This window comes from Narcine bancroftii, chromosome 1 (genome assembly GCF_036971445.1).
Source record: "Narcine bancroftii isolate sNarBan1 chromosome 1, sNarBan1.hap1, whole genome shotgun sequence".
In the NCBI taxonomy this organism is placed as follows: Eukaryota; Metazoa; Chordata; class Chondrichthyes; order Torpediniformes; family Narcinidae; genus Narcine; species Narcine bancroftii.
The window spans coordinates 142,715,123-142,787,211 of record NC_091469.1 but is presented as its reverse complement, the minus strand read 5'-3'; the positions used below and the strand labels follow the sequence as shown (position 1 = coordinate 142,787,211).

General features: G+C 42.4%; 1 protein-coding gene and 1 long non-coding RNA gene across 3 annotated transcripts; one reads left to right on the top strand and one right to left on the bottom strand.

Annotated features, from left to right (window-relative positions):
- Positions 1-20,969: 20,969 nt before the first annotated feature.
- LOC138745239 (uncharacterized) lies at positions 20,970-67,092 on the bottom strand. 2 transcript variants are annotated; one of them, XR_011346124.1, is made up of 3 exons: positions 67,037-67,092; positions 61,289-61,379; positions 20,970-21,326 (listed from the first exon to the last, which is right to left on the bottom strand). It is a non-coding gene; the product is annotated as an uncharacterized lncRNA (long non-coding RNA). The 2 variants fall into 2 exon arrangements; XR_011346163.1 differs by lacking the exon at positions 20,970-21,326 and adding an exon at positions 59,699-59,863.
- A 4,254-nt stretch (positions 67,093-71,346) lies between these two features.
- On the top strand, positions 71,347-71,721 carry LOC138751658 (uncharacterized). Its single transcript, XM_069914264.1, has one exon. It carries the CDS (start codon positions 71,347-71,349, stop codon positions 71,719-71,721), a length of 375 nt encoding a protein of 124 aa, XP_069770365.1.
- The last annotated feature ends 368 nt before the right edge of the window (positions 71,722-72,089 follow it).

Here is a 72,089-nt window from a genome sequence, read left to right as displayed (position 1 = left end):
TCCTTATTCACAAACCTGCCTTTGTTCTAATTCACATCTTCCTGACTCTCAGGGCTACAACCTTCTTATATGCAGAACCTGCTGATTCTGTCTAAGGCTAGAAGACCCTTACCTTATTCAGACTAACTTTACTTCCTACATTCTATTATCTATTCTTATCCTATTCATACTGGCTTTATTCATTACACATATATCGATACTAATTTCCTCATCTTCATATTTTTATATCAGTTTTACTCATCTCTCACAATCCTCACTTTTCTTTTAGCTACGCTTCGTGACTTCTCAACTGGAATGTAAACTTGGTCCTTTTCCCAGCGAGTCAGTAAACAAACTGCAGTCTCAGCATCATCAGACAGAATTTGGGAAACATACATCCTTTGGGTTCTAGTGATCTGACGAGGGGTCCGCTGAATAAATACTGCACACGTCTTTAGGCAGGGGAGCACCATAATGGCCAGAATAGCGAGTCCAGCTGCTATAAGGGCTATGGGTATCAGACTCCAGTTACCAATAAAAAGTCTAGTCCATCCCACACCAGATAGAGGTTGCCAAGTCTGAACCTGGGCATGGGAAGATTTTCGAACTCCTGAAGAAGTGTCTTTAACCGCCTGACCGTTGTGAGCATTGTCATTAACCAGTCTTTCACAAACGCTGCCTTCAGCAGCCAACGAGTAATCGAGAGCCAGGCGGTTTTGTTGAACTGTGGCTCATATCTGTCGTCTTTCTTCAGCCCATAAATTCAGGGTCATTGCTGTCTGTTCGGTGATGATCTCCAAGGCTGCCTGGAGTCTGATTAAACGATTTAAATGCCAAGCAGCTGTGGTGTTCTGGAGCAGCTTACGTCGTTTACAGCTGGAACTCGCCTTATCGAGGTGGTGCTTAACATTCCAAATGTCTGTGTGACCCAAATGATGCTTTACAGGAGACCAAGTTGGGGAGGGGTGTTTCTTATCACTTAACCTGTGAGTTGGCAGCTTGTCTGCGAACATTAGCATAAGTATCACTGAACCTGTGAGTTGCAGCCTGTCTGTGAACATTAGCATATGTATTCACTCTATCTCTGCTACATGTACAATCCTGACTAACATTCTGTCTGTCATTGTCCCACCATTTTCTTTGTGCTATCCCTTTAAAACTCCTCTTTTTAATACCTGTAGAGGCCAAAATATAAATCAAATCTACTCCTCTAGAGCTGTTCTGTTCCCCTGGTCCATGTTGGGATCCTATATTAACCCATACCCCACTATGACTATACTCTATACCTGTGCCCTGTCTGCATTCTAAAGGTAAATTGTCACCTCTGCTGCCCTTGTTCCAGGAGGACTTAATACATTGTGAGCAATTTGATGATTTCCCAAAAATTGGGAACCAGCAAGTAAATAAAACAGCAAATGGTAAAAACAACATTACAGCACTTTTTCCCGGCGTAGTGTAACTTTCAGATCAGAAGGATGAAGGACTGCACACCAGGTGGAGGGTAGATTATCAATGTCGTTAGTCTGTGGTTCAGCAGCTCGTTTAATTAGTTGGATGTGGCTCCATCCCTTTTCTTTCGTTCGCACGGCAGTGTCTGTAATCAAAAGTACACAATAGGGGCCATCCCAGACAGGTTCTAGTTGGTGATCTTGCCATGCTTTGACATATACCCAATCACCAGGTTTAATAGAATGAATAGGATACTCCAGGGGTGGGGTTTGAGCTAATAAACCCTTCTGTCATAAGTCATGGAGAGAAGTAGAAACTCCCTGTAAATATTTAGATATGTACTGGTCATTAGCCTCAGGGATAGGGTATCAGTGTGGAATTCCATGTAAGGAAGACCAAACATCATTTCATATGGTGAGACAGCAAGGTCCTTATGAGGAGCTGTGCGAGTCCTAATTAAAGCTAAGGGTAAGCATTTAATCCAGGAGAGGCCAGTTTCCTCATGAAGTCGAGTGAGCTGATTTTTCAAGGTCTGATTCATTCGTTCAACACGGCCTGAGCTCTGGGGGTGCCATCGGTTATGTAGCTGCCAATCTAGTCCCAGTATTTTGCACACACCCTGGAGTACCTGAGAGGTAAAATGTGTACCTCGATCTGAGTCAATGGTTTGAATCATACCATATCGTGGAATCACAGACTCCAGTAGTATCCTGATAACGGTTCTGGCACGATCATTAGGAGTCGGGAAAGCCTCAACCTATCGTGTGAAATGATTGTTGGAATATAGGGGTTAATTAATCATAGAAAATATGTAGAATATATGCTTATGTACTATTCATTTTGTATACATGAATCCAGTACTATGTAACAATTTAATATTTACCTCATGGTGAAGGGAAAGAGTAATGTAAGTAAGGGGTAGCCACAGTATGTAGCAAAGTTGGCTGATTACAGTAGGTTTAGAATTGCCTGCTCCCCAAATACAGAGAGAATAGGTAGGAAACAATTTAGTAGGAAGATTAAGGCATGAGGAGGTGTTAAGGAGAACAGAAGACATTGGCCAGACAGGAACAGAACAATGATTGGAAATATCTGGGGTAGGAATTGATTTCTGGTCAATACAATAGGATGGTTTGATCTGGAAGATTTAAGATAAGAGATCTACACCCGAGATAAACTGTAGAATAGGAAATTGTTGGTGATATACTTTATGTAAAAATCTAGCAAAGGAAGCCAACTTTTGTTCTGTATGGTATCTATATAAACTGAGCAGACTGGACAATAGGGGTCAGTCTTGGGGAATAGCTCACTGTGCAGGTGACCTATGAACTAACGACTGACCCAGAGCTCTGTTAAGCTTTATTCTTGTGCTGTGTAATAAACTGATTGTTGAACCGAATACCTTCTCCTATCACTTCATTCAACGAGCACGCTGGACTCAGACGACACATAGACTAAATTGAGGGTAGGGTAAAGCCAGAGTCCGACAATTTGGTGACCCCGACGTGATGAAGATGGAGAAGTGACGGAAGAGAAAAAGACGACACAATGGTCGATTGTGGAGCGGTGATAAGAACAAGGGGCAACTCAACAAAAGAAGGTAAGCAGACGCCTGTTTAAACTAAGTTCTGCTATTGGCAACGATAAAATTGTGTGTTGTCACTACTCTGCAAAAGTCCTAGTAGAAGCCAAGGAATAAAGCTTCATGGGTTAGAGGCCCCTGTAGGTAACGGGGGTTAGAGTCCCCTGTAAGGAATGGGGGTTAGAGTCCCCTGTAGGTAACGGGGGTTAGAGTCCCCTGTAAGGAATGGGGGTTAGAGTCCCCTGTAGGTAACGGGGGTTAGAGTCCCCTGTAAGAAACGGGGGTTAGAGTCCCCTGTAGAAACGGGGGTTAGAGTCCCCTGTAGAAAACAGGGTTAAAGGCCCCTAGTAGAGATCTCGAGATATAAGTTTAGACACTTGGCCAAATAGAATAGGGTACATTGTGTTATAGTTATTTGGTTTAGTAGTGTATCATAAGTATTTGTTTAAGGATCGTGTATTATAGTAGTGTATCATAAGTATTTGTTTAAGGATTATATATCTTGGGTAATAGTTATTTGTTAAGTATTGTGTACAGTGTGCCGCGGGTGTTTATAATAACGTGTGAAGGGTCGAAGTAGATTGCAGGGTGGCAAAATCCTATCTGGGGAGAGACCCATTGAAGTACGAAGTCGGAAGGGTTAAAAATCAGAACGTAAGATGGAAGGAGTAAGTGGGGATGTATGGCAAGAGTTCGGGGAAGACAGATGGGTTTCCCCATTTGTGAACCAACAGTGGGAAAGAACAAGGAATCAATTACTGGGAGGATTACCGAAGGGAGAGGAGGTACAAGCTATGAAACGGTACGAACAAATATGGAAAGAGCTGCACGTCAGGGGAAGGTACCGCTAGGGTTTGAAAAGATCCGGCTTGTAATGTACTTGGGAGAAGCCGAGAGAGAAGCGGCAAAGGAGGTACAGGAACATGAGGCAAAGGGACAAGGATCTATCTGGAATAGAAGAAGGTTTAAACAGCAGAAGGAAGCGAAGGAACAGAGACGGGCAGATTGTGGAAGCGAACCTTCAACATGCTACTAAAAAGGCATCCCCTATCACAAAGGAGAAAACGGGGGAGGAGATGACAGGGAAGGTTAAGCCGTCAGCCCCGCTATATCCAAAGTTATCAGAGACATTGCCACCACCTTATCCAATTCCCCAGATGCCAACAATGCAGATAAGTGAGGGAATAGTGAATGTCACTGAGTTAGTAGGTCCAGAACTCCATGAGGCGAAGGAGAGACTTAAGAGCATTGTGCAGGAGAGAGAGGAGGAAACAAAGGAATTGATGAACGAAATACAGAACGATATATGTGCAGTTAGGGAAACTAGTAGATGCCTGGGAAAAACAGATGAGAGAGAACAGGGACAAGAAGAGGAGAATAGGAGGGGAAGTGACCAAGTGAGGGTCAGATGGGAGCAGGAGAGAGGGCAGGACGAGGAAAATGAGATAGCTAGTGTGAGTGTGGAGAGTGAGGATGAGAAACAGCCAGTCACGATCAGGGGAAGAATGGTCACACACAGAAGACAGGGTCAGGAAAACCCTTGCTCCCCTTTGGGATATGCGTTGCGAGACAGGGAGGAAGTACGGCTTCCAGAAAGGTATAGACAGATGCTGCTAATTTATAAGGGTCCGCAAATTGGGGAAAGGTATCAACCCTTCTCATTCACCGACATGAATTGTATTTTGGACAAAATGCCACCTCCAGCTGAGGGAGGTGGAGCGTGGATGGGAAAGTTCTGCCAATATACAATGAGACATAAGATAGCCATAGGGGATTGGAGAGCATTATTAGGGAAACAGCTTGGGCTGTGGGAGATACAGCAGGTAGAAATGGTCGCAGGAATCACTAGGTGCCCCGATGCCGAGCCATTTGCCAAACATGCAACGGCAGTAGGAGGGGCAATGCGGGATAAGTTTCCCGTTCCCCCCGGGGTCATGCAGTCCCTGACCTTTTCCATTAAGGAGGATGAGGAGATCTCGACTTTTTTGAGTCAGTGTAAGGAGAGTTGGACGGATAAAGCAGGAGTACACCCAGCCACAGATCCCTTGCAGACTACACTCTTTAGGGCTGCAGTAACGAGTGGACTGCCAGTTGTAGTTAGGGAGGCGTTAGAGAATAACCTTGACATTCCTGGCTGCTCGAATGAGCAATGGGAAAAACATTTGACCCATCACATGAAATGTTACAGGGCTAAGCAAAAGGAGGACAAACAAAGTACGGAGTCGGCACAAGTGCAACTCCTTAAGCTTCAATTGGAAGAAGCTAGGAAAAATGTAAACGAGGCAAAAAAGAATTCCTCAAAGGGTGCGAACCAAATGATTCAGCAGCCACCGCAGCCACCACAAGGGAATAATACTAATTAGCCCCCAGCCCCAAATTGGGCACCGGGTCCCACCTATGGGGGCAGAATTGGAGGTCCAATGGGGGGATTCCGAGAAAGAGGGAGAGGTCGGGGAGTTCCACGAATGCCGCCAGCCGTATGTGTCAGATGTGGTCAACCAGGACACTAGAAGAGAGATTGCCCCCTAGCATGGGGTCCTCAGGACACTGGGGAAGGGGATATGGACCACCACAATATGAGCCTTGGGTCCAGCCCCAGAGATCGTCAGTGCCACCCCCGGTACATCAGGCACCCCATGCAGCTCTAGCTCCAACGAGACAATTCCCATTGCTGACGGAGGAGGAGCAATGTTACCAGCAGTGACGGGGCCCGAGCACCCAAAAGCAGGTTAGGTTGGCAGACCCCTTCCTGTAGATTAAAGTGATAGACATGGAAGTATCTTTTTTAGTAGATACGGGTGCCAGATTTTCAACACTTACTGGCGCTGAGTTTCAATCTAAAAAGTCATCCTCTGGCGTCCAGTTGATAGGGTTCTCGGGTACACCAGAAAATCTGTCGTTTTCTACAGCACTAGTCACTTCTGTGGCAGGACAGACTTTTGCACATCAATATATTCTGTCGGCAATGTGCCCTACTAATCTTTTGGGCAGAGATCTGCTGGTCAGGTGTGGAGCATCAATCCTTTGCGAACCCAGTGGAATAGAGGTCACCTTTCCAAATGGGTATTCAATGAACTGTTCATTAACTACACTACATTCCAGTTCCCAGATGCTACTGGCAGCCGCTGGAGGATCCGCGTCTGAGGGACTATGGGCTGACATCTACTGGGGGCTGTTGGAACCGGAGACCCACAGAGGGAGGGCTGCTAAAGCTTTATAATCAATGGAAGCCGTGGATCCAGACGTTACACCTATATACCCCTCCCACGGACCCCCTCCACGATAGAGATGGGGATGAAATTTATCAGCATGCCTTTTATGAAGAGGTAGAGGGCATACAATGGGAGATTAATTTGGACTACACAGTGGTAGGAAAGGAGGGAGTGGCAGCTACGGTAGCACTGACATCTGAACAGCTGGAGTGGTATGTGATGGCAGGTGAGGCCGTTCCGCATGTCACCCTTGCAATTGGCACTACTCACCAGGCAAAAGATTTGGGACCGATGTGTCGGAACTTGATGGCCTTAAGGGATTGGTCCGATACCCAAATACCGACAGTGGAGTTCTCCTCATCTGGTCAGGCGTACAGGATTTTGTACCCGACAAATGATCGAGTCCTCCTTGAGCATAGACAGATTGAACACTTTCATGGTAGAGAGAAGATGGATCACCCCGACTTGGCCCCTCTGTTAGATTCTATCCCTGAGGACCTTTGGTCAGTGGGACCAGCAGACATGGGTTTTTGCCAGCAGGTTGATCATATAACATTTGAACTTTGAAATTATACTCCCAATTGGCAGACACAGTATCCCCATAAACCCAAGGCTGAGGTGGGTCTGGCAGATACCATTGATGGCCTTATGTATTCAGGGGTGTTGGAACATTCATGTTCAAGTTGGAATACACCCATCTTACCTGTTCTGAAACAGGACACGGGCAAATATCGGATGGCCCATGACTTAAGGCGCATTAATGGTATTGTGCGAACACCCACAGTTCCAGTACCGAACCCATATACCGCCATGACTGCTTTAACTCCAGACCACAAGTGGTTCTCTTGTATAGATTTAGTGAATGCTTTAGTTTGTTTGCCGCTGGCAGAACAGTTTAGAGATGTGTTTTCCTTTACGTATAGAGGTATAAAGTAATGTTATACTCGACTCCCGCAGGGCTTTATCTTATCCCCAGGGATTTTCAATCAGGTTTTGAAAGAACAGCTGGGGGGGCTAGTACTGCCATGTGGGGTAGTTCTGATCCAGTACGTAGATGATATCTTATTGGCAGCACCTGAGCCTGTCTCCTGTTTGGAGGCCACAAATCTCCTGCTAGTGCAGCTGTTCAAGGCAGGTTTTAAAGTCTTTCGTTTAAAGTTGCAATGTTGTAGACAAATGGTCTCCTTTTTAGGGAGAATGGTCTCAGCGAAAGGTGCAGGGATATCCCCTGTGCATCGTACAGCGATACTACATCATCCAAAACCTAAGATAGTTAAGGAAATGCTTTCGTTTTTGGGTTTGACAGGTTATAGTAGGCAGTTTATCCCATCGCACGGTGAGTTGACACATCCACTGCAAACTTTGGTGAATGAGCAGGGGATGAGGAATCTGGGAGCTACACTTGATTGGACTGCACAGGCTGAGATGAGTTTTATTCTACTTAAGAAAGCTCTTACAATCGCTATAGATTTGGCGATTCCAAATTATAGACACCCTTTCTTTTTGGATGTTTCTGAAAAAGCACACATGATTGTTGGTGTCCTTTTTCAGAAAAAAGGGGGTGGAAGAAGTGTGCTCATGTATGTGAGTATAACACTAGATCCGACTGAAGACAGACACCCACCATGCACGAGACATGCAGCAGGGGTAGCAAAGATTTTACAAAAGGTGGCACACATAGTGATGGGACATGGCCTGACGGTATTAACACATAGCATTGTAGCATTTGTGAGCTCCACAGCATTTACAATGACTTCGCTAAGACAGACGAGACTGGAAAAGATCCTGAATGCTCCAAATATTACATTTACCCATGAAGGCATTAATATGGCAGACAATATGGGAGAGGGAGAACCACACTGTTGTGAAAAGAGGGTTCTAAGGGATATAAAAATAAGACCTGATTTACGGGCTTCACCCTTGAGAGAACCAGATGAAACCTTATTTACAGATGGTTGTTGTTACAGACATCCCACGGACAGATTAAAAGCCGCCTATGCAGTAGTACGGAGAACGACAGAAGGATTTGAAGAAATTATTACAGGGACAGTGAGAGGAAAGGAGTCAGCACAACTGGCCAAACTACAGGGAATGATAGCAGCATTAGAATGGGCAGAAGGAAAGGAGGTAAATATATATACAGATTCGGCATATGTGGTAGGGACAATACAGGTTAAGCTGAGTCAATGGATTAGAAGTGGGTTTTTAACAGCAGCAAGGACCCCAATTAAACACGAGAAGGATGTTAGGAAATTGGCTGAGACCCTCTTGAAACCAAGGACATTAGCAGTTATTAAATGTAAGGGCCATGATAAAACAGATACGATGGTAGCTCGGGGAAATCAGGAAGCGGACATGGACGCAAAAAGGGCAGCAGGATACGGCCCTCAGTTTATTATGACACAGGCAGACAGAACTGCACATGACTTATTGCCACCGTGTGAGGTAGGAGTAATAATTCAGGAACAGGCAAAGGCATCACCTCAGGAAATGATGGTATGGAAAGAAAGGGGGAAACCGAAGAGCAAGGACTGTGCAGATCAATGGACAGTGGCCAATATTACCATCTGGACTCATGAAACCCCTCCTAGAGGAGGCGCATGGGTTAACACACTGTGGAAAGAAGCAGATGATAAGGTATTTGATACATTGGTGGCACCCCTTCCTGCCGGGGATGGTGGAGGACCATATCAGAGAGTGTGAGGTATGTATAACTTTCAATGTCAAGGCGACTGTGAAGCCGCATGAAGGACAGTTTCCGTTGCCTAAGTTACCAGGGCAGGAAATTGTAATTGATTACACGGACATGATTGAGAGGGCAAGTGGCTATCGATACCTCTTAGTAGCAGTAGATGTGTTCATAGGGTGGCCGGAGGCAATCCCTGCCAAAAGAGAAGATGCAAAGACGGTAAGTCAGTTCTTGATCAACCAGTATATTCCGAGACACGGATTCCCTAGAAAAATTAGGTCAGATAATGGAAGTCATTTTAACAATAAAGATCTACAGGAGGTAGAAGCGATGTTGGGGTTGAAACATGCCTTTGGAATGGTGTACCATCCACAATCCCAAGGGAAAGTGGAGAGGATGAACCAAACAATAAAAGGTAAGATCGGGAAAGTACAGGCACGGACCAAACTAAATTGGGTGGATGCGTTGCCCCTGGCATTAATGTCAATAAGGAGTTTGGTAAGTTCTGTGACAGGATTTACTCCATATGAACTACAAACGGGGCACCAGTTTCCAGGACCTGGAGCAGGAATTCAGACCACGAAGAATGAGGTAAGTTCAATGAGATGCAAGCTTTATTATGATAAACTAACGGCTCTGGTATCAGCTTTTTCACAACAGGTTACAAATACCGAACAGAAAGGTGAAATCCCAATACCATCAGCCGCGGAGTGGGTTCTGCTAAAGGTCATCAAAAGAAAGTGCTCGGAGCCCAGGTGGACAGGACCCTACAGAGTGGTGGAAAGAACGTCCTACGCGGTTCGACTACAGGGAAAAGGAGAGACGTGGTTTCATTGGAGTCAGTGTGCGGAAACGGACCCACCTACACGGACACTGGAACAGATTCGAACGGAGGTGACTGAGAACCTGTGAAGCAACTACGGACTAAGAACTTTTTGAACGGGTCCCTTTAAAGAGACTATTGGATTACGGTGACTGCATTTCAGGATTTGAAGTGATATTTCTATATTGAAGTCAACAGAATTTAGGGGGCTGTGATGGACACTATGTGGGGACTATGGGTGATGTTGTTCCTAGCCCTTGAAGCATCTGGAGAAGGAAACAACTGTACAAAGGGTTTGTGGTCAGCTTGGGAGGCCCATAACGAACCGAAACAGTACTTTGCGAATTGGACTGACGTTCCTGAACACTGTGTTGGGGCCCCCACTGGACTGAATTGTGTTCATAATGGCCAAGTTTGTGAGGTTAAGTTTAACAAGGGGTCGGAGATGCTGGTCCTTGAAAAAACTCCTGAGGTCTTGGTCCCATAAGTTAACTGGTGGTTGGTCTCATTTTCATGAGACCAAAAGGGGGACTGTTGGAATCTAGGGGTTAATTAATCATAGAAAATATGTAGAATATATGCTTATGTACTATTCATTTTGTATACATGAATCCAGTACTATGTAACAATTTAATATTTACCTCATGGTGAAGGGAAAGAGTAATGTAAGTAAGGGGCAGCCACAGTATGTAGCAAAGTTGGCTGATTACAGTAGGTTTAGAATTGCCTGCTCCCCAAATACAGAGAGAATAGGTAGGAAACAATTTAGTAGGAAGATTAAGGCATGAGGAGGTGTTAAGGAGAACAGAAGACATTGGCCAGACAGGAACAGAACAATGATTGGAAATATCTGGGGTAGGAATTGATTTCTGGTCAATACAATAGGATGGTTTGATCTGGAAGATTTAAGATAAGAGATCTACACCCGAGATAAACTGTAGAATAGGAAATTGTTGGTGATATACTTTATGTAAAAATCTAGCAAAGGAAGCCAACTTTTGTTCTGTATGGTATCTATATAAACTGAGCAGACTGGACAATAGGGGTCAGTCTTGGGGAATAGCTCACTGTGCAGGTGACCTATGAACTAACGACTGACCCAGAGCTCTGTTAAGCTTTATTCTTGTGCTGTGTAATAAACTGATTGTTGAACCGAATACCTTCTCCTATCACTTCATTCAACGAGCACGCTGGACTCAGACGACACATAGACTAAATTGAGGGTAGGGTAAAGCCAGAGTCCGACATGATCTACCATCACCAGGAAATATTTGTAAACCCCTATCTTAGGTAATTCCATAAAGTCAATTTGTATCCGTTGAAACGGGCGTACAGCTATATCGTGACCGTCAGGCATTACCTGGCACATAAATTTCTTATTTACTCTCTGACAGATTGGACTTTGTTTGGCTATAGTTTATATGCCCGAGCAATGAAAAGACCGTACAAAAGTATCCACAAGTGCCTGTGTTCCCCAGTGTGTCTGCTGGTGTAGCTGATCAATAATTTGCCGAGCCAAGGCTTTGTTCAGTACTTGACGTCCTTCTGCCGTCCACCATAACCCATCAACGGTTTGACGCATTCCCTGGTCTTTCATGTAAACCTCCTCTTCCCGTGAAAAGATGGGAGTCTTTTTAACCTCAAGTGGGGTGGGCAGTAACAGCTGCATGTCTATTTTCTCCGTGAGCGCAGAATGTTTGGCAGCTGCATCTGCCTGTCTGTTCCCCTGTGCTTCAGGACTGTCACCACTTTGATGGCTTCGTACATGAACTACAGCTATTTCCTCAGGTAATGTAAGAGCATCTAGAGATTGGACAATTAAGTTTTCATGGATCAACTTTTGTCCTTTTCCAGTTATCATTCCCCGCTCTTTCCAGATCTTCCCAAAGGTGTGCACTACACCAAAAGCGTTCTTTGAGTCCGTGTAGATAGCGCCCACCTTGTTCTCTAGACCCTGGAGAACTCTACAGAGGGCATACAATTCACAAGATTGTGCTGACCAATGACCGGGGAGGCGACCAGCTTCAATCACCACTCCTTCCTTCCCATCCACTACACTATACCCGCTATAGCGAGTGCCATCAATGCAACGGGAAGATCCATCAATAAACCACCTTTCACCCTCCTGTAAAGGCTCATCGCTTAAATCCTCTCTAATTTTGGTCTTTAAATCTATTACCTCTAAACATACATGCTCTAAATAATTTATGGTATTGTCAGAATTTGGAGAAACCAAGAAAGCTGCTGGATTGTGTTCTTTATTCGTAATCAGGTTCAAATCATCCCTATCCATTAGGATCGCTTCATATTTTAGAATTCTAGAGTTTGTAAGCCACCTTCCAGCTTGTTGTAAGAGAATATTGCGGACTGTGTGAGGGGTGCGAACTATCATCGGGGCACCAAACGTAATCTTTCGTCCTTCCTCAACTAAAATAGCAGTGGCTGCGATGGCTTGCACACATTCTGGCCAACCACGACAAATAGGGTCTAAAACTTTTGACAGAAAAGCAACTGGCTGTCTACAGCCTGCTCTCTCTTGTGTTAGTACTCTGGTGGCTGCACCTCCTTTCGCATTGGTATATAGGTCAAATGGCTTATTTAGGTCGGGTAAAGCCAACACTGGGACACTGATAAGGCGCTGTTTCACCAAGTTAAAATCTTTAATCTCTTCCTCTGTCCAGACAACAGCTTTGCCCCCTAGAATTGTGAGTTTATCATAGAGGAATCTGACCAGGCTAGAATAATTTTCAATCCAGATTCTACAGTATCCCACTAAACAAAGGAATTTCCTAAGTTTTTGGGCATTCTTGGGAGGTGGGATCTGTAGAATACCATCTGTAGAATACTGTAGAATTCCTAGTTCCCTGACTTACCAGATGACCTAAGTATTTAACTTCTGATTGAACAAATTGTAATTTGGATTCGCTCACTCTGAGACCCTTATTCTCCAGAAAATTTAAAAGTTCAACAGTATACTGTTTAACTAATTTGTACGTTTTTCCCGTAATTAACAAATCATCAACATATTGTATCAACTGGCAATTCTCTCTCTGAGGAGCCTCATCTAGTATTTGTTCTAAGATCTGGCCGAATAAATTTGGTGATTCTGTAAAGCCCTGGGGAAGGACCGTCCACCGGTATTGATTCTTGCGTCCAGTAAAAGGATTTTCCTATTCAAAGGCAAACATGTCTCTGCTCTCCGTTGCTAACGGACAGGTCCAAAAAGCATCTTTGAGGTCAATCACACTAAACCATTTACTATGGGGATCGATTTTACCCATTATCGTATAGGGATTAGGTACAACTGGGTGATGGGTGAGAATAATTTTGTTCAGCTCCCTCAAGTCCTGCACTAATCGATAGGTACCGTCTGGTTTTTGGACAGGTAAAATTGGGGTATTAAAAGGCGACATACAAGGTTTGAGTATACCATCTTTCATCAACTGGTCAATTACTGGCTGCAGCCCCTTTCGGCCAGCCATAGGGATTGGGTACTGTTTTCGCCTAATTACTTGCTCAGGATCTTTTAAAGTAACTTGCAGGGAAGGAATATCTAACATTCCTCTATTGCCTCTTTCTGCCCATACTCCAGGATTTATTAGTTCCCGATCTTCCTCGCTTAATACATAGAATTTAACCCCGATACTGTTAGGTCTGCTTTGTTCATGAATGAGTGAGTCAAACACCAAACTGAGTCGAAATCAAGGTTCTTTGTTCTTTATTACCGGATTGTAACACTTGCAACTAACAGTGTTAGTTGGAGAAGGCACATTCTGCCGTTATCAGCAAGTGGTGTTTTTTATATACCTCAGGATACGTACTTAGTAAATTATCATACCATGACACTGTCCAATGAATAAACTGTTGCTACCCTTCTCTGTTAGTCTGCTGCACATCATCTTGTTAGTGCCAAGCTTATCTTGAGTGTACAAGGTCACATCTGCATTCTGTTACTCCTTAGTACTGGGTGACTCCTTCTCTGGTCCCATCTCATGATGTTTTTACCTTACAATACCCAATTCCTGTCGTCTGGTGCCGATAGCCAATTGGTCCTGAAAATCTCGTCCTAATAAACAAACTCCAGCTTTGGGAACTAGTAAAATATCCTCTGTTATTATCTTTTCTCCCATTTGTATTCTTACATCCCTTAATACAGGGACCGTAAAATCTCTTCCTCCTACTCCCGAAATCATCACTGTCCCCTCTATCTTAACACCCTCGGGTGGTTGTAAAATACTAGACCGGGCTGCCCCAGAATCTACTAAAAAAATGTCATCTTGTCACTGTGGGGTCCTATGCTTAAATATACCAATGGTTCTCCGTGCAGCCCCACGGTGTGTATTGACTGAGAACCGTGACCCCCCCCTATTCATAATCTGCTTCCATCAAGGCGTAAGATCGCGTCTCCCTGGCTCGCACTGGGCATTCTCTCTTAAAATGTTCCTCCTTTTTACAATGGTAGCAAACTACTGTTCCTGTTTTCCAATTTCTACCTGGGTCTCCACGGGGTACCGGGAATGGTCGTCGTCCCCAGAATTCTCCTCTACCCCTGCCTCTGCTCTGGTCTCTACTTCCCTACTCCTGGCGCTCCTCCCAACGTCCAGGAGCTGGCACACAGCCCCTACCCTTTCCTTGCTGTTCCTCCACGACTTCCTTGACTGCCTGCATCAAAATCTTAGCCTTTCCTTTCTGTTTATCCTCAGACCTCTGGACGTATGCCCTTTGTGCGATCTATAAAAGCTGTGTTAATCCCTGCTCATGCCAATTCTCAGTCTTCTGCAATTTCCTTCTGATGTCTGGGGCTGAGTTTGTAACGAAGCCCGTTAATACCAATTGTTCACCCGCTGGGGATTCTACATCCAGACCCCCATATTGCTGTATGGCCATGCGCAATCTATTCAGAAATGCAGAGGGGGTCTCCTCGGGACCTTGGGGAACCTCAAATGCATTCTTAAAATTCTGTCCCTTTGGAACAGATTCCTTGATTCCTTTTATCAGATTAACCCTATATTCCTCCATTTATATGCGACCATCATTAGTAATCTTATCCCAATTTGGTTTTGCCAGGGCGAACTTAAGTTCCCCAGGTACCACCTCTGGTCCCCCTTGGTGTTCCCTATCCCAGACTCTAATCCCTGCTTGGCCGAATCATCCCACGTTCATTCAAAGTGAACAGAGCCCTAAAGATTGATGTTAACTCATCCCATGTATATATATTTGTCCCAAAAATTGATCTAATTGTTCGGTACATCCCTGAGGATCCTTTATCAGGGAGGTCATTTCTCTCTTAAAGTTACGCACCTCCATACTATTCAGGGGCACATTTACGAAACCGAGACCCCCTCCCACGGGAACTTCCTGTAGAGGTCTCATCCAGTTAATTTCTGGCTTATTATGTCTAGGTTCCTGCTCTCCGGGAAATGAATCAAAGGGTTCTGCCCTTTCTTCCCGGAGGGTCTCAAACTGTTCTGAGTCCCAGTCTCCTCCCTCTCTTGTCAATAGAGGTGGTAATTTAGTACTTTGTGAACGGGTCATCATAACACCCCTACTTTCTTCTCCTTTCTTTAGCTGTGGGGGAGGAGGGGAAGGTGCAGAAGGGTAGAGCATAGGAGAGAGGGGAAAGATAGGAGCCGGCATAGGAGGAGCATAAGGTGGAGGAAGGGAATGTAACACATCCCATCCTTTTGTTTCAGGGACAAAAGGTTCCTCATCCTTCTTGTCCTTACATTCCTTTTCATTCAAAACCAGTTGATCAACCGATCCACTGAGCCAGTAGGCTGCATATTCCCTGCTCTCAATATTATCTCTTTGGTTTTGATAGAGCCAGATGTTCAATGCCTGACACATCCAGTCATCCTCGAATCCGAACTTTGGCCAATATACCGAACTCCCTTTTATCGGACTTTTAACCCATTCCAGACAGCAATACCTGACCATGGTCAGTTTGTATTTCCCGCGGGTTCTCCACGCACCCCAATCAGATAGCATTAATCCTAACGGACTTTGCTTAGTTATCTGATCGTCCCATCCTTCCCTAGGACTATCTTCCATGCTACTCACACCTTCCATACTAGCAGGTAAGTAAAATTTCTCTTACCAGGATCCAGCAGCTATTCCTAGTGCCCTTCCTTAATGTTCTCCCGTCGTTTGTTCTCAATGCCTCTTCTCGCATATCACTCGCTTCATCCACTGACCAGTCACCCGCCATCCATGAGTCCAGCTGAATCAGCCGGGGTTGCACCTACCCTCGTCGTCGGGCACTCTGTCAGTGGAGGGAGTGGGATCCCGGACGAGCCCCCATTTGTGAGAAACAGAACTACCTTCACAGAATTTGCTCGAGACAATAATTGAGAACAAAGAACATTTATTATACAACAATGCAAAGTTGGGTGCTTCCCCTTACCCTGGGAATACACACATACACTGGGGCTCACCCAACTTTTATACAGTTGATTTCAGTATAGGAATACCCTCCCCCTTATATTCTTCTGCCTCCTGGATGAGTTTGGCATTAGGCAATCCTGTCTGCCTTCCTGCTGTTTCTGTGAACTTGGAGGACCAGGGGGTATCCTGTCAGTGTTCCATCATGTCATTGTCCTTATTGACAAACCTGCCTTTGTTCTAATTCACACCTTCCCGACTCTCAGGGCTACAACCTTCTTATATGCAGAACCTGCTAATTCTGTCTAAGGCTAGAAGACCCTTACCTTATTCAGACTAACTCTACTACCTGCATTCTAATATCTATTCTTATCCTATTCATACTGGCTTTATTCATTACACATATATCCATACTAGTTTCCTCATCTTTCATATTTTTATATCAGTTTTATTTATCTCTCACAATGTTTTTCTGGATTCCTCCACCTCAAATCTTCTTTCAATTTCCTCTAATCTAAGATTTTCCAACTCTATCTTATTCTATTTTTGTTCTTTCTCAAACCCCTTTTCCCCTTCTGCTTTCACAGCCTTAATTTTATCTTTCTCTCTCTCCCTTCTAATTCTCTCTTCCTTAAATCAGAATTCTCCTAACTCCATCTCTCTCAGTTGTAACTGCTGAGAGTTACTTTCAGGACATTGTTTTAACAGGTCTTCTTCAAAAATACCTTCTTTTACATTGTGGCCAGTCATAATTCTTTGGATTTCAATTTTCCTCATCCCCATTTTTATCTCTGTAGTGTGATTAATGACCATTTGCAGACACAAAGCAAGCAGTCAAAAGCTTCAGAAAATCTTGGCATGCCGCTACACTCTGCTAGCTCACCTCCAAGGCAGGTATGAGGAAGGAGACAAAGGTTCGCAGCCTGTAATGATATGGATTGTACATAGTCATTGCCTGGTAAAGGCACGGGCGGGCCCGCCCCCTGATGACACTCTCCCCTGGATTCCCCCCCTGTGGCCTAGGCCATAAAGGACGAGCCACCTCTCCCTTCCCTGCACTCCCCTAGCTTGGATTTGGGCCAGCTCAAGTCTTTTGTACAATAAAGCCTATCGTTCCCCTCAGTCTTTACAGTTACTAGGGCAACTGGTAGTGCCCAACAATTTATTGTACAGAAAATTTTAACGTCTCCGGTAATGGAGAAGTTGCTGTGCCCCGATCGGCTAAAGGTGGATCCCCAAGTCCAGGGTGCATTGGAACACTTCGAACAATGGATCAATTGTTTTAACAAACTCCTTGAGGCCGCTGCTGAAGTGGTCAACTCAGAAGAGAAGAGGCTGAAGGCTCTACAGGCAAAAGTCTGATAGAGGGCTTTCCGGGCCATCGAAAGCTGCACGACCTACACCGAGGCGACGGCTGAGCTACACAAGCCCAAAATCAATGAGGTCTACACCTGCTACCTTCTGGGATCGAGAAAACAGCAGCCTGGTGGGTCGGTAGAGGAGTTCGTCCGAGCCCTGATCACACTGGGAAAAGACTATTTGATGAACCCCACGGTCCCTGTGCTAGGAGCTCAGTATGTGGAAGACCTGGTCCAGGAAGTTTACGTGTCGGGGATGAGGTCGGACTATATCCGACAACGTCTCTGTGAGGAGGAACAACTACTGCTGAAACGGGCAATCCAACTGGCTAGGACTTTAGACTCGGCCCAGCGCCATGTGGAATTGATTGGGGGAAGAGGTGGGCCTACCCCATACGCGCCGCCACAAGGGCCGCCATCCTGGGAGTTGGCATTGGGGATGGCTGACCCGATCACAACTGCGGTGGCACTGGGAAATATAAGATGCTACTTCTGTGGGCAGGCAAAACACCTACGATATCTCTGCCCACAAACGGAGATACCTGCTCAGGCTGCAGTAAAAAGTGGCATTATGAATTGGTCTGTAGGTCCCAAAGCAGCACGGCGTGTATGGCTGAGGAGCTTCCGGTGCCGACCATGTGCGTGGTAATGGGTGGTGTAAGGTAAAAACATCATGAGTTGGGACCGGAGAAGGAGTCACCCAGTACTAAGGAGTAACAGGATGCAGGTGTGACCTTGTACGCTCAATATAAGTGTGGCAATAACAAGATGATGTGCAGCAGACTAACAGAGAAGGGTAGCAACAGCTTATTCATTGGACAATGTAATGGTATGATGATTTACTAAGTGCGTGTCCTGAGGTATAAAAAAAAACACCACTTACTGATATCGGGAGAATGCGCTTCTCCAACTAACACTGTTAGTTGCAAGTGTTACAATCCGGTAATAAAGAACCTTGATTTCGACTCAGTCTGGTGTCTGACTCACTCATTCTCGAACAAAGCAGACCTAACAATTGGCACCATCTTACTTACTGCCGCCCCTATCCTCTGCACAGTGGCGCTATGTCTGCCTTCTTCATCGATGGTCAACATGGAGACTTCCATCATGGACATCAGGCCTCCCCACTGACAACGAAGACAACACACCCATCCAGGTATCGATCTACTGGAACCAGGCCAGCTCTCATCCGATCATAAACTCCATGATGCAGATCGAGGTGAATGGGCACATGTCGAACTGCCTATTCAATAGTGGCAGTACCAAAAGTTTTATCCACCCCAAGGTGGCCCGTAGATTCTCGATCCCCATTTGGCCAATGATCGGATCCGTGTCAATGGCGGCGAAGGACCAATGGACTTGTATCCAGGGGTTACTGTGTGGCGTCTCTGACGGTGGAGATGGTAATCTTACAATGACTTTTTGTTGTTGGTCATGCCCTAGCTCTGCCTCCTTGACCTCGACTTCCAGAGTCAGTTCAGGAGTGTGATGATGACATTCGGGAGCCCCCAACCACCGCTCACCATTTACAAACTGCAACTTATGGATCCCACCCACCCCAACCCAGCATCCAGCTTTCAGAACTGTCCTGCAGCCTTACCACCTACAAGAGTCCCCTCTGTCACTATTTGCAAACCTCATCCCATCCTGTAAACCGATCGTCACCAAGAGCAGGCGCTATAGCACTGAGGATATGGCATTCATCTGGGCCGTGGTTCAGCGATTCTTAGTTAAAGGCGGCGAAGATGTGCCTGGGGCTGTTTTCCTATTATGCACAATGGGAGCCCAATTATGCCGATAAGTCCCACCCCCGATTAAGTCCACTACTTTCCTGTTATTCGTGGAAGCCCAAGCTGCATTCTACCAGATCCGAGGAGAAATCACAAAGGCATGCCGTGGACAAATCCATCCCTTTCCAGGTGGAGAGAGATGCTTCTGATTTTGCACTGGCTGCCACACTTAACCAGGCAGGCAGGCCAGTAGTATTTTTCTCCGGCACCCTGCACTGTCCCGAGGTATGGCACTCCTTGGTCGAGAAGGAGGCACAAGCAATCGTTGAGGTGGTGTGCCACTGGCGACATTACCTAGCCGGTAAACACTTTACCCTGCTGACAGACCAGCGGGCTGGCCTTCATATTTAATACTAAACAGTGGGTAAAGTCAAAATTTTCAAGATTCTTAGGTGGAGGATCGAGCTCTCCACCTATAATTATGACATCTTGTGCCGACCAGGTAAACTCAATGATCCTCCAGATGCCCTATCCCACGGGACGTGCGCCAGCGCACATTTTGACCACCTCCAGGCCCTCCATGACAGTCTGTGGCACCCCGGAATCACAAGGTTGTACCACTTTATCAAGATTCAGAACTTTCTGTACTCCATTGAGGATGTCAGGTTCATGACCAGACGTTGCCAGATCTGCGCTGAATGTAAGCTGCAGTTCTACCGACCCGACAAGGCACATCTTATTAAGGCCACACGCCCTTTTACCGGCTTAGTGTCGATTTCAAGGGCCCCCTACCCACTACAAATAGGAATGCCTACTTCCTGATGGTGGTGGACAAATTTCCCTTTGCTATTCCCTGCCTGGGTAGGTCCTCGGCGACAGTAATCAAGGTGCTGCGCAGCATCTTCACTCTGTTCAGGTACCCCGATTATATCCACAGCGATCGGAGTCCTCGTTCATGAGTGAGGAACTGTGACAGTACTTCCTGGTCAGAGGCATAGCCACCAGCATGACCACCAGCTGTAATCCCATGGGTAATGGCCAGGTGGAAAGAGAGAATGCCACCTTCTGGAAGGCAGTGCTCCTGGCCTTTAGGTTCAAGAAAATGTCGGTGTCCCTCTGGCAGGATGTTCTCCCGAAAGCACACCATGCCATCTGATCGCTCCTGTGTATCGCAACCAACACCATTCTGCATGAATGCTTGTTTGCTTTCCCTAGGAGATCGGCGAATAGTTCCTCCATTCCTCTTTGGCTGGCAACCCCAGGGACGGTCCTGCTATGGAGACACGCGAGGGGTCATAAGACGGATCCTCTGGTGGAAGCGGTACACCTCATATATGCCAAACTTCAATATGCGTTTGTGAGGTACCCCGATGGCCACGAGGACACTGTGCCTATCTGAGACCTGGTGAGGGCCAGAGATCCCACTGCCCTGTCCACCACCAACTACCCCATGGAGCAGACCACACCACACTGGAGCTCAAGACTAGAGGCCGATTCGCCAGGCTCTCCTCTCCAGAAGTTGGTCTGCTGGGAGACATCAACTCCCCCTCCCCCACGGAGCCCTCAGTCATCATCCTGACCCAGACAGTAGCTCCCCTGCCACCCCCCACACCCCCCCCCCCCCCCCCAGTGACAGCTTCCCGTGGGACGAAAGGGACTGTTAGTACTAACAAAGGAATGACCAGACAAGGGTCAATTCCAAATAATAGTTTTTAATAAACTATTAAGAACATAAACATTTCTTACTTAACTTTAAACTTCATTCTAAATTCAACCCAACGATGCACAAATGCAAATATGTGTTTGCGTTTTAAAGCCCCACTCTGAAATGTCAATTATAAAACATTAGCATCATTTTAGTCTTGTTCGAAGGTCTTAAATTTTCAGTTCAGAAATAATTATAGAACCCTTTTAAAACATCATATCTTCAGGCCTTTTAAACTCACTATTCCTTCTGATGAGTTGTCCTTGAGAGATCTTCTTCAAACAGAAGTAACCATCTTCTGGGCCACAGATTTATCTCCTGTGGATAGGAGAATACAAGTTCTGTCTTTCCAAGAGGACAAATCGCCTTCTTTTGAATGAAGACTCTGGAATCAGTGTTCCAAATGATGAAAGTTTATCTGAAAGAGACAACCAGAAGTAGGCTTCTCTTTTAATCTATTTATTCTGTGACCCTCTTTTATTAGGAGTAACACATAGGCAGCTTTTTCCCCTCTTAAAGGAAATACTGCTGCTGCTCAATCCTGTCTGAGCAGGACGGTGAATCTGTCTCAGATTTCAATACTATATTTCTTGCAAGTCGTTCATGTCACATGGTATGTGACATCATTTCAGTCTTTAAATTTCATATGGTCTATTCACACTGATGTGCCAAAAGTATTTAAGTCCATTTATGCCTCCATAATGTCCGCTCTCACAAAGGCAAAATGGCCGTGTGTTTATATAGGTGCTTCTGAAATAACATCTATTGTTTTCAGTACCTCAGAAACCATCATAAATCCTTTCATCTTTTGGTTTCTACTGCAACCAACAGCCATTCCGTCTCTGCAGATTGGCTTGTGTCTTCCATCTCAAAGAACCAGGTGTTTAAAATGCTAATGTGTTTCTCTGAGCTGAAGGCAGCTGCAAAGAATCATGAGTCTGCAGAATGTAAATGAGCCCTGTCCACCCCAAAACTAACTTATTAATGCATATCTAGATAAAACATAGTTTTTTGACATTAAACTAAGGATTAATCAGAACACATAAAACTTGTAGCCATCTTCTTTAATGTTTGATGAACAGTAATGTTCTAAGTAACAAAATATTTATATAAAAGCTAATGTGGCTTAACAATCCTTAACGATTAACCAAAGCAGTTCTGAAGTAGTTTATCTGCCTATACTATTAATTCTGCTTTACTCTCTCTTGAAACACTGCCTGCTAAAAATCTCTGGCAAGACATTCACAGTTTGAACTTATCCCTATTCTATTCATTCCCTGTTATTGCCCTCATTAACCTAAATATCTGCCAGGAGACTTCATCAACAGCCCACCATGGCAACTGGGTATACATAAGAAATTCAATGGAGTCTGAGGTTTAACTTTCAGAATAGCATTTATTAGAAGCTGACGTCAACATGGAACTCATTCAACCAATACAGTATGCTTAATGTTCTGAGGTTAACATCATTTTTAGAATTTCTATTATCTGTGTTCAGCATTTTCAGTTATTGTCAGAGTACATACATTACATCATATACAACCCCAAGATTATTTTACCTACAGACCAGGCAGAATGTGAACTTATTGGTAGTGTTTCCTGTATTCAAGGAAAGGAAAAATCAAAGAGAGAAATATAAACAAAATTACTATAAATACAGAAAAAAAATAATATTCAGTAAAAAAGATAATGAGCCTTCCTTCAGTCTGAGTTTGATGTTTCAGAGTCTGATGGTGGAGGGCAATGAGGTCCCAATCAATAACAGGGAAGTTGAAGTCTCCTATAACAACCAATACTGTTTTGCACCATTCAGAATCTGTCAACTTCTTAGTGTCCTGAGGGCTATTTGGGGGCTATAGCTTGCTCATAATACAGTGATCCCTCCCTTCCTGTTTCCAACTTCTATCCACCCTGACTCAGTAGGCATTCCCTCCATTTCTGAGGCTGTGATACAGTCCCTAATTAGTCATGCTACTCCCACCCCTCTAATCTCCTTTCCTATCCCGTTTGAAACATTTAAGCCCCGGTACTCGCACCAGCCAATCCTTTCCTTGTGTCAGCCAAATTTCTATATTGCCCACAATGTCATAATTCTTAATTCTTGCTCTAAGTTCATATCCCTTATTCCTAATGAGTCTTCCAGTGAAGTAAACACATTTCCATCCCTCCAATTGACTAGTTTTATGCTTTCTCCACTGCCTTACAATCTCACTGTACAGTAAGTCAACCGTTCTACCATCTGCTCTATTCTCTGCCTTCATTCAGGTTCCTAACCCCCTGCCAAATCAGTTTTCTCTCCTTCCAGTTCAGATGCAACCCATCATTTTGCTTTTTGACTGATATTACCTTCCCCAGTAGAGATCGCAATAATCCAAAAACCCCAAACCCTACCCCCTACCTCAATTATACAGACATTATTTCACCTGCCGTATCTTCGTATTTTTGGCACATGGCACAAGTAACAATTCATAGATTACTACCCTTGAGGTCCTGTCTTTCAACTTCCTACCTGGCTCGCTGTATTCTCCCTTCAGGTCCTTATCCTTGTTCCTACCTAGATTGTTGATGTACCACAACTTTTGGCTGCTCACCCTCCCTTTTCAGAATGCCATGGAACCGATTTGAGATGTTCCTGACCCTGGCACCAGCACAGAGAATCTCCTTCCTGCTCCCCTAACTATTGAATCTCCTATCACAACCACTCTCTTTTTCTACTTCCTTCCTTTCTGAGACACAGGACCAGGCTCAGTGCCAGAGATCTGGTCATGGTGATTTTGCCCTGCTTAGTCATCCACCCCAGGAGGATCTAAAGCAGATACTTATTATTGAGGGGAACAGCTACAGGACTATCCTGTACTATCTGACTACTTGCCTTTGCTTACCCTTTCCTGACAGTCACCCAGTTACTTTCCTCTTGCAACTTCGGTGTGACTGCCTCCCTGCAGCTGCAACTCCAATTCCCCAACAATTTGTAAGGAGCCTGCAAGTTGATGTGCCTCATGCAGATGTCATTATCAGCAAGATTGCAAGATTCCCTTGTCGATGACACTTTCCTATTCTAATATATCCTAATTTCAAAGTATCATCTTCCAAATGGGGGTTGCAAATCTCACATTTCGATCGCTTTAATCTAATAAATCAAATTTTGTGACTGTTACTTTATGTAGTTTTAATTTATTGATAGAACAGATAAACATTTTGCACAGCTTCGCTTCAAGACTTTCATAATGGTGAATAACACAGCATTTACTGTATAATAGAGATACAAAGATATATAGAGATACAAAATGTAAAGAAAAATTTCTTGTGCTCACGCTTCCTTCACATCTTGTAGAAAAGAGAGCAAGCGGTTCACTATGGTAACACTACAAACAATAGTTCTCTTAAAGGGACAGGCAGAAAATTAACTAAGAATCAAAAACACAAGGTTTTAACCTTTACATCCCAGAATTACCACATCTCACAAGGTGAATACTCCTCTAATCCTAATGCAATCCTGACTGTTCTACTAGGTACTAATAATAGATGAAACAATAAATAATGATAAAATCTCACCAGTCTTACAATAATTTCGGCCTCTTCCCACCAAAACCTCTTTAGGCAAAGCCTTAATTCACCATTCTAACCCTGGCCCACTCCCACAATGGCCTGCTCCCACAAAAGCCATAGAAATGTCCTGCTCTCGCACATTCTGGATAGTACTTTGGTTAGAACTGAAAACAAACTGCGCAAAATAAGGCCATTTGGCCCATCATGCCTATATTGGATCCTGGTAGAACATCCCCTCAGATCCAAGCATTCACTTTTTACCTTTCACCTGATTATCTTTCAAGTGCATAATTCAATTGATGCTCTATTAATTAATTAACTTCAAAGACTAGAAATGGCCCGACCGATAGGCTTTTAATTGCTTAAAATAGTATGTACAATCATGTTGCAAGTCCAGAACTCATACTGGGGGAGGGTTCGGGGTGAAACAGCCTTTATTAGGGAATTGCAAGGGGAGTAGTCACTGGAACAGTCAGCATGGAGGCGGGTCAGCCATACCCACAGAGAAAGTAATCAATAGTAATATCACCCCACCAATTCCCTCTTCGGATCTCAAATTGTTTCAAACCACTTACAAGCAGTGAGTTCCAGCTTAAAAAATTATCTTCACAGTATTTTCTTTCCAAAACATTCTATTTGTGCTTCTTGGTTTTGAATCATCCATTAATGGGAAACCCTTCCCAGTTGACATGATGGAAGAAGAATTGTGCAAAGGGAATTCCGGTAGGAAAAAGGAATTATATATCAGACATAAAAATTTAGAGTTATTTCCATCAGAACAAAATGATGGTATGATTTAATGGGACTTAAAAATACAAAGTGACAGGAACAGGAGTTTTAAAACTAGGCTCAGTACAGTTAAAGGCTTGGCTACCATGATGCAAAGTTACTGGAATTCACAAATGGATTTTAACACAGAGTGTGGGTCCCTGCACATTGTGAGGGCAAAATGATGACCATACCAGAGGCCTGGTGTTAACTTTCCTTTGCAATGAAATTTGCCCATTTTCCAAGTGTTTTAATTATTTTGTATATTCTCTCCTGACTCACCTTTGCCATTGCTAAAGGCCAATTGTAATGGGTTATATTACAGATTATATTATTAATGGTTATGGAGAAATATGTCTTTAAAAGAGCTAGATTGTTGGGGGGTTTAGTGTGGGTCACTTCACAAACAGAGTAACATTTCACAAAAGACATCTCATTTAAAATGCAAGAGCCTAGCTAAAGCGAGACATTCAGGGTCTGGTTCGCTTTTCAAAAGATAATGGAACTGCTTTGGAGGTGCAAATGGAAAACTCCGGGCTCAAATACTGAGAAGATCTTTCAAAGATTGGGTTTGGAGCCTTGGGAGAAGTTTTGATTTTTACAAGCAGAGAGAGGAAAGAACAAACAGGATTCTTCTGTCAAAGAGAGAGAAGTCATTTTTACAGTAGCAGTTGAGGCTGTGAAATGGCAAGCTGGCAGGCTTGTTGAAAATCCCATTTTGAAGACAGGTTGTGAGTTTTGAGTTCAGCCTGTACAAAACCCTTGTAGTTCTTACAAGAGGAAATGGCTGGCTAGAGTGTTTCTCCTGAAACAAGGGTAACAAGAGGAACTCTGTGGTGACCTGGAAGAAGAGGTTATCATTTAGAAAACCCATGATGGGGCAAGTTTCTTCGGCAAGACACTGAAGTAACTGAGTGGAGGAAATCAATGTGTGTGTGTCTAAGAGCAACAAATATCTCTCTGAAACCAACAAGAAACTTCTTGAGTGGTAACAATTTAACTGTAAGCACCAGAACCTGGTGGAGATTAATAAATGTTAAATTCTGTGCACAGTATGAGAATTGCCTCATACTGGTGAACTTTGATGATTGAGAAGTGAGATTGGCCTATGAAACAAATAACTTTACTGAGCATATAAACGTTATACAAGTGTACTTAGAATTAGAAGGGGGTTAAGTTAATAGTAACAAGTTAAAGTTTGATCCTATTTTTGTTTAAAGAAAATTAAAAGCAACTTTTGTTTAAGTAACCATTGTCTTGGTGAATTTCTATTGCTGCTGGGTTTTGGAGTCCTCTGGGCTTGTAACACAATATTTTCCATTATTATGCATTTCTTTCTGACTTCTTTCTTCCATCCACAAATCCTGTCTCCCCTTCCCTATCCATATTAGATCCTTGCTGCATTGTATCACACAACCTCCAAGCAATCACTCTTCCTCAAGTTTCAAGATAGTTATGCTCAAGGATAATCTTGGGCCTCGTAGGAAAATAAGTTGGGGGAGGGCATATTATGACATGTCTAGACAGGAGCTGGTGGAGTAAACTGCGAGCAAGCGCACAACAGATGTATGAGAATTGTTTAAGGAGTCCAGTTCCGATATGTCCTATTGTGAACAATAGCTAGTTCTGCAAGGTAAAATAAATTTTGATGATGAGAGAGGTCATGACCTTAGGCAAAAAATAACAAAATGAGGCATGAGTAAGGTTCAGGAAGCTATAATCAGGCAGCACTCTGGAGAAACCTATACATTTAATGTAAGAGTTCAAGCAAAGCATTAGGAAGGCTGAGATGGAAATGGAAATGGAAAGATGATCTCTCACCGACTCATGCACAATGGTCACATAATGGAATGTCATAACTAATCTTAGAGAAAATTAGGTATAATATTAAAGATAAAAATTTACAATTTGAAAATGTATGGGGCCCTTTTATGGAAAACTATCATAATTGGCAGTTTTAGGTGACATGGGTGCTCTAGTGCTGATCTGTCCATCTTTTGGAGGTCCATCCATCTTTTGGAGGTCCATCCATCTTTTGGAGGTCTGTCCATCTTTTGGAGATCCATCCATCTTTTGGAGGTCCATCCATCTTTTGGAGGTCCATCTATCTTTTGGATGTCCGTCCATTTTTTGGAGGTCCATCCATCTTTTGGATGTCCGTCCATCTTTTGGAGATCCGTCCATCTTTTGGAGGTCGATCCATCTTTTGGAAGTCCGTCCATCTTTTGGAGGTCCATCCATCTTTTGGAGGTCCATCCATCTTTTGGATGTCCGTCCATCTTTTGGAGATCCATCCATCTTTTGGTCCATCCATCTTTTGGAGATCCGTCCATCTTTTGGAGATCCGTCCATCGTTTGGAGGACCGTCCATCTTTTGGAAGTCCGTCCATCTTTTGGAGGTCTGTCCATCTTTTGGAGATCCATCCATCTTTTGGAGGTCCGTCCATCTTTTGGAGGTCCTTCCATCTTTTGGAGATCCATCCATCTTTTGGAGGTCCGTCCATCTTTTAGAGATCCGTCCATCTTTTGAAGATCCGTCCATCTTTTGGAGCTCCGTCCATCTTTTGGAGGTCCATCCATCTTTTGGAGGTCCGTCCATCTTTTGGAGGTCCGTCCATCTTCTGCAGATCACAACTTGATTCACCTTTGAATTTTTCTTGTAACCTTGACTAGAGGGAGGGGTTAGATTAGTATTAGTTTTAGGATTTTCATTCTATTAGATACATAGATATATGGGGTGTAATTTTGATTATCCTGGATAATATCCCTTTTATTAAACATTTATTAAGATATGATGCAATTTGTTCTAATTGTGGCAGATGTATGTAATGGACATATGCCATCATGTTGAAATAGGATGAATAACAAGACCATGTCTCAGGGTTTAACCAGAGAAGAGCAAAAGCATTTATTGATGTGTTGTCAGGCTTGATAAACCCAAACAACAGGTGACCTGGCATTATGAAATCTGGAAAAATGTACTACCTCATGACATTTACGCTTCTCCATAGACCTACGGGTGCTGCTGAGTCACTATGCCTCATGGCTGTAGTGTCTAGTTGCCAGCAGATAGGAGCCTGTTGTGTCTGCCAATCATGAGTTTGGAGCTGTTAGTGCTGGTTCTGCCCACTCCCCCTCAGCGTACCGCTACACAGCTCCCCCCAGAACCAGTGGTAAGCGATCAACAGGCTCAGAAGTTCTGTTCAAGTGCAGACATGAATGCCAACGTGCTGCATGGAACCGTGCAGAGAGAGCGAATCTGACATGCCATGTGCATGGCGCTGAGCCAGTTGGTGCATCATGTACTGTGTAAAATCATGTAGGGTACCGGTGCATTATGTACAAAAGCTGCTGGGGGAGGAAGTGTGCAATCAATCGGTAACCCAAAAAAACAATTGCTGACAACACAAATAAATAGGAATCATATGAGACATTGATTACAGACAATACAGCTAAGGGCACATGAGAAACTCAGAACGGTATTTGAAACTAGAAGTCCATACTGTAAATTGGTTCTTGGTAAATGTGAGAGTCTATCGTGCCAATCCCAAACTGTACTAGGAAAAAGTTAAGTTTAGAAAGTCTAGTAGCAGCTGAAGCCTGCAATGATACACAGGAGCAGGTAGGTGGCGCTCTGCAGTGCAACTACCAGAGCCGTGAAAAATCTTCTGCCCATCCGCCCGGTGTGAGGCAATGCTGAGCAGGAGACCAAACCCTGTTGCAAAGAGTTTTGCCTGCCGTTGGAGGTCTAAGACATGTGGCATTTTTTTTTAAATGTTTCATTTCACAGGTCAATATCTAGGTTGATTCTTCCATGGGGGAGGGGGGGTGGCTGTCTGCCCTCTGGGACGCATGATCTTCTCTCAGTGGAGTTAGTAATTGTCCCTTGGAATGCAGGCTTCTTCCCTTGGGTAGGGGTCGCTGGTTGTTCCCGAGTCAAGTAGTCTTACTGGCGGGAGTAACTGGTTGAAACCTATGTGAGGTGGGGGAAGGCCTCCCCCCAGTCACAGCTACCGAGATACAAATGACTCAAGGTCTGAAGACCTTGAGTGTGAACATTTTGCAAAACTGTGGCAACCATGCGATACTTAGTCGAGCATTTACATGCAGCTTTTGATGTATACAGTTTCCCTGAGTCGGTGTGGCTGGGTTCTCAGTTTGTGAGGCAACAATTTAGGTCGTAAAGTTTCATCTTCCCAAACCTGCTGAATATTCAGTCGATCATGTCGGGAAGGTGCTGTCCCTCTTGCTTCACTGATTTCTTTGCTGATGATCTGTTGAAATTGTTCGCAAAATCTACGGTTGACCAGTTTGTGGCAAGTGAGCTCTGTTTTGCAGAAATGCTGCAGTTGTTGCTTAGGCTTGCAAAGAGAAAGTTTGTTGTCCACAAGTGAGCTGTTTGCAAAAGTTCACAGTCATTGCTCAGGCTTGCAGAATTCATTGCTTGGTCTAACTGCGGTTAGGCCCTTGTTGGAGGTCACCATTGTGGCAGATGTAAGTTATGGAGATCTCTCATCTTGTTGAAATAGGATGAATAATCAGACCATGCCTCAGGTTTCAGCCGGAGAAGAGCAAAAGCATTTATTGACGTGCTGTCAGGCTTCATCTATACAAACAACAGGTGACCTGGTGTCATGACATCCTGAGTACGTACGACCTCATGACATTCACGCTGAGTAGGCCAGGGCTTCTTCATAGACCTACGGGTGCTGCTGAGTCACTATGCCTCGTGGCTGTAGTTGCCAGTAGATAGGAGGCTGTTGTGTCTAGCTATCATGAATTTGGAGCTGTTAATGCTGGTTCTGCCCACTCCCTCCCAGCGTACTGCTACATAATATTATTTAACTGATTTATACATATAATCATTTTAATCTTCAATCGCATTTAATAAGGGAAGGAATTTAAAATTGGTCAGACTGTGTGTTTAAATTTATGTTATCATTTTTTCTTGCTTTATTAATATCTTGTATATGGATTAGTATGTTAACTCGATAAAAATATCTTAAGAAGGAAGGAAGGCTGAGATGGGTGTGAAGTATTCTTGGTGAGAGGGATTAAACAAATTGCAAGATATTTTATATTTAAATGAATATTGACCAAGGAGAGGACAGGATCACTCAAGGACAAAGGAAGGAATTCACGTTTGGAGTCTCGTGAAGTGGGGGCAGTGCTGAATGAGGACTTGGCATCAGTATTTACTAAGGAGAAGGACATTGAAAGGGTGTATAGTCTGGAAAATATTGATGTATGAGAGGTTAAGAAAAAGGTGATGCTGGGTCTTTTGAAGAGCATTAAGGAGGAAAGTCCCCTGGATGTTATGGGATGTTTCCCAGGTTATTGAAAGAAGCAAGTGAAGTTTTGAAATCAAACATTTTGCAGCTTCACCAGCAACAGGTTAAGGTCTTGAAGACTGAGGAGGAGTCAACGTTGTACCATTGTCCAAGAAGGGAAATAGGGATAATCCAAGAAATTCTAAGTCCGAGAACCTTAAGGGTAGGTAAATTAGTGGAAGGCATACTCAGAATTCCTGTAGATTTGAAAATACATTCTCAGATTAGGGTGAGCTAGCATGGCTTTGTGAGGGGAAGATTATGTTATTACTATTTGATTAAGTTTCTGAGAAGGTAACAAAGGTGGTTGATACAGGCAAGGAGGTGGATGTTGTATACATGGATTTTATGTAGGGAGGTGGATGATGTATACTTGAATTTTACATGACAAGTCCTTCATGGTAGGCTTATCCAGAAAGTGTAGATGCATAGGATCCATTAGGTGGCTGATAGAAGACAGAGCATTGTGGTGGAAGACTGTTTTTCGGGCAGGAGGCCTGTGATCAGTGGTGGCCCATAGAGAATGGTGCTGGGATTCCTGTTGTACATGATGTACGCAAATGACTTGGATGAAAATGTAGGGGGGTGGATCGGTAGGTTTGCAGATGATATGAAAATGGTGGAGTTGTGGATAATGTAGAGGGCTACTAAAGAATACAACAAGCTTTAGATCAGTGACAGATATGGGGAGAGGGATAGCAGATGGAGTTTAAGCTGGAAAAGTGTGAGGTGTGCCGCTTAAAGAGAGGTCAAAATCAAGCAAAATATATTGGGGTCTTAAAAGTATTGATGAGCAGAGGGGACTGTGGGTCCAAGTCCATAGATCATTCGCCACACAAGTAGATGGGTTGATAAAAAAGGTTTATGATTTTCTTAACTTCAGTGGGCAGGGCATCGAGTAGTAAAACTAGGAGGTCACATTGCAACTATACAAAATGTTGGTTATGCTGCACTTGGAATACTATGAGCAATTCTGGTTGTGGATGTGAAAGCTTTGAAAAGGGTCCAGAAGAGGTTTATGAGGATATTGTCTAGTTTAAAGGGTAAGAGTTATGATGAGAGATTGGACAAACTTGGGCTTTCTCTGGAACATCAGAGGATAAGAGGCAAACTGATAGAGATAGATAAAATCATGGGAGGTATTGAATGGATGGACAATCAGAATCCTTTTACCCAGGGCAAAAGTGTCACACATTCGAGGACATGTATTTTAGGTGAGGGGGAGGCAGTTGGAAAGAGATGGAGCATGCCTAGAATGGGCTGCAGAAGCAGAGGTGGAAGTAGAAACAATGGTAGCACTCAAGAGGCTTTTAGATGGAGACACGATCAAGAAGGGAGTAGTGGGCAGGAGATTTCTAGTCTGATTTAGACATCATGCTCAGAACAGTCAAGAGGGATGAAGGGCCTGTTCATATGTTGTATTGTTCTATGTTCAATGTTCCATAACAGCCCTTAAATTGCACTGCTCAGCAATTCTGTGAAAGTAATAGCGGCTAACATGTGCTAAACATCAAAGACAAGGTCATAGAGGCGTAGCACAGAATAGATCCTTCAGCTCAACTTGTCCATGCCAATCAAGTTGGCAATTGGAGCTAGTCCAATTTACCCATGTTTGACCCATACCCTTCTAAAACTTTCCTCTCTGCACCTCTGCCCAAATGTCATTTGAATGATGCAATGGTACCTGCTTCTACAGCTTCCTCTGGGATCTCAACCTTGATGTAGACCATCCTCTGAATGAAAATGTGCCCATCAGATCCATTTCCTAATATCTTCCCTCCTTTATGCCTGGTGCAGAGACATAGATGTTTGTGTTTATAATCTATCTAGAAATATCAATTATGAGAAAACCAGCACAGATTTTCCTTTATATCAGAAATAAAATCACAGGGTTCCAGAGAACCGACAAGCTTTGAGCCATGAAATTAGAATCTCTTCTGCTCAAATCACCTCAAAGTAATCTCCGTACCCCTGAGCTCTAGAATCCATAATGTCTTACATTATTTCATTAACACAAAGACACTAAATGCCTTGCCAACTGATTCCACTGCTTGTCCATCAGGCTCCCATTCATAAATGGGCTTCCCGCCCAAACACGGCTGATTGACCCCAGTACTTGTCGGGTGCGATCTATTACAGGATGCGTACACATTGAAGGTGCCAACGAGACCAAGGCTTCACAGCAGCTTCCCACTCTACTGTTGGTATTGATGGCTTTCTGTTTAGGGTGAAACTGGCATATGCAAGTGTTAAGGAAGGATTGAAACTGAGGCGTACGGAGCACGGAAGTCACTGTATATTGGGGGCAGCGTTCCATACCGCTTCTCATTTTATATGCTACAAATTCATATCTTTTAATTATATCGTGCACATGTAAAAAGCCAATTGATGTCAGCCATTTCCCTGTCTTTGGAAATGAGCAAATACCGTCTGTAACACCTTAACTTGCAACAATCCTTTCAAAGAGATACCTCTCGAATTTGTAGTCAAGAATTGTCCATAAATATTGTACCCCTCGACTGGTTCTTTGAAGGAGCAGATGTATGAGCGAAAAGGTGACATTTTCTACCCGAACCTAATATTGCTCATTCCCACTGGTGTGATTCAATGAAATCTGTGTTTGTACTTTGTGGTTCTGCTGTACATTTTGTACCTTCAAAGGAAGCACAGCTATAACAGAGAAATGAATCAGAGGTTGGTCCGCAGGATCATAAGGAGTGGAGGAGAGGATCAATGGAGTTTTCTTCATCCCAACTGACATGATCTACCAGGATCGTTGTCTGAAGAGGGCACACAAAATCATTGAGGACCCCTTCCACCCTGCACACAGCATCTTTCAGCTGTTCCTGCTGGGAAAGCGATACAGGAGGATCAGAGCCAAAACCACCAGGATGAGGAACAGCTTCTTCCCTCAGGCAGTGTGAATGGTGAACGACCAAAGTAACTGCTCACACTGACCATCCGGGACTCTCATATTCATGAAACAACACTTACTCTTTTAGATAACTACTTGTCCTGCACATGAATTTTTTTTGTCTGTATGTGTATTATGTCTGATTGTATGTCTGCGTCTTTTGCATCCAGGACCAGAGAACGCTGTTTCATCGGGTTGTACTTGTACAGTCAGATGACAATAAACTTGACTTGACACTCTAGCCTGAGAAAAATACTGCAGGAATTTACTTTATGCAATACTCTGGAGGGAGAACATGTTCAAAGAGTTCAAAGAGTGAAAATGCTGGACACATTTTAGTACTAAACTGTGAACTTCACACACACACACACAAACACACACACACACACACACACACACACACACACACACACACGCACGCACATGCACACGCATGCACGCACGCACGCACGCACGCACGCACGCACACATGCACACACACACGCAGACACACACGCACACACACACACACACACACACACACACACACACACACACACACACACTCTGATACAAGTAAAACATGAGGTTGAGGTAAAAACACAATGCTGGAGAAACCTAATAGGTCAAACAGTGTCCTTTATAGAGAAACATAGAAAAATAGGTGCTAGAGTAGGCCATTTGGCTCTGCAAGCCTACACCGCCATTAATATGATCATGGCTGGTTCCCACCTTCTCGCTATGCCTCTTGATCCCCTTAGCCACAAGGGCCAAATCTAACCTACTCTTCAATATTGAGAAGGAACCGGCCTCAACTACTTCCTATGGAAAATAATTCTACAGATCTACCACCCTCTGAGAGAAGAAATGTTTCCACATCTCAGTTCTAAAAACTTCCCCCTTATCCTTAAACTGTGAAGCTTGGTTCTGGTTTTTCCCAGCATTGGAAACATTCTACCTGTGTCTAGTCTGTCTAAACCCTTAAGAATTTTATACATTTCTATAAGATCCCCCCTCAAACTTCTAAATTCCAGAGAATACAAGCCTAGTCTATCCAACCTTTCTTCATATGCAAGTCATTCCATCCCTGGTATCAGTCTAGTGAATTTTCTCTGCACCCCTTCCATGGTGAGGACGTCCTTCCTAAGATAAGGAGACTAAAACTTCACGCAGTACTCCAGGTGTGGTCTCACCAAAGCCCTGTACAGATAAAGAGGCCTTCATCAAGTATAGACAAAATATGGCAGGCACCCAAACAAAATAATCTGGTACAAGTTAGCAAAACTATACCAATGTTATTTCAAGGGTTCAAACAAACAGTACATGCCACCTCTCTCCTAACATAGCCTACTTGGTTTGGCTGGGAGTCGGAGGAGGAGCTTGGAGAGAGTCGGGCTGTGAATCATAGGAGGAGGAGCTTGCTGATATAAAAGAGGAAAAGAGAATTGATTTGGCTCTGTGAAAGGAGACACGGAAAAGGAAAGAAAGAGAGAGCGAGAAGTTGATGTTAATGAAAGTCTGGAGATCCTCCAACCCTAATTGGAATGATAAGTGGAAAGATTAAAATCACCTCTCACCTTTTGTAGTAATTTCTCACTTTTCCTCATATCCAATTAACACCTTTTGCCTGTGTGTCTGGTCACCACCCCACCTCTCCCACCCCCCCCCCACCCCGTCCACCCCACCATTATTCACTCTTTATTCAGATGCCTTCCTGTTTTTTTGCTGATGCCTTGAAGAAGGTCTCAGGCCTTAAATGTCATTAATATATCTTTACCTCCTAAGGACGGTGCGAGACCAGCTGAATTCTTCCAGCATTTCCATGTCTTTTAACTATGGATAGGTTTGGCTAGCTTTGAACACATGACAATAAACTTATACTCGAACTTAGGTTTCAGGAGTGTCTCATAGGTGAAAAGTAGAAGCTGTTTCATGAAGGAAATCTTCAGCTGAGGACCTAGGCAGCTAAATAAACAGCCTCAAGTATGTCAAGGTTGGATTATATTTGAGGACTAGTCCTCCTGAGAGCTGGATTTAAGATCTGGTGCTGTGATTCAAATCCTACCATGACAGCTGGAATACTTAAATTAATCTAATTAAGGATAATTAAATATATATGTAATTAAAAAAAAACTGGAAACTGCAATGGTGCCAGGTTTCCAATAGAACCCTATTGGTATTCTTCCCAGGCTGGTTGATTTGTAAGTTAAGATACTCTGCAATATAGTTGATCTTTAACCATCCAACAAATGACCACAGCAAAGCATTTTGTTCATGATGGACTAGCTATGCTTTAGAATCAGATGATATGGTAGAGTGATTGACATTGGCATTGCCCAGTGTCTTTTGGAATGTTGGAGGGCTATTCATTTTTGGGTGAGTTCTAAATGCTAATTTTAAAATTAATATATATTTTTTTAAATTCAGACATACAGCTCACTAACAGGCTATTCTGCCCATGAGCCTGTTGCCTAAATAATCCACTTAATCTACAGAGTGGCAGGAAACTGGAGCACCTGGAGGAAATCCAAGCAGATACGAGGAGAGCATACAAACTCATTAGAGACAGCAGTGGATGTGAATCTGGGTCACTGTCATAGCGTTGCACTAACCGCTACACTAACCGTGCCTTCGCCAGCACATTGGGATCTGATGTATCTATTGATGAACAAAAATAACTCAGTAACTGGTGTACACAGCAGAAATGGCACATTGATTGAGTCATAGAGTGGAAACACGCCCTTTGGCCCAACTTACTTATGCTGACCAAAATCTCCCATTTGCACTTGTCCTACTTGCCTGTGTTTGGCCCACATCCCTCTAAACCTATCCTTCAAAGTATTTCTTGGAAACAAGCTGAGATGAACTCCAGTGCCATCTATGGACCAGCAAGGTTGCTCGACCTTTTTAACTGCAGTAGAGAACCACAAAAACTGCAGATGCGAAGAGAGGCTGGAAGGGCTCAACGTGTCAAGCAGAGTCCACAGAGAGAAATCACCCAACATAATGAATCTCTCCAGCTTCTCTTGGTTCCCATTACAGAACTGTCTCCCACATTTGGAGAAAGCAAGAATAATACCCATTTCTGTGGCCACATCTCTGGTTCACTAGATACCAGTCTTGAAATTCCTTCCTCATCCACTTTCAGCCCTAAAACCCATCTCTTTAGTGAAGCTTTGAGCACTTGACTTAATCATGCTTTGCTTGATCTGGTCTCATTTAATAGGACAATAAAACATTCTGGATATTTTGCATTATATAAATGAAAATTGATGCAGGTGTTTTAGATAGCCACCTACCCAAAGGGTTTCCTAAGAATATATGTAATAGGAACAGGTATTAGGGTGATAGAATTAGCCAGGAATATTCCAGTGGTTAATTGATTTGATCATGTTTACAACTCTTCTTTCTACCCGATCCTCATAACTTTCAATTTTACAAAGGGCCAAGAATCTTCCAAAAGACTGAGAATCCCAATGAATCATTGCTCTTTGAGAGAAGAAATTCTTCATCTCCACTTGAAACGACGGTCTCCTATTCTCAAGCTATACTCCAAATTTCTAGATTATTTCATGAGGGAAAACATCATTGTTTCCTCATCTGTCAAGCCCACAATCGTAAGAACTGCTTGGGTTCAAAAACGTTTTAGTTTACTTATTGTTTAGGGATGATGGTGTCACAAATAAATCTACTGCCCATCAAAAATGGTCGTGGACCAGATGGTGACAACCCTAATTTCTGGGCTGGTGCAGTCTGCTTCAATGGGCAGCAAATTCCATAGATTCATCATCCTCTGGGTAAAGTAGTTCCTCCTCATCTCCACCCTAAATCTATTACCCTGAATCTCGAGAGGCTATATTTCCTAGTTCTTGCCTCCCACACCAATGGGAACAACTTACTTACTGCTATAATTGTAAATGTTTCTGTAAGATCCCCTCTCATTCTTCATCACCTGGTCACAGTCTCTTTTCACTGCTACGTTCAGGCAGATAGTACAGAGGCTAAAAAACAAACAACAACTCTAAGACCAAGAACAGTTTCTATCCAACAGCCATCAATTCTTGAATGATCGCTAGGTTCAGGGACTGCTCCAGTATCTCAAAAATGCCTTTCTGCCCCATTCTCCATTTTGCACTAGGATCACAGTGAATATTTATATCTATCTGAGGTAATTATTGTCTCTTAATTTAAATTAGTTTGCTGTTACAGCTCTTCTTTACAAATATCCTCTGCAGCACAACAGAATTTCAAGGCAAACATACATTGTACAATGTGTTTGATAATAAAGTTATCACGATGAACCACAATGTTCATGTATAACAATTCCACCCCCCTCCATGAAAGGCAGCCAAGAGGTGCTGAGGAGGTATCAGACTCATATAAATTCAAATTCTACCTTTCAAAATGTTTGTTTCAGTTTCTTCCTATTATTGCCTTGCACTGCAAATCTAATGCCTCACCATGTCTTTTACCAACACAACTGTGATACATACTCCAACAATTTTCACCACTGTCCAGCTATGCTCATCATATTTGCCGGTAATTTATTTTTATTTTCCTTTTATGACATAGACCTGCAGCAATAGAAATTCAAAGTAATATTTGTTATTAATAACTCCCAACCATGCGCAAATGTGTGTGCATGGATTACCCAAACCATTACAGGGTAGGCATAATTTTGAAAAGTCAAATTCAAAGTTCATTCTTTGGAATCTTGGGTTGAAACTTCGAATCTTTACACTGATGTTCAGAAGTAATTATGCAGTTGAAACACCAAGTCATCAGACTTCTCAAAACTCACAAATTCTTGTCAAGTTACTTCCAGAGAAATGTTTCTTCATAGAATTATTTTTCACTCTTGCATGGAGGTTACAGAATTTGTGATTTCCACAAAGCTTTCACAAACCCAGGCAAGGGTTTCAGACCAAGTAATCCTCAAAATGGTCATGGTTCAGAAGAAAGAATGATCTTGATTTCTTTTCCTCAGATACGGGTCAGTCAAAAGTGACCATTACAATGGTCACAGTAGCAGTGCTCTCTCCCTCTCTCTCTTTACAAAAAGAAACAGTTGAAGTCACCATCTTCTCTGAAGCCACATTAATTCTGTGTCCAGATGACTCTGGTTGAAAACTATGAAGGCTTATTTTTCCAAGTGTCTTTAATTACATGACTTGCTTGATTTTTAGGTTTCAATTCCCAATTTCTCCAAAAGTATGAGTCATGGCAGATGGCCTCCTGCTTATTTACACAGGTGTCTTCTTTAGAAAACATCCATTGATTCAGACTTGTGTGTGTGTGCAGATATATGTATATATATATATATATATATATCCTAAAGATTAATAAAAGTACAAGATTGTAACACTGCTCACATCTGTATTACTTGATGTAGATCCATTGCCAAGAAGGTCCAACAATGCCTTTACTTTCTGTGGAGGTTGAGGAAAGTCCAACTTCCACCCTCCACCCTCACTACATCCTTCAGGGGATGCATTGAGAGCATCCTATGTAACTGCGTCATCACTGGTTCAGGAACTGCACCATTCCATAATGCAAGTCTCTGCAGTGGATAGCAAAGACTGCTGAGGGGATTATTGACGTCTCTCTCTCCTTGTCATGATGGACTTTTATAACAGTTGTTGTTTTCGGAAAGCCATAAACATTGGGAAGGACTCCACACAACCACTCCTGCAATCTATTCTCCCTCCTGTCATCTGGGAAGAGGTACCAAAGTGTTCAGGTCCTCATGAACAGATTGCAAAACATTTTTTTCCTAAGATGTGTGACTTCTGATCTCCAAAGACATAAGTAACATGATATTTATAAGTGGTATGTTATTTTCTAAAAAATAGTTTCTGATGTAATTTATCATCTCCATGGTCTGGAGAAACGCTATCTCATTTTTCACTGTATACTGCAAAGTTTATGATATAAACAACAAATAAACGTGACTTCAATTGACTTGATTATTCTTTTAAGTTCTTAGATCAGAGGAAAGATGAAGCAGGCAAACCTAATTCTAAACAAGGCAAACTCTTCAGAATAATTGGCTCTAACTAGGAGTCATGTCCATCTTCCCAACCTTCCTTCTGTCTCAAAGAAACAGTTATGGAGTTAAAGATATCAGATCTATTTCGAAAGGAAAACAAATTCCTCAGTTGTGCAGCAATCTCATGAATATATTTTCTTCTCCCTTTCCAGTGAAGTCGTATACATAATGGGAAATAACTTATTTATGGTTTTGAACACTCAAAGAACATTAACTGAGAACAAAGACTGAAACTTCAGTACAGTTCTTACCACGATTAGTTTAAACAAAATTTGGCACTGAACCACAGGCGAAGATTTCAGCCCTAAATTTGCTGAAGATGCCAACAAACTCAGAAATTTACTTTTTATTTCATTTTTAATTTTTAATGATACAGCTCAGAAGAAGGCCCTTCTGGCCCATGAAACATGTGTCACCCAATTAACCTACAAGCTCCATACATTTTGATAGTTGTAGGTGTACTGACAATAACCACTCCAGCAGTGTGAGTATAAAATAGCTTTAATAAGCTAATATGTACACTAAGAGGTCTTGTCTCTGCAAGACAAACCTGGAAGGCTGGATTGTAGCTCTGGACTGCTTTATATACAAGGTCACCAGGATGACCCCTAGTGACCTAGTGGTGTAATTACATATCATCCTGGTGCGAGAAAGTGACAAACGAGATGTGCTCCACACCAGGGTCATGCCTAGCGCGGAATGCCACACTGACCACCGGCTGGTTCGCTGCAAGCTCAACCTTCACTTCAAGCCAAAGCCCAGGAACAGTAAAGCCCCCAGAAAGGTTCAATGTTGGAAACCTGCAGTCAGACGAAGCGAGAGGAAACTTCCAGGCAAAGCTCAAAGCAAAGCTCGACGATGCAACCCGCCTCACGGACCCGTCCCCTGAAACCCTCTGGGATCAGTTGAAGACTACCATACTGCAATCCACTGAAGAGGTACTGGGGTTCTCCTCCAGGAAAAACAAGGACTGGTTCGATGAAAACAGCCAGGAAATCCAGGAGCTGCTGGCAAAGAAGCGAGCTGCCCACCAGGCTCACCTTACAAAGCCATCCTGTCCAGAGAAGAAACAAGCCTTCCGTCGCGCATGCAGCCATCTTCAGCGCAAACTCCGGGAGATCCAAAATGAGTGGTGGACTAGCCTCGCCAAACGAACCCAGCTCAGCGCGGACATTGGCGACTTCAGGGGTTTCTACAAGGCTCTAAAGGCTGTGTACGGCCCCTCACACCAAGTCCAAAGCCCGCTGCGCAGCTCAGACGGCAAAGTCCTCCTCAGCGACAAGATCTCCATCCTCAACCGATGGTCAGAACACTTCCAATCTCTTTTCAGTGCCAACCGCTCAGTCCAAGATTCCGCCCTGCTCCAGCTCCCTCAACAGCCCCTAAGGCTAGAGCTGGATGAGGTCCTCACCCTGGATGAGACATATAAGGCAATCGAACAACTGAAAAGTGGCAAAGCAGCAGGTATGGATGGAATCCCCCCAGAGGTCTGGAAGGCTGGCAGCAAAACTCTGCATGCCAAACTGCATGAGTTTTTCAAGCTTTGTTGGGACCAAGGAAAACTTCCTCAGGACCTTCGTGATGCCATCATCATCACCCTGTACAAAAACAAAGGCGAGAAATCATACTGCTCAAACTACAGGGGAATCACGCTGCTCTCCATTGCAGGCAAAATCTTCGCTAGGATTCTCCTAAATAGAATAATACCTAGTGTCGCCGAGAATATTCTCCCAGAATCACAGTGCGGCTTTCGCGCAAACAGAGGAACTAGTGACATGGTCTTTGGCCTCAGACAGCTCCAAGAAAAGTGCAGAGAACAAAACAAAGGACTCTACATCACCTTTGTTGACCTCACCAAAGCCTTCGACACCGTGAGCAGGAAAGGGCTTTGGCAAATACTAGAGCGCATCGGATGTCCCCCAAAGTTCCTCAACATGATTATCCAACTGCACGAAAACCAACAAGGTCGGGTCAGATACAGCAATGAGCTCTCTGAACCCTTCTCCATTAACAAAGGCGTGAAGCAAGGCTGTGTTCTCGCACCAACCCTCTTTTCAATCTTCTTCAGCATGATGCTGAACCAAGCCGTCGTGGCTTTCCTTGTGAACGAAAAGATACGGTCATGTGGGTTCATGAACACAACAAAGAACGTATAGAGCTTCTGGCATCACTTCTTGCCATCTAGTAAAAGGCAGGTCTTTTGCTTTTAAAGTCAAGAGGACCGTTTTCCAGATAGTGGCATTTTCCCTTTCGACTTGTCCATTCCCCATGAGATTGTAACTTGTAGTGCGGCTGGTAGCAATCCCTCTCTCATGCAGGTACTGCTGTACTTCTGTGCTCATGAATGCAGCTCCCCTGTCTGTGTTTATGTAGTTCGGGTACCCAAATATGCTGAAGATGGGTTGGAGGCATTTTATAACAGTGGCTGCTGATCCATCAGAACACGGGATTGCGAAGGGGAAATGGGAATATTCATCTATTATGTTTAGGAAATAGACATTTCTATTATTGGACAGGAGCAGGTCTTTAAAATCGAGGCTGAGGCACTCAGAAGGTTTGGTAGTTTTTGTCAGGGTGGCTTTGTCTGGCAGGTGAAATTGACGTTTGCATTCCGCACAGATGGGGCAGCTCTTGTTCACTGACTTCACCTCCTCTACCGAAAATGGGAGGTTTTGGGTTTTAAAGAAGTGAAACAGTCTAGTGACTCCTGGGTGGCCCAGCTCATTGTGCAAGCTCTGCAACTTCGACACATGGTTAAGGATGGCACCAGTGCCTCTGGACAGCGCATCCGGGGGTTTGTTGAGTCTCCCAGGACAGTATAGAATGTCATAGTTAAATGTAGACAATTCTATCCACCAGCACAGGATTTTGTAATTCTTAATTCTCCCCCTGTTCTGGTTATCGAACATAAAAGCCACAGACCGTTAGTCCGTGACAAGGGTGAAGTGTTTGCACGCCAGATAATGTCGCCAGTGCCTTACTGCTTCCTCCTTCTCTACTGCTGAGTGTCTTACCTCTGATCCCTGTAAAGTTCGCGAGAAAAAGGCCATCGGTCGTCCATCTTGGTTAAGGGTGGCTGCCAGAGCCACATCGGATGCACCTGTTTCTACTTGAAATGGAATTGACTCATCTATGGACAGCATGGTAGCTTTAGCGATATGGTCCCTAATGTCCCTGAATACTCTGGTGGCTGCTGGGCACAGAGAGAAAACTAAGGCTTTTATAAGTGGGTGGGCCCTGTCGGTGTAGTTGGGGACTCATTGGGCGTAGTAAACGAACAGTCCCAAACACCTTTTTAGTGCTTTCAGCATGTGTGGAACTGGGAGGTCTAGGAGAGGACGCATACGGGCTAGGTCTGGGCTGATTTCCCCATTCTGCACTATGTATCCCAGGATTGGCAACTTCCTGGTGCTAAAGATGCATTTGTCCCTGTTGTATGTTAGATTCCTTTCCTCAGCTGCCTGGAAGAAGCGTTTTAAATTTGTGTCATGATCCTCCTGAGAGTGTCCCACATGTGGGCAAGCCTTAAGGGCCTGGGTTGTCCTCACCAGTCACCTCCAGACACATAGCCACCAATCTTCCATTAGACTTTGAAGCCATGGTCATCTTTGACTACGAAGGACGAACAACAATATTGTCATGTAATGAAACAAGTGTGATGTTACACAAAATTTGCTGTAGTCTGAGAAAGGAGAGACAGACTCGCCATCAGCTGAAATTGTGAAATTGCCAGGTAGCTCTTACAGTCAGAGAAATAGAAGCAAAACAGTGTACCTACACCACCCCCCCCCCCCCCTCCAGAGCCAATGTGTCTCTTTGGATTCACCTCCAGAGCTCCTGCAGCTTCCGCAGCCACTTAGAGTCCAGTCCAAACCATCAGCAATCCGAGCTACCGATTCGAAACTCCAACACAATTAGGAAGTCTACAGCGCCCCTCGGCTCCCTCTCCCATCCCATTTCCGATACCTGGTACCCCTTCAGCCACTCTCGAGCTGGTCTCCAGCAGCCCACAGCAGTCCCCAGCTTACACTAAGTCCATCGACCACAGTCGCCAGCAGCCCGCAGCCTGCATGGGTTCCTCACCTCGAGCTGCCAACAGCTTGATGTTTAGACCATCCTGTTTTCGTGGTTAGCTATAATAAGAGAAAATTTGTGGTCTGCTTCTTCAAGAACAGTCACATTGAAGTTAGGCTACAACTTTGGGCTATTTGTTATAAAAAGTAGTTCAGAAATTAGGTTAAGTGAAACATTGAATCTTTTACAAATTTTAGAGATATTGAAGTTTGTGTTTGCTTTTTACTGGTCCCAAAGCACCAGGAGGAGCTGTAGTTTTTACTGGGTGCTGAATCCAGAAGGTTGGACTAATAATCCAGAAATTCTACTTTGGCTGGTAGTCATTCATAATGTGGAATTTGTAAAACATGCTCATGTAATTACCACAAAACTATTGCATTGTAGTGATACTCTTTCAGGTTCATTAATATCCTTCAAGGGGGGAACTCTACTCTCATAAATCCATGTTCCAGGATGCGCCAGTGTGATTGACTTTGAATTGAGATAGCAAGCCTTTTGTGTCACATCATTGCCACTACTTTAAAAGAAAGAAAATTAGACAGACTTTCCCCCACCCCAACATTGAAACCCAACTCTGAATGACAATGAAACCCAACTCTGAATTACAGAACATGTTCTGAGCAGTTAGCTGCCATTGCAGATGCTGATCCTTTCTCCATTCTTGAGGTGATCCAGGGGTCTGAATGGATTAGTGGTTCTCAACCTTTTTATTTCCACTCACATATGACTTTACTTAAAGTATACTTATGCCATAGGTGCTCTGCGATAAGTAAGGGATTGCTTAAGGTGATATGTGGATGGAAAGAAAAAGTTTGAAAACCACTATTTTAATCACATCTAATTGACTCATTATGTGCACGGCTTCATAGCTCCAAAGGAAATGGGCCAATGACAATTTTTCTCCAGCAAAATGTTTCAGTAATAATTGGGTCTAGAGCAGTGATTCTCAACCTTCCCTTCCCACTCACATACCATCTTAAGCAATCCCTTACTAATCACTGAGCATCAATAGCACAGGGATTACTTAAAGGGGTATGTGAGTGGAAAAATAAAGGTTGAGAACCACTGGTGTAGAGCCAGTGAAATGGACTGTTGCTAAGATAGGCGAATTGGAAAGGATTCATGTCGCTGCTCAAAAAGGAGCTGAATTGCTTCAAAAGCAGCTGTTCAAAACACATCATTACTGTTGATAAAACCAAAATATTGGAATAAAAGAAAAGAAAAGAAAAGAAGAAAAGAAAGAATTGGAAACAATACTCCACCTGCTGCAGGAGAGGGTATCAAAAGATCTCAACATCAAGGAAGGGCAAAGGCTGGATATTAAGTAGGATTGGATAACAAATGTTTTCAAGAGATCTGTGCCAGCTGACTCATCCAAAGAAAATGATCTGGATATGGGAACTTCAACACCAAAGCAAGGACGGATTGGAGGTAGAGCCCCAATGGGAATGTGATCCAGTTGCAAATGAAAGAGAACATATTTGGATCCGAGGGAATGACATAAGATACACAGTTCAGGATGATAGAAATGACCCAAGTGAAGAAATTATTTATGTCAGGGAAGCCATAAACATGCAATCGTCAACTCTTCACCAAGAAACAGGGAAATTTAAGGGGGCCTGCAGCTGAGGGACCAGTTCATGCAGTGGGCTGCTGGTGACCCGAGGTGAGGAACCCGTTGAAGCTGTGGGCTGCTGGAGAGTGCTGTCAGGAGACTTGAGCTGGGCTGCGGACAGCTGGAGACTGGCTCCAACTGCCTGGAGGAGTGCCGTGTATCAGAACTGGGGTGCGAGGAGGTGCCAAGGGTGCTGAAGGGTTCCTGACCACGTTGGAAGTTCAGACCTGGAGCTCGGGTTGCCAGTGGGGTGGACTAGACTCCATGTGGTTGCGGGGGGTTGGGGGGGGGGCTGCAGAAGTGCTGGAGGAGAATCTACGGACACTTGGTGGCTTTGGGGACACTCTCTTTTGCTTCTCTCTCTCTGAATGTAAGTCTGACTGTAAGACTATAAGAGATGCTTAAGCAATTCCTGCCAGTGGCAAATCTGCCTGACTTTGCAGGAGGCAAAAAAAGAAATTTAAAGTAATATGATACTGTTTTATGACTATGATAATAAGTTGAATTTAGATTTTGATCTTGAATCCAAAATCACATCCAAAAACTCATAAATAGTTGAGGGCTGGTCGTTAAATTGGGTGAACTGTTCCACAGACTAATCAGGATCCATCGGGAATGCCACAATCTGCAGTGTTCCCTTTAAATTGTCCATCATCTTGATTGGGAAATACATCTTCCATTCATTGATTATCATTGGATTTAGGTCACACTTCAACTGCACTGTCGAGGGATTGTAAAGGCTTAAAAAGGTGATTCACTGCTACCTTTTCAAGGGCCCGAAAGAGAGAGAAAAAAAAATAAGAACAAATAATCCTGAAAAGAACAGCAGAAGCAAAAAGTGCTAAGTAAAAAGAGAATGTTGGTCAAGAAACAATCACGTAGAGTTAATATTCCAATTATTTTCCATCCTTGATCCTGTTTCAGTCCACTGTTTTGTTCAATTGGAAATGAGTTGGGGAAATATCTCTGAAGATATGATGCAAATTTGTACCACGTCATTTATAAATTGAGAAGTCACCACATTGCTCCATTTTTTAAAAGTAGTCCCCAATTAAAAATTGTTCTTGACCTCTCTTTGCAAAAGGAGTAGATGAGATTTCTCCTCCTGAAAAATTGTGTCTATTACTTACAGTGGTTTAGTGCCTAATTTTAATGTTATTTTAATTCATTTCCCCAACACGACTTGTCACTATAGGAAATGAGAACATTTCAGCTTTGGCAGTCGGTACTTTTTGTGTCACTCAGTAAAGTATCACATGTTCTATTTGGTCAACAACATGGTTATTTTCTTACTTCAAAGTCTGAAATGTTCCATAATTGCATGGGAATTTTCATTTTGTTTCATTCACAAAACTGAAAGGGCATTTCATCCCAAAGCATGATCTGATTATCCTTGGTCTTGCAGTTTCCAAGGTTGTGGAGGAATGTGCAGATTTAGAATAACAAGACAATGATTTTTCTTCTACATTTTAGACCATAAGATACAGGAGCAGAAGTAGGCCATACAGGCCTCTCCGCCATTCAGTCATGAGCTGATCTATTCTCCCAATGAGCTCTACTCTCCTGCCTTCTCCCCATAACCTATAATTCCCTGATTATTCAGATAGCTATCAATCTCTGCCTTAAATGAACCAACAATCCATCCTTCGCAGCCACCTGTGGCACCAAATTCCAGAGGTTCACCACTCTCTGGCTAAAGAAATTTCTCTGCCCTACAATCATTAAGTTGTGCCCTCTTGTCCTTGATGGGACAAATACCTCGTGTAGTTGAGAAGAAGATAAGAAGAAGAGGAGCAGGAGTTCCCATCAAGTCTGCTCCACCATTTAATAAAATCATTGCTAATCTGGCTGTAAATTCAGCTCCACTTCCCCACATATTTCCCCAGAACTCTTCATTCCCCTGTTGTCAATATAGGAGAATAATGCAGCTCAACTTGAAATAAGTATTTGCTAAACATTTTCTGGGTTTGCATCGGGCCCTAAAATGCCTTTCAAAGGGGCACATCTTCTCTGTCCAGGCCATTCAACATCCAAAACACTTCTGTGAGTACCCCTGCCCCTGCCACACCCCCACATTCTTCTGAACTCCAAGGAGTATAGTTCAAGAGCAGTTAAACATTCCTCACCTGCTCATTCCTTCATTCCAGGAATAATTTTAGTAAATCTTCTCTGAACTGTCTCTAATGCCAGACATCCTTCCTCAAATAAGGAGCCTAAATTGTACCCCGCACCGCAAGTGAGGCCGCATCAGTGCCTTATAAACCCTCAACATCACATCCCTGCTCTTGTATCCTATTCTTCTACATATGAATGCCAACGTTGTATTCACCTTCTTCACCACTGACTCAATCTGGAGGTTAATGTTTAGGGTATCCTGTACAAGGACTCCCAACTCCCTTTGTACCAAATGTTGAATTATCTCCCTATCCAAAGAAATGTGTCTCCTTTTATTCCTTCTTCCAAAGGGCAGTTCTGTACACTTTCCAAAATTGTATTTCATTGTATTGTGTTAGCAAGAAGGAAATCTACAAAACAACTGTCAAAGGGCGACACGATTGGGATAATGGTTACTAGTGCCACTACAGTGCCAGCAACTCAGCTTCGAATCCACCATTGTCTACAAGGCGTTTGTGTGTTCTCCCTGTATCATACTTTGGGTTCCTCCAAGTGCTCCAGTTTCCTCCCAAATTCTAGACATACAGGTTTAATTGGTTAATTGGTCACATGGGTATATTTGGGCAGACTGGACTCATAGGCCAGAAGGACATGTTACCTTTCTCTATATCTAAATTTAAAATGCAAAATAAATTACACTGCACATCCCAGACCACATGTAACCAACAAAATGCCTTTGAAGTGCAGGACCCCCTTCCTTTTTAGACATTTTCCAGATGTTACAAGTACCTCATGTAGTTGAAAAGAAGATAAGAAGAAGAGGAGGAAGTGTTCCCGTCAAGCCTGCTCCACCATTTAATAAAATCATTGCTAATCTGGCTGTAAATTCAGCTCCACTTTCCCACATATTCCCCAGAACTCTTAATTCCCCTGTTGTCAATATAGGAGAATAATGCAGCTCAACTTGAAATAAGTATTTGCTAAACATTTTCTGGGTTTGCATCGGGCCCTCAAATGCCTTTCAAAGGGCCACAAACTTGTATAGAAGTGTTCCTTTGAAAGGTATTGGTAAATCAAATGGATATTCGCAGCCATCCAATATTTTTGAGATTCTTCCTGTTCATAGTGTATAGTTATTTTTTTCCCCAAATTCCAGATATTTAATTGAACAAATTTAAATTTCACAGCAGCTAGTTTGAGATTGTGAGTGCATATTTTTGGATTGGAGACTCTGATTACAGTCCCCTTAGTTAACTAGAGGGCTAGTACAATGAAGGATGAATTGAGACCCTCAAACAGCAGCAATATTCTGTTTTAGTGGTGGTTGAGAAATAACGACTGGTCAGTGGCATTACATTTAAAGCACATATGTATTTATTTAAAGAAACTCAAGCCGCAGATTGAAGCCATGCAATGTGCATGGGAATCTAATTCAAACCCAATCTACCTGCCAGGAATCTGAAATCAATGAGAACTAATCCCTGGAGGGGATACATTTCATGCAGTGCCATCAATCCAGTAACTTTTTCAACACACTGAGCTAGGTTAATAATACCTTTAAGCTATCCAAGAGGACAATTACAATAACCTTCATAATGTAACGTTATTTATTTATTGATTAGCTTCTGCTTATCAGCAAGTATGAATATACAGTTGATAATAAATATTTTAAAACTGAAAGAATGGTCTGACATTCTACTATTTTTTTCACAAAGGTATATATTTTGACACAAACACACCTTGGTCCTGTATTGCAGCATTTTTTTTTTAATATTTCCAAAAGACGCATTCATCAAAAAATAAAATTTGGAAAAGGAATGGTAACATAATCCTTGCTGACAAATATTTTACCCACCAGAACTTTCAGACTCAGAGAAATGTCAAGAACCAATAATTGCTTTCTGCAGTGTAATTGCTTCTCGTGCCCAAAAGAGAAAGAAGGTGGTGTTTTAATTCACTTATTTTTAATAAATTCAATCCACCCGTGAATAAATTCTGCTTAAATAAATCATGTAGCAATGGCAACAGAGAACTTTTATTGGAGCATCTGTTAAAAATTAGATGGGGTTCAACTAATTTAAAATTCTTAAAATGTGTGCACATTTCCAATGGAAAAATTGCTTTTTATAGAGCATCAGTAGCAGATTAGAAACACAGTATGGTGTCAGGAACATGCACTCTCTCTTGAGATGGGTAATGACAGCAAATGACTGTGACAGATATACTACAGTAAAGCACGAAAATCTGCTTTGAAGTAAAAACACAATGCTGGAGAAACTCAGCAGGTTAAACAGTGTACTTAATAAAGCAAAGATAAAGATATACAGCAAACATTTCGGGCTTGAGCCCTTCGTCAAGGTATTAACAAAATATAGTCAGGTGCTCGAACAAGAGAGAGGGGTGGGGGGAGAAGCACAGTCCCTAAGGGAGAAGGTTACAGATGGTAAACAGTGAGAGACAATCCCACTATAGATGGGGAGCAGAGAGAGAAACAATCCCACTACAGATGGGGAGCAGAGAAAGACAATCCCACTACAGCAGGGAAGCAGTGAGGGACAATCCCACTACAGATGGGGAGAAGAGAGGGACAATCCAACTACAGATGGAGACAGTGAGAGACAATCCCACTACAGATGGGGAGAAGAGAGGGACAATCCAACTACAGATGGAGACAGTGAGAGACAATCCCACTACAGATGGGGAGCAGAGAGAGAAAATCCCATTACAGATGGGGGTGAGTGAAAAACAATCCCAGTACAGATGGGAACAGTGAGAGACATTCCCACTAGAGAAGGGGAGCAGTGAAAGACAATCCCACTACAAATGGGGAGCAGAGAGAGATAGTCCCACTACAGACGGGGAGAAGTAAATAACAATCCCACTACAGTTAGGGACAGTGAAAGACAATCCCACTACAGATGGGAATAGTGCGAGAAAATCCCACTACAGATATGGAGCTTTGAGAGACAATAGTATAACAGATACGGAGCAGAGAGAGACAATGCCACTAAAGATGTGGAGCAGTGAAACACAATCCCACTACAGATGAGGACAGTGAGAGACAATCCCACTACAAATGGGGAGAAGTTAAAATCCCACTATAGATGGGAACAGTGAGAGAAATCCCACCACAGATGTGGAGTTGTGAGAAACAATCCCACTACAGATATGGAGCTGTGAGAGACAATCCCACTACAAATGGGGTGAGTGAAAAACAATCCCAGTACAGATGGGAACAGTGAGAGACAATCCCACTAGAGATAGGGAGCAATGAAAGACAATCCCACTACAAATGGGAAGCAGAGAGAGAAAATCCCACTACAGATGGGAATAGTGAGAGACAATCCCACTACAGACATGGAGCTTTGAGAGACAATACCATAACAGATATGGAGCAGAGAGACAATCCAACAACAATGTGAACAGTGAGAGACAATCCCACTACCAATGGCAGAAGTGAAATACAATCCCACTACACATGGGGATCAGAGAGAAATATCCTGCAATAGATGGGGAGCAGTGAAAAACAATCCCACTATAGATGGGGAGCAGAGAGAAAAATCCCACTACAGATGGGGACGGTGAGAGGAAATTCCAGTACAGATGGGAAGCAGAGAAAGACAATCCCACTACAGATGGGAACAGGGAGAGACAGTCCCACTGCAGATGGGGAGCAGTGAAAGACCATTCCACTACAGATGGGGACAGTGAGAGACAATCCCACTACAGATGGGGACAGTGAGAGACAATCCCACTACAGATAGGGAGCCCTGAGAGAGAGAGAGAGGTAACTCCAGTTCGATAGGCAGGAGGTAATAGGTTGACGTGGGAGGGCACTGCTCTCCATCTGCAATGGGATTACCTCTATCTCTCTCTCTATGAGGATTGGTAGATGCCAAATAACTGAATTTTCCAGTTGTTCAAGATTGTGTGGTGGCGCACCATTTTTAAAATTCCATTTTCTTTTACCAATTTTTTTTTGCTAGTTCCTTGAATTCCAAATAATGAGGATTTTACTATAGTTCAAAAAAGGTTGACCAGAAGGGTCCCAGATATGGGGGGAAACAAGAAAATGTACTTATGTAAATGTTGGAGAAATTCCAAGTCACATAGAATCCATAGAAGGTAAAAAAAAAAAGGTTGTTAATGTTTCAGGCCTGTGGCCTTCTTCAGGAATGCTGAAAATCAGAAAGATCCCAGAATTAAAAAGGTGGGGTTGGATGGAGGGGAGGTGAAGGGAGAGAAACACAGGCAAACAGGTATTAGATACAGGTGGGAGGTTAGAAGAGAAAGAAGTTGAGAAGGGTAGTTCTCTGATAAGAGAAGGAAGAGAAGGGGATGGGGAACTGGAGGAGCTGAGACAGGAGTAGGAGAAGGATTACCTCAGGTTCATTTGTGTGGCAGTTGATGCATCATCAATGACTCCAACAGATTGAAGTTGAGCAAGTTGATAGGCTACTTTTGCTATAGAACAAAGTGACGTCCATGCTGCTCGACTGTCCTGCACTGGGAAGGGGGCTGTGGAACAGTCACCTTTATTCAGGATCTTGTGAGAGGGGCAACAGGTATAGTCAGCCAAAGGATGTGCCCAAACAGATAAATATATACATACAATGGTTTACCTCAGCGGTGACCCAATTAAAGGGTCAGAGGAGTGTGGTTGGATGGTGTTTGGGGAGTTGAAGAATTCATGGTTATGTCTCATGGAATAAAAGAAAGTTGACTTCATGGTGTGCTGGAAGAAATGAGTGAGTGTATTCTTTATTTGTGAACTGGTATAAAGCAGGGCAGCTACAAGTGGTGACCACGACATGATCACTCTCTTACTCCTGCAAGAGGGGTAGGGAAAATGAGAGACTGGGGGAGGGGCGGGTTAATGGAAATTAATGGAAAAGGAGACTGTTAAGAGAAATTATAATGTATTCCTCCAATTTGCAGGTGGGCTCAACTTGGTAGTTTAACCTACGAGGAAAAGTTAAACAGATTGGGATTCATTGCATTGAAATTTAAGAGAATGAGAAATTATCTAAGTGAAACTTGGGGGGGTGGGTGTGCTGTCGGGGAAATCGGAGCAAGGATGTTGGTTCTGTGGAAGAGATTGAGTAAACTGTTGCTCCTTGGCGCCAGGAACCTTGATATCTCAGATTGAGTTCATGGCATTCTCAAGAGGGAGGGCGAGCAGCCAGATGTTGTGGTCCGTTTAGAGTCCAATGACATTAGTGGGAAGGATGAGGAGGTTCTGCAAGGAGAGTTCAGGGTGTTAGGCAACAGATTGAAGGGCAGATCCCCAAGGATTACAATCTCAGGATTGCTACACATGCCATGTGCAAGTAAGGTTAGGAATAGGAAGATAATGCAGCTTAAGACAAGGTGCAGGAGGGAGGGCTTATGATTTCTGGATCATTGGGCTCTCTTCTAAGGAAGTGATGGTTTACATCTGAACTGGAATGGGACTAATATCCTTACAGAAACGTTTGCTAGTGTTGCTTCAGGTAGTTTAAACTAGATTTTCAGGGGGATGGGAATCAAAGTGCCAGAGCAGATAGAGAAGTGAAGGGTGAAAAATATGTCAAAATTGTATGTACCTTAGAAGTCAACAGGTTGTATGTGATGGAAATTTTCTCAGATACATCTATTTTAATGCAAAGTGTATTGAAGGAAAGGCAGACAAGCTTAGAGCATGGATTGACAAAAGGAATTATGACATTGTGTAGTTGCAGGAGGGAGGGGACTGGCAGCTCAATGTTCCAGGCTTTCATTGCTTGATATATGATAGAATGGGGTAGATGAAAGGGGAAGCAGTGGCATTGTTCGTCATGGAAAATATCAAGCTATGCTTAGGCAGGACAGACCAGAGGGCTCTTCTACTGAGGTAATGTGGGTGGAAGCTGAGGAACAGGAAAGTTATGACCATACTCATGGGGTTGTAATATAGACTGTCAAATAGTCAACAAGAATTGGAGGAGCAAATCTGTAGAGAAATAGCAGACAGCTGCAAAAAACATAAGGTTGTGATTGTTGAAGATTTTAACTTTCCACATATTGACTGGGACTCCCATACTCTAAAAGGGGTGAGTGGCTTGGACTTTCTCACATGTGTTCAGGAAAGTTTCCTAAATCAATATATAGATTTCAGATTTCAGATCTATTGTCACAGTATATACATGACATCACATACAACCCTGAGATTCTTTTTTTTCAGTGGGCGATGGAGAATTAACACTTATTGGAGCCAAATGAGATGGAGGGGGGATCTTAAACAATTTATTTTCTTTGGTATTCATTAAGGAGAAGGATATTCAATTGTGCAAGGTAAAGGAAGCAGAGAAGGTCATTATGGAGAACATAGTGATTAAGAAAGAGGAAGTACTAGAGCTTTTGAAGCATATAAAGGTGGATAAGTCTCCAGGTCCCGGCAAGATTTTCCCCAGGACCTTGAGAGAAGTTAGTGAGAAAATAGCAGAGGCTCTGACAGTGAATTTTCAAATGTCATTAGAGATGGGTATAGTGCTGGAGAATTGGCATATAACACATATGGTTCCTTGTTTAAAAGGATTTGAGGAGCAAGCCTAGCAATTATTGGCCTGTTATTTTGATGTCTGTGGTAGGTAAATTAATGGAAAGTGTTCTTAGAAATAGTATATAAAAATATTAGGAGAGACAGGGTCTGATCAGGAACACACAACATGGATTTGTGTGTGGAAGGTCATGTTTACCAATCTTGATGAATTTTTTGAAGAGGTGACTAGGGATATTGATGAGGGTAGAGCAGTGGATGTTGTCTATATGGACCAGTAAGGCCTTCAATAAGGTTCCGCATGGAAGGTGAGTTAGGAAAGTTCAGACATTAGGTATTAATTTTGAGACAGTCAATTGGATTCAATAGTGGCTGGAAGGAAAATGCCAGAGAGTCGTAATGGATAACTCTTTGTCAAGTTGGAGGTCAGTGACAAATGGTGTGACTCCGGGATCTATAATGGGTCCATTGCTGTTTGTCATATACATTAATGATCTGGATGATGGGGTGATAAATTGGATTAGTAAATATGCAGATGATACTAAAATAGGTGGAATTGTGGATTATGAAGAAGGTTTTCAAAAATTGGAGAAGGATTTGGACTGCTTAGAAGAGTGGGCTGAAAGATGGCAGATAGAGTTTAATGCTGAGAAGTGTGAAGTGTTTCATTTTGGTAGGAATAAACAAAACAGGACATACGTAGTAAATGTGAGGGCATTGAGGAATGCAGTGGAGCAGAAAGATCAAGGAATGATGGTGCATCAAAGATCAAGGCATAATGATGCATCGTTCCCTGAAGGTAAAAGTTTGTGTTGGTAGGATGGTGAAGAAGGCTTTTGATGTGCTGGCCTTTATAAATCAATGCATAGAATACAAGAGTTGGGAAGTGATGTTGAGACTGTTCAAGGCATTGGTGAGGCCAAATTTAGAATACTGTGTGTAATTTTGGTCACCAAATTATAGGAAGGATATCAACAAGGTAGAAAGAGTGCAGAGAAGATTTACGGAAATGTAACCTGGGTTTCAGCATCTAGATTACAAAGAAAGATTGACAAAATTAGATTTTTATTCTTTGGACTGTAGAAGGTTGAGGGGGGGGGGGCGGATTTGATATTTAAGATTATGAGAGGGATAGATAGAGTTGATGTGGATAGGCATTTTCCATAGAGAGTAGAAGAGATTGAAACAAGAGGTCATGAGTGAAGAGCTAAGGGCAAAAGTTTAGAAGTAACATGAGAGGGAACTTCTTTACTCACAGATTGGTGGCTGTGTGGAATGAGCTTCCAGGAGATATAATGGCAGCAGGGTCAATTTTGTCATTTAAGAAAAAATTGGATAGGTGTATGGATGGGAGGGGAATGGAGGGTGATGGGCAAGGTACAGGTTAGAGGGACTAGTGAAGACGACTTAGTTCTGTGCAGACTAGAAGGGCCAAAATGCCTTGTTTCCATGCTGTAATTGTTATCTGGTTATTTATGGTAGTGCAAAAACAAAACTGTGCAAAGTGTACAGATCTAAATAAAGAAAGAACTGTGAACAGATAATGAAAGTAAATAAATTGACTGTGGAATACAACGAATAAAAAAAAAATCAAAGAAGTGCACAAGTGTGAGTCCTTAAATGAGTCCCTGATTGAGTTGGTTGTTGAGGAGTCTGATGGTGGAGGGGGAGATGCTGTTCCTGAATCTGGTGGTGCAGGTCTTGTGGCCCCTATATCTCCTTCCTGATGGCAGCAGCGAGAACAGAGTGTGTGCTGCGTGGTGTGGATACTTGATGATGGCTGCTGCTCTCCGACAGCAGAGATACCTGTAGATGTTCTCAATAGTGGGGAGGACTTTGGGTGTGATGTCCTGGACTGTGTCCATTACCTTTCAAGAGTATTGGTGTCCCCATACCAGGCTGTGATGCAGCTGGTCAGCACACTTTGCACTGCATATCTGAAGAAATTTGCCAGGGTTTCTGGTGTCATACTAAACCTGTGCAAACTCCTGAGGAAGCAGAGGTACCATATAGAGAGAGTGCAACACTAGATCTCCTTTTAGGGAGTGAGACAGGACAGGTGACAGAAGTATGTGTAAGGGAGTATTGTAATCCAGTGATCATCAGTTTCAAGTTCATCATGGAGAAGGATATGTCTAGGTCTTGGGTTGAGATTCTAAATTAGAGAAAGGCTAATTCTGAGGAAGTGAGAAAGGATCTAGAATTCATCGATTGGAATAAGTTGTTTATGGGCAAGGTAAGTGGAAGACCTTCAAAGGTGAAGTTTTGAGAGTACACTGTTTATATATTCCTGTCAGGATTAAAGGCAAGGTTAAAGTGCATATGGAAACTTGGTTTTCAAGGGATATTGAGGATCTGGTTCATAAGAAAAGAGGGGCATATAGCAGGTAAAGGCAACATGGAGCAAATGAGGTACTCGTGGAGAATAAAAATTCATGATAAACCTCAGGAAAAAGTTCAGGAAGGCCAAAAGAAGAAATGAGGTTACTTTGGCAATCAGTGTGAAGGAAAATCCTTAGGATTTCTATAGGTAAATTAAGAGCAAAATGTTAGTAAGGGACAGAATTGGTTGCCTTAAGGATCAGAATTGCCAGCTTTTTGTGGAGCAAAAAGAGATGATTTTTTAAAAAATCAGTATCCATCCAGGAAATGGGCGCAGAGTAGTGGGAAGTAAGGAAAACAAGCAGGAAGATCATGGAACCTATACAGATTAAAGAGGAGGAGGTGGTTGGTGTCTTAAAGTAAACAAGGGTGGATCAATCCCCAGGGCCTGACAAGATTTACCCTTGGAGCATGAAGGAAGGTAGTGTAGAAATTGCAGGGGCTTTGGCAGAAATATTTAAAATGTCCTTAGCAACAGGTGTGGTGCCTTTGGAGGGTAGCTCACATTGTTCTAAATACACAATATTGGAGAAACTTAGCAGCTCATGGCACGGTTGGCATAGGAGTTAGTGTATCAAATTTATAGTGCCAACAATCGGAACTAGGGTTCAAATTCCACGCAGACTGTAAGTAGTTTGTACATTCTCCATGTGTATACTTGGATTTTTCCTGGGGGCTCCAGTTTCCTCACAATGTTTGAAACACATCAGGTGTGTAGATTCATTGGCTGTTAATTGAGCGGCACGGACTTGTACGCCGCAATGGCCTGTTACCATGTTGTATGTATAAACATAATTAAAATTTTTATATTTAGGAAAAACAGTGTCCTTTATATTGCAAAATAAAATTACATAACTGATGTTTTGGGCTTGAGCCCTTATCATCAATTATGTAATTATTATTTGCTATATAAAGGACATTGTTTGACCTGATGAGTTTCTCCAGCATTGTGCTTTTGCTTCAACTACAGTGTCCGCAAATTTCCGTGTTTTACAACTCACGTGGCTCTGTTGTTTAAAAAAAAGCCCCAAAAGTAGCCCTGGAATTTATAAGCCGGTGAGCATGAAATCAGTAATAGGTGAATTATTAGAAGATATTCTAAGAGATCAGATATACAATTATTTGGATCGTCAACATGGTTTTGTGCGTGGTAAGTCATGTTTAACCAATCTTATAGAGTTTTTCAAGGAGGTTACCTAAGTTGAAAAAGGAAAGGCTGTGGATATTTTCTATATGGACTTTAATGAGGCCTTTGACAAGGTTCCGCATGGGAAGTTAGTCGGGAAGGTTCAGACGCTTGGTATTCATGGTGAAATGCATTTGACAATAGCCGGATGGCAGAGAATGGTTCTCAGACTGGAGGCCTGTGACTAGTGGTGGGCCTCGGGGATCGGTGCTGAGACCAATTGTTGTTTGTCATCGATATCAATGATCTGAAAAATAATGTGATAAATTAGATCATCAAGTTTGCAGATGACACTAAGATTGGAGGAGTTGTGGACAGCAAAGAAGGTTTTCAAAGTTTACAGAGGGATCTGGATCAGCTGGAAAAATGGGCTGAAAAATGGCTGATGGAATTTATGTGTGAGGTGTTGCATTTTGAAAGGACAAGCCAAGAAAGGACATACACAGAAAATGGTCAGGCACTGACGAGTGTTGTAGAAAAGAAGGATTTGAGAGTACAGATACGCAATTCCCTGAAAGTGATTTCACAGGTGGATAGGGTTAGGATTGGCCTTCATAAATCAAAGTATTGAGTATTGGAGTTGGGATATTATCGTAATGTTGTATAAGACATTGTTGAGGCCAAATTAGGAGTATTGTGTGCAGTTTAGGTCACCTAACTCAGGAAAGATATCAATAAGATAGTAAAAATGAAGAGAAGATTTATTTGGATGTTGCTCAGACTTCAGCTCCAGGTAAAGATTAAACAGGCTAGGATTTTATTCCCTGAATAAAGCATAGAAAAATGAGGGGAGGTTTGATAGAGGTGTTTAAATTATGAGGGGGTTAGACAGAGCAAATATAGATACGTTTTTTCAACTGAAGGTTGGTGAGATACAAACCAGAGGACATGGGTTAAGAGTGAAAGGGGAACATTTTAGTAGGTACATGAGGAGGTACTTCTTCACACAGAGAGTGGTGGGAGTATGGAACAAGCTGCCAACTGAAGAGGTGAATGCCGGCTCAGTTTTAACATTTAAAAAGAATTTGGACAGGTACATGGATAGGAGAGGTGTGGAGAACTATTGACTATGTGTTGGTCAGTGGGACTGGGCAGAAAAAATGTTCAGCACAGAGTAGAAGGGCCTTAAGTGCCTGTTTCTGTGCTGTAATATTCGATGGTTCTATGGGAAAAATCCAGAACTAGAAGGCATGGGATCAAGATATTGAATTATCCATTTAAAGGCAAAGGAAGAATTTCATCTTTCAAATGATGGTGATTTTGGAACACATTATCACAGAGTAAATACCTTGGATATTATTTGAGAGTACAATAAATATATCCGTAATCAATTAAGATGTCAAGTGTTATGGGGAAAGGACAGGAAGTATAAAGGATCAGCCATGATCCTATTGCATGTCAGAGGAGATTGCTGGGACTAAATGGTCTACTGTAAGTCCTATTTCCTGTGGTCTTATGTTAGCCTATTCAAAATTGAAAGTTCAGATTCATTTTCAGAGTACATGCATGACATCACATACAACCCTGAGATTCTTCTTCCTGTGGGAAAGGCAGAATTACCCCTTATTGGTAGTGCAAAAATAAAACTCTATACTTAAGAAGATATTTACTGCATGCATGTAAACAAATAAAGAAATGTTTCTCTGTGCAATACAGAGAGAAAAAAAAATCAATGTGCAAAAGGAAGAGTCCTTAAATGAGTCTCTGATTGAGTTTGTTGTTGAGGAGTCTAATGGTGGAGGGGTAACAATTATTCCTGAACCTGGTCGTGTGACTGCAGTGGCACCTACGCCTCTTCCCTGATGGTAGCAGCAAGAACTGAGCAAGCGCTGGGTTGTGTGCATCATTGATGTGGAGCTGCTGCCTGACGTGTGTCCTGGACTGTGTCCATTACCTTTTGCAGGACTTTACACTCAAGTGTATGTGTGTCCCCATATGACCGCTGGTCACCATATATCTGTAGAAATATGCCAGGGTTTCCGATGTCATGCCAAAGCTTCGCAAACTCCTGAGGAAGTCGAGGTGCTGACGTGATTTCATCATGGTGGCACTTGTGTGTTGGGTCCAGGAAAGGACTTCTGATAGAGTGACTCCCAAGAAGTTACATATGCTTACCCTCTTCACCTCTGATCTCCCAATGATCTCTCGATCGTAGACCTCTGTTTTTCCTTCCTGAAGGCAATGATCAGCTCCTTTGTTTTGGTGACATTGAATGTGAGGTTGTTGTTGGTGCCCCATTCAGCCAAATTTGAAATCACCCTCCTGTATGCTCATTCAATGCGGCATTTAATGTATCCCACTACCACGGTATCATCAGCGAATTTGTAATTGATGATGTTATACTGAGCCACACAGACATAGATCTATAGTGAGTATTAAGACCAAGATGATGAGTAACTTTCTTCACAATTTAAGATGGATCAAGCACAATAAGAATGGGGAACAAATGCTGGCCTTGTCAGTAATATTCAGCTCCCCTGAAAAAAAAAATTGAAAAAATTTTGTTCACTGGAAATGTTAAAAGTGAGGAATATCAGAAATTAGGCCACTTATCATCTGAACATCAAGCTGTTTGATATAAAAGGTCATATCGCCTGCAGCCAGTTCCAAATGAAAGCAATTTTTACATGAAATAGCATTGCTTTATATATGAATTGATGATAAGTGGCATTCACTCCAAAATGTACATTATTTTTCACATCCATGTTGCTAAATCTGAGGTGTCCCCTTCAAGCCCTTACCCTGTTCCTGCATTGTGAAAAGAAAGCTTGAGGTGTTTATCAACTCGCTCCCCGAGAGACAGAGAGACAGGAAGAGAGAGAGAGAGAGAGAAAGAGAGAGAGAGAGAGAGAGACAGAGAGAGAGAGAGAGAGAGAGAGAGTGAGTGAATGAAACTTCTTACCAAAAGCACAAGCCACTACTCTTCTTTTGGCTTTGGAAACACTGCCTTCTGCTATTTGCTTCACAATTTCAGTGATATTTTATTAAACATTTTAAACCAAGTCAATTTCACAATGGAAATGCAAATCATCTTGCATGCAGCAAAATCAAATGGAAGATTGACAGGATGAAAACAAACTGCATACTGTTGTGTGATCATTCAAAAATGATATTTAAAAGAGTTTTTTTTTCATATTTTACATTATTGTATCTTATCTTAGTTAATTCCTTACAAATGGATTCTATACAAGATGTCAGATTGGCAATTGTGCCACAGTAGTGATCAGTGAGGAGATACTGAATTTTGTGGGATCTCTCTCTTTACAACCTCATGGGCTACTGACAAAATCTGCCCTCCAAACGAAACAACTCTCAAGCAAGTCTTCATGCCATGATATCTCAGGTTGGTTGTATTTTGGTTTCAATTGTTTTCTCTGCCTTTAGATCATCAATACGTTAATCATATCAGGAAGATTTTTTTTACCATATATGCTCTTTTCACCAATATCTTTGGGTAGCAGGGACTGAAGAGTTTCACCTCTTGGTTTACAAACAGCTATCAAGCTCTTGAACTTACTTTTGTTAGACTAAATCATGGCATTAAAATGGATGTTACTTGACCTGCTGAGTTTTACAAGCACTTTTGTGTGTTGCAATGACCATGGACTTCTTCAACACAATAAAAGGATTATCTGCCCAATTGTAACACCATTTTTTTCTTTCACTTGTGGTAACTGCGAACATTTACCAGCTATCTTTTATACTTAGAATCGGGATCAGAATCAACTGTCATGAATAAGTCATGAAATTTGTTGTTTTGCGTCAGTGGTACAGTGCAAACATTGCTATAAATTACATTTCAAAAATATATAAATAGTGCAAGAATGTAGGAATGAAAGTGAGGTAGTGTCTGTGATGCATTTTCTATTCAGAAATCAGATGGCAGAGAGGAAGAAGCTGACCTTGTGCCTCTGGGTGTTCATCTTCAGGCTCTTGTCCCTCATTCCTGATGGTAGTGGTGTGGAGTGGGCATGGTCTGGGTGGTGGGGGTCCCTGAGGAAAGAAACTGTTTTCTTAAGATACCACCTCTTGTAGATGTCCTCAATGAAGTGAAGTCTGGTACCTGTAATCTTGCTGTTTATATCTCTTAATTTTTAAAAACAAAATTTTTTTTCACCCTATAAACCATACTGACCAAAATACACACAGACATTTTACTCTTGAATATATACAGTGTCATTTTCTCCCACTTTTCCCCCTCCCTCACCCCCCTTCCCATTTATTCAAAGTTGAATCTATAAAATACATTAAATCCGTTAAACAATGTCGTCACTTAATAAAAATAAACAAGAAATTTTTATCTTTTACTTTTATATCCTGAATCAGTTCATTTCATTGTTTTCTCCTTCTGTCATTTTAGGTGGTGGAGGTCCGTGGTAGGATTTCTCTATTGTATTTCATGTACAGTTCCCATATTTGTTTGAATATTGTGATGTTATTTCTTAAATTATATGTTATTTTTTCTAATGGAATACATTTATTCATTTCTATGTTTCATTGCTGTTTTCTCAAGTTGTCTTCTAATTTCCAGGTTGATATAATACATTTTTTTGCTACAGCTAGGGCTATCATAACAAATCTTTTTTGTGCTCCATCTAAATCGAGTCCAAATTCTTTATTTCTTATATTACTTAGAAGGAAGATCTCTAGGTTTTTTGGTATGTTGCTTTTTGTGATTTTATTTAATATCTGGTTTAGATCTTCCCAAAATTTTTTGACTTTCTCACATGTCCAAATTGCATATACTGTTGTTCCCATTTCCTTTTTACAGCAAAACATCTGTCTGATACTGTTGGGACCCATTTATTTAACTTTTGGGGTGTGATGTATAGCCTGTGTAACCAATTATATTGTATCATGCGTAACCTCGTGTTTATTGTATTTCTCATAGTTCCGGAGCATAGCTTTTCCAATGTTTCATTCTTTATCTTTATATTTAGATCTTGTTCCCATTTTTGTTTAGGTTTACAGTTTGTTTCCTCATTCTCTTTCTCTTGCAGTTTGATGTACATGTTTGTTATAAATTTTTTAATTATCATTGTGTCTGTAATCACATATTCAAAATTGCTTCCTTCTGGTAACCACAGACTGTTTCCCAATTTGTCCTTCAAGTTGGTGGTATGCAAACATTGTATCATGAGTCATATTATATTTGTCCTTCATTTGATCAAAAGATAATAATTTATTTCCCGAAAAACAACTTTCTATTCTTTTTATCCCTTTTCTCTCCCATTCTCTGAAGGAAAGGTTATTTATTGTGAAAGGGATTAGTTGATTTTGTGTCATTATTAATTTTGGTAGTTGATAATTTATTTTATTCCTTTCTACGTGAATCTTCTTCCAAATGTTGAGCAGATGGTGCAATACTGGTGAATTCCTACGTTGCACCAATTTTTCATCCCACTTATATAGTATATGTTCAGGTATCTTCTCCCCTATTTAATCTAGCTCTAATCTGCTCCAATCTTGTTTTTCCCTTGTTTGATAAAAATCTGATAGGTATCTTAATTGTGCTACTCTATAATAATTCTTAAAGTTTGGTAGTTGTAAGCTTCCTTGTTTGTACCATTCTGTTAATTTATCTAGTACTATCCTTGGTTTCCCCCCTTTCCATAAGAATTTCCTTATTTTTTTTTAGCTCCTTGAAGAACTTCTCTGTAAAGTGAATTGGTAATGATTGAAATAAGTATTGTATCCTTGGGAAGATGTCCATTTTAATACAATTTATCCTTCCTATCAGTGTTAGTGGTAAGTCTTTCCAATGCTCTAAGTTGTCTTGTAATTTTTTCATTAATAGCTGATAATTTAGTTTATATAGATGGCCGAGATTATTATTTAGTTGTACACCTAGGTATCGAATTGCTTGTGTTTGCCATCTAAATGGTGATTCTTTCTTAAACTTTGTTAAATCTGCATTAGTCATTGGCATTGCTTCACTTTTATTTGCGTTGATCTTGTACCCCGATACTTCTCCATATTCCTTTAATTTCTTATGTAATTTTTTAATTGATATTTCTGGTTCTGTTAAGTATATTATAACATCATCTGCAAATAGACTGATTTTATATTCCTTCTCTTTTAATTTCATCCCTCTTATTTTATTTTCTGTTCTTATCAGCTCTGCTAGTGGTTCTATATCTAACGCGAATAGTGAGGGAGATACTGGACATCCCTGCCTTGTTGATCTGCTTAATTTAAATTGTTTTGCTATATATATCCATTTACTGTCACTTTCACCAATAGTCCCTTATATATTACTTTAATCCAATTAATATTTTTCTCTGGTAGGTTGAATTTTTGTAGTACTTTGAATATATAATTCCATTCTACTCTGTCAAAGGCTTTCTCTGCGTCTAAAGCAACTGCTACTGTTGGAGTTTTGTTTCCTTGTACTGCATGGATTAAGTTAATGAATTTACAGATATTGTCTGTTGTTCGTCTTTTTTTAATAAATCCAGTTTGGTCTAGTTTTACTATTTTTGGTACTCTGTTGGCCAATCTATTTGCTAATAGTTTAGCTATGATCTTATAATCTGTGTTAAGTAGAGATATTGGTCTATATGATGCTGGTGTTAGTTGATGTTTCCCCATCTTTGGTATTACTGTAATTATTGCTGTTTTGCATGAATCTGGTATGTTTTGTGTTTTTTCAATCTGGTTCATTACTTCCAGGAGAGAAGGGATTAATAAGTCTTTAAATGTTTTATAGAATTCTATTGGGAGTCCATCCTCTCCCGGTGTTTTATTGTTCAGTAGTTTTTTTTAATATCTCCTGTATTTCTTCTATTTCAAATGGTTTTATTAATTTATTTTGCTCCTCTGTTCCTAATTTTGGTAGTTCGATTTTAGTTAGAAATTCATCTATTTTGTCTTCTTTCCCTTTGTTTTCAGTTTGATATAGTTGTTCGTAGAATTCCCTGAAGTTTTCGTTGATCTCCATTGGGTTATATATAATTTTTTGTCCTTTTTCCTTGATGCCAATACCGTTCTTTTAGCTTGTTCTGTCTTAAGCTGCCATGCTAGAATTTTGTGCATTTTTTCCCCTAGTTCATAATATTTCTGTTTTGTCTTCATTATGTTCTTCTCCACCTTATATGTTTGTAATGTTTCATATTTTATTTTCTTGTCTGTCAATTCTCTTCTTTTAGTTGTATCTTCCTTTATTGCTAATTCTTTTTCTGTATTTGTTATTTCCCTTTCCAATTGTTCTATTTCCCGATTGTAGTCCTTCTTCATCTTAGTTACATAACTTATTATCTGTCCTCTGATGAATGCTTTCATTGCATCCCATAGTATAAATTTATTTTTCACTGATTTCGTATTTATTTCAAAGTACATTTTAATTTGTCGCTCAATTAATTCTCTAAAATCCTGTCTTTTAAGTAGCATGGAGTTTAATCTCCATCTATACGTTCTCGGTGGGATGTCCTCCAGCTCTATTGCCAATAACAGGGGTGAGTGATCTGATAACAATCTAGCTTTATATTCTGTTTTCTTAACTCTTCCTTGAATGTGGGCTGATCACAGGAATAGGTCTATCCTTGAATATGTTTTATGTCTACCCAAATAATATGAATATTCCTTTTCCTTTAGGTGTTGTTTCCTCCATTTATCTAAAAGTTGCATTTCCTACATCGATTTAATTATAAATTTGGTTACTTTGTTCTTTCTGTTAGTCTTTTTTTCTAGTTTTATCCATGTTTGAGTCCAAATTAAGGATAACATCCCCTCCTATTAGTATATTCCCTTGCGTATCTGCGATCTTCAAAAAGATATCTTGCATAAATTTTTGATCTTCTTCATTAGGTGCGTATACATTGAGCAAATTCCAAAATTCTGAATATATCTGACATTTTATCATTACATACATCCCTGCTGGATCTATTATTTCCTCTTCTATTTTAATTGGTACATTTTTATTGATTAATATAGCTACTCCTCTGGCTTTTGAATTATATGATGCTGCTGTTACATGTCCTATCCAATCTCTCTTTAATTTCTTGTGTTCCACTTCAGATAGATATGTTTCTTGCAAGAATGCAAGAATATTCTTGTAAGAATATTCAGAAGAGACAGAGGTAGAGGACACAGATCCTGGAGTGGACTCAGAAGAAGAGGAGGGAGAACATCAAACTCTACACAGAGAAATGGAAGATGAAGGGAAGGGAAAATACATGGATATTTTTTTTTAAAGAATATATGGAAACATTAAAAGAATCGCTGACACAAGAACTCAGTGAAATAAAAAGAAGAATAGAAGGTACAGAAGAAAAAGTGAATAGATTAGAAATGGTCATGACAGAAAAAGGGAAAAGAGTAGACAAGATGGAAGTACAAGAAACAGCCTTAGAAATGGAAGTAGATGACTTAAAAAAGAAATGAGAAGAATCTGATAAAAAAGTTAAAGAAACACAGGATAAATCTTCATCCGCGAAGCCAAGCCAAAGAAGAAGAATAATAGGAGAAACAACATAAAGATAGTGGGCCTTAAGGAAGATGAAGAAGGCAAAACTATGAAAGAATTTATAGAAGAATGGATCCCCAGGGTCCTAGGAATGCCAGAATTACAGGAAGGAATGGAAATAGAAAGGGCACTCAGAACATTAGCCCCAAAACCACAACCACAACAAAAACCAAGATCCATTCTGGTAAAATTCCTAAGAGATACGACAAGAGAAAATATATTGGAGTAGGCAATGAAAAAAATAAGAGAAGACAAAAAAACCACTGGAATACAAAGGTCAATTTTTTTTTCTATCCAGACATAAGTTTTGAACTCCTGAAGAAGAGGAAGGAGTTTAATGCAGCAAAATCGACCCTATGGAAAAAAGGTTATAAATTTATGTTAAAATATCCAGCAATACTTAAAATACTTATCCCAGGGCAGCAAAGCAAACTGTTCTCAGATCTGGGAAAAGCATGAAAATTTGCAGAACACCTACAAAACAGACAGAGAGATGAAGAGATGTAACAAGAATAAAAATGACAACAAACTATATATAAAGAAGAAGAATAAAGTATAAGTAAGAACTAAGAAGAGAAAGAAAGGGAAGAAAGGAAATAAGGGGGGATTTAAGAGAGTGAGCTTTGTGAAATATAAAGATTAAAATCTTTTCAGGGGGCTGGCTGGGGAAGAATAACAGTCACTGCGAAATCAGTTGATGCTTGCGAGCGGGTTCGCAAATCCAAATGGAGAGGCGAGATGTGGTTGACCGACAAGGGACAAAGGGCAACTCAGAGAGGGGGGGGGGACTATTGGGGTTAAAGGAATTTTAGATGTGGGAATAGTGGAAATATTTAATGTTTTAGAAATGTTGTCTTATAATGTGTTCAAAAAAAGAAAACAGAAATGGATACGAAGGGAAGGTGGTGATGAGGAAACAGAAAGGAAAGATAAACAAAGTATGAAATGGCCATGTTGAACTATATGGCTTTAAATATTAACAGAATACATAACCAAATCAAAAGGAAGAAGCTGTTAAATTTACTGAAGAAAGAAAAAATTCATATAGCATTCGTGCAAGAAATATATCTCTTAATTTAATATCTACTATTGGAGTTATTTTTTTTAGTGAAGAACCTGTTTGACTACAGCAAGTATTATTTTTCATGCATATGTACATTGAATATGTATTTGACAATATACTCACTGTCATTCGAAGAAACTCTCGTTTGACAGATTCTTTGTTTAAATAGACTCAAGTTGGGTGCATGTAGCTTGAAAGGGAATGATAGAAAATATTTGTAAATGAAATTATGTTCATGTAATGTTACTAAAAATCATGTTGGAATGGTTAGTGTTGGTGTGACTCAGAAGTTGTAAAGATTCCATTATTGTCACATAAAACTACATTTAGAATGTAACCTATATGGAATTCTTCGGTAAGGAAGACAGAAATTCACCACTTTGTCAAGCATCACAGAAATGATGCCCTAGCAAGAAACAAACTAGCAACCCCTGATTTACAAGTCCAGTGCTCTAACCACGGAGCTATCGAAGCCTCTCATTGAGCTATTGGTCGATATCGAGCTATCGGAGCCTCTCACCACAGTGGTTACCACCGTGCTGTCACCACGCCAGCAACCCTGCTTCAAATCTGGTGTTGCCTGCAAGGAATTTGTATGTCTCCCTGTGACTACATGGGTTTCCTCCGGGTGCTCCAGCATTCCCCACATTCCAACGATGTAAGGGTTAGAAGGTTAATTGGTCACATCGATGTAATTGGGTGATGCTGGCTCATAGACAGTAACCATGCTGTATCTCTAATTTTAAAAAATGAATTAAACCTTACAGTTTCGAAGCCAACGCAAGCAGTGTTCCTTATCAAGGATGGACAATTACTCATCTAATCACACATTATTGTCATTGTTCACAGAAGGGAATTCATGGAATGAACACAGACAAAGGGCTTTGTGACCCTCAGGAGAAAATAATGTATCAGCTGTGCCAACATCACTTTGAAGAAGTCTTCATCTTCCGAAAAGAAAAAAAAGCAAATATGTCAATCCAAAGGAAGTGGCAAAGTGAGTCAGACACAGATTGGGTTGGAACTGCAATCCATGGTGTCACAAAGACAGTGGGAAATGAGAATCTGCCGCAACATTACGCCAGCAAACATTGCGACTTGTTGAGCAACAGGACTTTGCAGAAAATTATTCAGATAAATTCGCAAGCCAAAAATAACACTTCTTCTGATGTTCAGTGTCATACCAGGTCAGATATCCTTGAGATTTCTGGATTCAACAGAGAATAAAATTCAGTTGTGTTGACAACCTTGGAACATGGAACAGTACAGCACAGGAACAGAAGCTACGGCCCATACTTCTAAGCTGAATATGAACTAAAACATTGCTACTTGAACATGATACTTATTCCCCCTAACTTGGAGATACAACATGATAACAGGGCCTTCCAGGCTAATAAACTCATGCTACACCCATAAAACCAATTAATCTACAAAATCCCATATTTCTGGGAGGTAGGAGAAAGCTGGAGCACCTGGAGGAAACCCACTCGGGTCATGGGGAGGAACTCCTTACAGACACCACCAAATTTGAGTCCAGGTCGCTGTTACTGTAATAACGTTGTGCCAATGTGATGGTGAGAATAGGTTCAGAGGGTTCAAGAAGTAAAAAGTCCTAGACTGGTAGTAAACTATAGTCTTCATTTACACGCAGGGGAATTTGCAACAGGGAACACACTCACACATGAATAAAAAGCAGCAACACCCCAATCATGCATATTGGACACGAGTTAATCAATGATAATCGCTACTCCCGATTGTGATGCTGGAGTTACACAAACAATGCATTCCTTCTACAACTGGCAAGCACAGTATTAACACAGGGACACTCATTTAGTTGCAATTACGATGGGTAAAATGCCCTAGTCTCTCCCGAGTATATGTCACAATATTGGCACAATTCCCTGTACTGGCCTACACATCACAACTGGTTCTCCGCACACCCATGGAGTGGAGCTCAGAGATCATCTTAAGAGAAAAAGAGAGTGACTAGCCCATGTGCTCATACTGCTGCCTGCTAGGGGGTCAGTCCAGGTAGGCCCATGTGGACTTTGGCTGAGGATGAGGACCAATTGGAAGGAAAGAAGTAAAACATGAAAGTCTACAGATTCCATGGTTAAAGAAAAACACAACGCTGAAGAAACTCAACAGGTCAAACAGTGAACGCTATCTTGCAAAAATAAAGATATATAACCAACATCTCGGGCTTGAGCTCCTCATCAAGGTATAGAAAAATGTAATCACGTGACTGAACAAAATGGTGGGGGGGAGAGGTAAGGAGAGGAGCACAGTCCCAAAGTCAGGGGGTAATAAATGGATAAAGGAGAGAGGGTGTAGCAGCAAGCAGTGAGAAGAAGGATTGTTCTGTGAATAGAATGGGAAGGCGAGGAGATCCAAGGTAAAAAGACTGTGGCGATGCAACTACTACACTGGCCGCACTCCTACCAGCCTACTGCAGGGGGCAACCACTGTACCTGGGATGCTGGTCCCTCCTGCCGGCTGTCAATCACCAGCCCATATAAAGACTCGAGACGGCCCCTTTGGGGTCAGTCAGACTTGTGGAGCCAGCAGTGTACTGAGACCTGCTGTTTACGTTTAAGCTAATTAAAGCCTGTTGTACAGTGAGAGGACTTTGTGTCAGAATTATTCATGAAGCAGTGCTCACAATTTAATTAGTCTAAAATTTAAAGGATGATGGAGAAGTTCCTCACCATCGAGAGGCTGGATATCGACCCTCAACATCTGGACGTTCCAGCATATTTTGAGATCTGGGAGCATGCGATTGAGGCGATCATCCACACACGGACCGAGGGCATTAATACAAACCAGAAACAAATCATGGTTCTACACACCAAGCTGGGCCCACATGCTTTCCAGGCTATCAGAGACTGCTTGGATTTTGAACCAGCAATGGCCATTCTGGAAGGCATGTACCGGCAGCATCAGGGTACAGCAGCCAGGTGAGACGGCAGATGCTTATCTGGGGGCACTGCGAGAACTAGCACACCCATGCACGATCAAAGCTGGAGTGACTGCTGGGGAGGTGCAGTGACTCGTCTGAGATGCCTGCATGTGATGGCTGTGGATGAGGGTGACACGACAGAGATGGTTGGAGGTGAATAATGCTCTCACTTACCAGGATCATGGAGGTGGTCCGCTCCCTAGAAGATGTAGAAGTCCTCAATGCTTACATCCTGTGATAGTACAGATTCTATCATCAATGTGTATATGTACAGATGGTCGTGTAGGATGACTGTGATTGGCTGAGAGTGTAGCCACACCTACTGGCAGGTCTTAAAGGATTGCTCCTAGCCAGACCAGGTCATTCTGGACTGGTCGACCTACTTGAGATATATGCTCCAGTCTTTTTGTTAATAAAAGCCTTGGTTTGGATCAACAAGTCTTTGGTTCTTTCAATGTGCTGTACAATTTTATTAACTAAAAAGTTTTGAAGGGTCGGAGTGTATGCTACGGCTGGAACACCTCGTCATCAACCCACAGTCAGCTACAGCCTCGAATGACTTTAAGCACTGGGTGAGATGCTTAGAAACATACTTACAGCTCTCTAACCCTGCCGTGATAGAGGACAACCATCGACTATTAATATTGATGACTATAGTGTCCCCGAGAGTCTACCAGAGTATCCAGGATGTGACCACTTATGCCGTAGCCATGAAGGTGCTGAAAGGGCTCTATGAGCAACCGGTGAACAGGGTCTATGTTCGGTACAAACTTGCAACAAGGAGGTAACAGCCCAATGAGTCTTGTAGATCTTATATTCAGGTACTAAGGGCAATGGGCAAGGACTGTGCCTGCACAGACCCAAATGCTGCGGAGACCACAGGCAATCTCATTCGGGATGCATATATGGCCGGGTTTCGGTCAAATGAGGTGAGGCAGAGCACGGGGAAAAAACCTAGAGGTTGTGATCTGGATCGCAGAGACGATGGAGGCTGCGGTCTTAAGTATGGACGGGTACTCTTGGGGCTGGCCCCCACACTCTGATGTGAGTAGGATCCCCTCCCTCTAACCTACTACCCCCCAGCACATCCACGGCCTATCGGCTGCTGCTATGCTGCCCGATGCAACCCCAAAGTGTTATTTCTGTGGGAGGAACAAGCACAGCAGGTCCCAGTGCCCAGCGAGAAAATCCAGGTGCCAGAAGTGCCTTAAAAGCGGCCACTTTGCTGTAGCCTGTCATTCCAAAATGGCCACCGTCAAACACAGTGCCTTGTGTGAAACCCAATCGCCACCCTCTCATTCAAACACTTCTTCCTCAGAGCTCTCGTCCAATGAGAGCGAGGGCTCCACCGCGCAGCAGCGCCTGATGTCAAGGGGCAGACACCAAGCGTGGAAGGTACTACCCACCGTCGCCGCAATGACGTTCACTCTCCCTTATGAAGCAATGTCTGACCAGGCCCAAGACCTGAACTCAAATGCCGCCGCCACTGCCAACCAGGGACCCACCGCCACCAGCACCGCTGAGTCTGCCACCACCATCACCACCACTGCTGCCGACCAGGGACCCGTCACCGCTACTGACTGAGGACCCGCCACCACTGAGGCAGCTGACCAGGTACCCGCAGCTGCGACCGACGCTACCGGCCTGGTACCCACCGACGCTGCCGACCAGGGACCTGACGCTGCTAACCAGGGACCCGCCAATGACAGCTGTCCAACTGACCGCCCCACCGCCGACAGCAAGCAGCGACCCCCAACACTTACCGTTGGTTGGCCGACACCCCCAGCAGACTGCAGGCAGCAACACCAACTCCTCGACGCTGTCTCTTCAGGCCCAACTGTTTGTGTGACGTCATCACGCAGGACTCCACAGTCTCCTTTACAAGTCTCTGCATTAATAACCCTTGACCAGGACTTCTCCCATCCCCTCACAAAAGCAATGGAACAGATTAAAGTGCATGAACATTATACCAATTGCTTATTTGAATCGGGGTCAACTGACAGTTTTATCCGCCCAGACCTGGACCACCGTTGCGGACTAACTATTCTCCCCACTGCACAGTGGATTTCATTGGCGACCAGATCACACTCGACTGGGGTAAAGGGGTATTGTGTGGCGACCCTCAAAGTCCAGGGCATCATGTTCACAGACTTCAAACTATTAGTCCTTCCTCAATTGTGCACCCCTGCACTGCTGGGACTGGATTTTCAGTGCCAG

Bases quoted from the DNA above. Each gene is read 5' to 3' on its own strand.
- LOC138751658 (XM_069914264.1), top strand. From the start codon at position 71,347: ATGCCGCCGCCACTGCCAACCAGGGACCCACCGCCACCAGCACCGCTG.